The 72,089-nt window shown below is 40.7% G+C and overlaps 2 protein-coding genes across 6 annotated transcripts; one reads left to right on the plus strand and one right to left on the minus strand.

The window, feature by feature from the left end:
• Positions 1–12,598: 12,598 nt before the first annotated feature.
• LOC147900144 (inactive poly [ADP-ribose] polymerase RCD1-like) lies at positions 12,599–41,282 on the minus strand. 5 transcript variants are annotated; one of them, XM_087376705.1, is made up of 8 exons: positions 41,070–41,282; positions 39,435–40,649; positions 38,867–39,108; positions 38,649–38,758; positions 38,122–38,316; positions 37,872–38,018; positions 13,208–13,324; positions 12,599–13,006 (listed from the first exon to the last, which is right to left on the minus strand). In XM_087376705.1, the coding sequence occupies exons 2-8, from the start codon at positions 40,556–40,558 to the stop codon at positions 12,989–12,991; spliced, it is 1,953 nt and encodes a 650-aa protein (XP_087232831.1). In that variant the 5' UTR covers positions 40,559–40,649; positions 41,070–41,282; the 3' UTR covers positions 12,599–12,988. The 5 variants fall into 5 exon arrangements, with proteins under 5 accessions (XP_087232831.1, XP_087232832.1, XP_087232833.1 ...); XM_087376706.1 differs by lacking the exon at positions 41,070–41,282 and having other exon boundaries at positions 12,599–12,997; positions 39,435–41,047; XM_087376707.1 differs by lacking the exon at positions 41,070–41,282 and having other exon boundaries at positions 37,923–38,018; positions 39,435–41,045.
• A 22,139-nt stretch (positions 41,283–63,421) lies between these two features.
• LOC147900145 (transcription termination factor MTERF8, chloroplastic-like) lies at positions 63,422–64,453 on the plus strand. Its single transcript, XM_087376589.1, has one exon. It carries the CDS (start codon positions 63,422–63,424, stop codon positions 64,451–64,453), a length of 1,032 nt encoding a protein of 343 aa, XP_087232715.1.
• The last annotated feature ends 7,636 nt before the right edge of the window (positions 64,454–72,089 follow it).

Here is a 72,089-nt window from a genome sequence, read left to right on the forward strand (position 1 = left end):
GGGGAGTCTGCCTACCTGCCACCATCCAACAACAAAAACATGGTGAGAACCCGCTTAAACCTTGGTTGGGAAGACAGGTGTCATAAACACCCCTCCCTTGTTATCGGGGTCACAATAAAAATAGAAGCTTAATCGCAAACTTAAATAGCTCAATCTAGATTTGTGTTAGAAAGAGGATGAGCTTTTAAGGAAAAGGGTGCAGAATGAGTTAATATGGAGTGGAGGATTATTTTTAAGGGAGGGTAACAAATGGAAAAAGGGTTTATAAGTTTAGATAAGTGGGTGTGTGAGTTTTCTAATGCAAAGAAAAAATGGGGTTTGGGATAGACCAATTAACATGAGTATTCCCTAAGCAATCATAGAGAAGAGTTTAATGAAAGAAAAAATTCAACTTCAATCATTAGAACAAAGGGGAGGGTATGTAAGTTTTAGAAAACTAAAATTAATACATAAAAGGTCGGAGAGGGAAAAATAAACTTTAAATAAATTCATACTTTTAAATAAAGACAAGGATAAGGTACTTTCAAAAGGATTTAATAGGGAGGGTAAATTATTGGGAAGAGAGTACAAAGGGGAGTTTTTAGAGATGAAAGTAAGAAGGGGGTATATGAATACTGAGAAGAGGGAGATTAGAATATTGAGAAGGGGGAGACTTAAAAGGGGAAATTAGATATAAATATATAGAATGGGAGAAGTTAGATATGAATAATGAGAAGGGAGATGAAGATATAAACATTACAAAAAGGGGGGAAGTTAAATAGAAAGAGAGAGGGGAGGGAAAAGAAGAGAAATATAAAAACATATAAATAGAGAAGAGAGGTAGGGGAGAGAGCATGAGGACAATAAATGAAGGAAGGGGAGGGGGGCCGAGAGGGGGGGGTGGGGGGGTTATTAATGAAGAAAAAAAGAAAAAAAGAGACCCAAAGACCTATCAGTCCCAAATGTAGTAAAAGGCGAAAAAGGTCGAAAGGGCTCGAGGCACGAAGTGGAAGGCAAATGCGTACCAAGGGGTTGTCAGTGGGAAAGGACTAGGGAGTTTGAGCATAGTTGTCATCGTTGTATTGTGCAAAGTAGGAGACTAGTGTATAGCGCGAGGCGGGTGCACATGCCACTGGGGGTAGAGGAAATTGGCATCTACATTGTACAAGTAAAGGCAGCAAGCAAGCCATTCGAGAAGAGGCTGCTGATGGCACAAAATATGAGGAGCACAGTCACGCTAGAAGGAGAAACTGAGAAGGGGCGAGGCATGAGCCACAAGGGACGGCAGGGAGCATTAGAGAGTAGTGCAGTAGATGGGCTCTCAGAGCAGAGGTGTGGAGAGAAATGGAGCTTACTAGCTGTTTATCAGTAGTGATTATGAACGTGGAGACTCGAGAGGAATGGTTCAAGCCCTGTGGAGTGGGAAAACGATCCGACGCATGCAAGTTTTGGGGAAGATCAAAAAAGTCGAAAAAGAATTAATTAAGGCCTAAGGGGTTGGGGGTTTAAAGAGGTAGTAGAGGTGTAGTTAGTGTGATTAGGGCTAGTTAGAGAGTTTGTGAGGAAAAAGGGGGAGGTGGGGGGGGGGGATTGGGTGAAAAGAGGAAGCTATTAGGGGGGGGAATTAAAGAAGGGGGGTTATAGTTAATAAATAAAGGGAGAGCAATTACAAATAGTGAAAACTTTGAGCAGGAAAAAGGATTGAGGAAAAATTAAAAGAAAATAGGAAGAATTAAAAAGAAATAACAAGGAATAATTAAGAAAATAAAAGAAAGTAACAAACTTTAAGGAAAACAAAGAAAAGATTAGGAGAAATAGTTAGGCAAAAAAATTAGAGGGAGTGTAGTTAAGCTAGAGAATGAGAAGGAAAAAATTGAAATATTAAAAAATTCAGAGAAAACTATGACGATTAAGAAAAAATAAGGAGGAATATAATGAGTTAGGGTAGGGGAAGAGAGGGGATGAGTTTGGGAAAGGTAGAGGGTACTTTTGGGGAGGAAAAAATTAGGTAAAAAGAGGAGGAAGAGGGGTAGAGAGAGAGTGGAAACTTTGAACAAGGAGAGGGAAGAGGTGGTTTAAAATAGGTTTTCAAAGGAATTTAAAGGAAGGAGGTAAGTTAAGGGAAAATTTTAAGGGGAACATTAACAATAAAAAAGGGGGGGGGGGAAGGGGAGGGGGGGAATAAAGTAAATGTAAAGGAAAAATGAATAGGAAGAGAGAGAGAGAGAGAGAGAGAGTGTGTGTGTGTGTGTGTGTGCGCGCGCATGCGCATGCGTGTGTGCGCATGTGTGCATGCTCAAGTGCATCTCTATGTGTGTGTGTGTGGAAGACTTGACAACATGCACAATGAAAAGGAAAAAGAGTGAAGATAGACAATGCAATAGAAAGAGAAATTTATTACATTAAAGGAAAAGTTTGTTCAAGTTGGTGAACCCCTATTAATAAAAGAGAACCAGTAGTGGACCATTTTGTAAAAATGATTTTGCTTAAACTACATAGAAGTTGAGCTTTGGATAAGTCCTAGCAAGCATCATTTTTATTGAAGAGGGCAATCTGTATATTTGCCACCATCCAACAAGAAAAATGGTAAGAACCAAGTTTAAACTTATTGGAGAAGACAGGTGTCATAGACAACCCTCCCTTATTATTGGGGTCACAATAAAAATAAAAGCTTAACCATGTACTTATCAAGCTAGATGAAAAATTATGAGTGCAAAGTAGAGTGAAGTATCGATAGAGTTGGGGGGACAATGTAGGACAAGGAGAATTGTGAACAGAATTGAAATGGACTAAATTGGAATTAATAAGCAGGGGTGGGAACATAATCGAATGGACTAAATTGAAGGTGGGGGTTAATGTAAGTAGAAGAGAGTGGGAGTTGGTCGAACAGGGAAAGTAGAAGGTGGGAATATTAGAAAGATGAAGAAAGAGAGAGTAGGGTAAGAAGAAAAAAAGAAAAAAGATGTAGGAGAAAAAACCCTTAAAGTGAACAAGGTAAGATACTAATTAGGGAAAGGATGAGTGGGGAAAGTACATAGTAAAGAACTATTATGAAAGGGTTGACTACCAAGTAGAAGTAATAATAAAGTAAAGAAATCAAGTGAGCAAAACAAGTGTAACTATAAATGGAAAATAAAATTAGAGAGTGGAAATTCAAAAAACATAGAGAGGGGGAGTAATGCATATAAAGAAGGGGGCGGGAATAAAGAGAGAAAAGGGAAAGAAAAGAAAAAGAGGCTTTGGTTTAGAGTTAAAAATTAAATATGTGTTTAGTAGGTCAAGAAGGGGAGGTACAAATTAATTAAATAGAGGTAAAAAGAATAAGGGGGGAATTAATGTAAAGAGGAAGATTTAAAGGGAGATAAATAGAGGGGAAATTAACGTTTAAAGTATTAATATGAGAAAATGCAAATTAAAGAAGGGATGCATACTTATGATAAGGTAATAAAACAAGAGTTAGAAGGGATGCATATTTATAGAGCAAAGAGTGGGGAGGGGGAAGGGGGGGGGCATGTAAGAGTAGCTAAAAGAGAGAGATAGAAAAGACCTAAAAGTCCAAGGTAGGAAGTATGCAGCAGATGGGCAAGATAGTTGAGAGGCCGGGGGAGAGAGGTTGTCAGCACGGTGGTCGTGAGTAGAGAGAAGTGCAATCGAGGCGTCAGAGCTGCACACGGAGATAATAGAGAGGGTTGAAAGTGCCACGGTGCAGGAACGAAGAGTGTGAGGTTGCATGGCGGGCTATAGAAGTAGGTACGACGAGTGAGGTTAGAGAGCTTAGGAGGTGGGTAGGATAGTACATGGAAGATATGAGCATTTAAATAGGAGAGTGCAAGGCGGTGAGTGAGCAGTCGAGTAGGTCAGGCGATGGAACTAGAGGGGGAGAGTGGACTGGTCTGTTGGAAAAGCGGGGTCATCAGTGCAGAACCCAGAAAGGCAGGGCCAGTGGTTGGTGGTCACAACATCATACGTTATTTATAACATTAGTTTTATCCAACCTTGGTTGGTGGTACATCGTGTGGTACCCCATCATTCGACTCACATGCCTCCAAATGCTCCATGTATATAGTGGAGGTATTACCACTCCTTTCTGAAACATAATTTCACATAATGTCCCAAGTAGGGATCTGACAAAATATTCAAGTTGTAATCTTTTTGTAATGTAAGTCAATAATAGCTCAAAAGAAAGAATTACTTTAAACCCTCTCATATATATCAAGATAATGATAGTATTGACTTATATAGAGGGATCTAAGACCCTCTATTCAAGTATCCTGAATCACATGCTCTTATATCCCCAAAAAAAGGAGAAGGATCCATGGCCTCCTATATAAGTAGAGATTTGTGGTAGCTTAAGGAGGGTAGATCAAAGGAAGGTATTCATGAAAATACCTAATTTCTTTACTATTTCTCTCAACTACACACATTATGCAAGGTCTTCCTGGCAAACAATCCATAGCCAAGGTGGCTAAAACACGTTGCATCATGCTAATATAGTATCACGTATGGAAGTGTATTTTAAACAAATGGGCACATATGTATAGTGTTACAAACGTTACTTGGCTCGATTGAAGAACAGTCCTAAGGCTATTTACAAGTCGTTTGCCCTAGTATCTAGTCGACTGCTCTTTTTTAGATTTGGCGACTTTGATCGGCTTCACGGGTACCGATTGATTTAGCATATGAACACATGGATAATCCTCAGTGTAGAGTCATGACAATCAAATCACTCACCTTCTTTAATGGCATTTTATATATGCATATTCACATAATACCCAGGACACATTGCTGTAAATAAACTCAACATCAATTGAAGATAGAACTACCCATACTAGTTAGCTCTGAAATAAGTCGCTCTATACTTGCACGTAGTTTTCCTTAGGTCTTTCAGTGTGAGTAAATGATCTTACATGCGATATGCTGACTGAGGACTCAGGAGAAAGGTATCCGGATATGATCTTTTGTCTCATACGTAGATTTAGCAACATCCACCCGGATGAAGAGGCTCTTGATTAGCGGAATCGATAGTCGAATAGCCAAGCAGTTAGCTGTGATCATAGCGTATAACATCACATAGAATTTGAGCCGAATAGAGAAGCTTCCTCTCTACCCACCATCTTGTTCGTGAATCTGTGTGAAGTATAAACATAACTGATAGCTTACCGGATCATTTCTTTCATCCTTCATACTAGCATATGTAGAAGCGAAAGATGAAGGTGATAAGCATGAGCGTATGGAAAGCATGAAGGTGATAAGCATGAGTGTAGAGAAGGCTAAGGTCAACTCTGATCAGAAGCTCTTGCTAGATCGGGATGTTCACGAAAGAGAGCTAAGGGAGTTTATATAGTTTTAGGGGCTGTAGGCTGACTTAGTCGGTTACCTTGTGAAGATCATGAGTCAGTTTATAGTCTGTTATACAAATCGTCCTACGACCTTTTGTTTCAAGGTATTTTACTTTGAATATTGAATGCATTCTTTATATATAGAGCAAACTCCATTTAATTAAGTGGGTGTTTAGCACCCCATTTAATAGAGCATAACTACACTCCGAGATTTAGTTCACCCATTAATATGCTATTCATCCATATTGTTTACACCATCTTTAGTCAAGTGGGCATTTCTATCACGTACCACTGGAATAAAGAATTTATGTATTTCGATCAAATACTGTACTGGACCACCCATTTCAAGGATTTAGAGCCCACATATGCAAGCCTTTTATACATATATACAATTCCTTTTATCACGAGTTCTTATGGGTGACCAATAGTTTGAAAACCATGTTTGACAAGGTCCAATCATAGGTTTGTCTTTAGTCTATATAGTTGCAAATGCAAGTCCAATATGGGCCATAATTTTTGTTTTAACCAATATAACTTATTGGCGATGTATACCCATGCTTAGCTAGGAACAGATTTGGAATCAATTCTCTATCAAATGTATATCATGAGGAAAAAACATCGTGGTCTAGCAAAGATATGCTTACCAACCCACATCATGTATACACCAGCGTGTGTGTGTGTGTGTGTGTGTGTGTGTGTGCGCACGCGCGTGCCCAACCATCCGCCCGCACAATCACAATCCCACACTCTACCAAGGTCACCATGCCCCTCGTAGAGAGGGGTCATGGTACCCACCTTTTGAAGAGAAAGAACTTAGACAAAAGATACTAGCTTATGAGCATTGTTTTGAGTGATATCAAATAAATTTTATTAGATCTTGAGTATTGATTGAAGTCCCAAGAAAATCACTGTTAAGGAAGTTAGAAACAACCCTCCTGAGCCTCAAGCTGTTACAACCATTTTCAAAAAAGTATCTGAAAAGTTACGAATAAAATAAGCCACTTGTTTGTCATTGTTACAAATGTAAATGATAGGCATAATCTGAGAGCATATACCCATATAGCAAAGTTTTGATGGTCTATTGCCATCCACCTTGATGAATCTTGAAACCTTAAAAGGGAGGGAATCCCTTTTGTCATATTTTAGGATGACGAAGGCCCCATCATGTACTGATGTGATAATGATCTCTATGCTAAGAAACTTAGCACTAGTTCCAATTATACAACCATTCTCGAGTCGACAAAAAGTTGTGGTATCAGCAATAATCTCCATGAATTCAAGAGGGTAAATACAATTATCTCCAAGGGAACAAAATATCATAGGGTTAGGTATATTGACCAGGCAAATGTCATCGATGTATCCAAAGGGATATTGAAACCATTTCAAAATGTTCCATCTGCCCTATCCGGCCAAATTGATGTAGAATTTGTACTCAAAGTAAAACAAGCAAAGATTGCACCAAATGGGTGAGCAAGATAAGCCTATAGGAATTCCCTTCTTTTGCCTCCAAGGCATGTTGTTAAGTTGAACGTACATGTTGGAAATGAGCCATGAATTAATTTTAATGACTGCCTCCATATCATAGTTTAGCTCAAGTCCACTTGTTAAAGTCCATATACCTTTAATTGGAGAGCAATGCTTTCTTTAAAAAGAGATAAAATTGAAGCTACTATCCTTGAATGTCAGAATGATTACCTTCCTTATGATGTTAACTAGACCAAGCTCCCCTTCTAGGGGAAGCATTGTGCTATGTCAGCGGAAAAAATACTAAATATTTTGTTGGAAAGATTTAAAATGTAGTCGTAGAGGGATTCAATCCCCCACCAACAAGAACAATTGACTCCACCTCTAAGAAAGAGCTCATGCTACGTTTTAGCGCATTTACTTTTAAGTTGTGAAATGCATGTTTTTAATATGCATGTATTAATAAGTCCAATTTCATCATAAGTGCAACCAGCAGCATTAGTAATCTATCTAAAAGTGTTCTTATGGGTTTTGTATATACCCATAATAAATGGTAATTTGGTGGATAGAGGTGTTACAAAAAATGCCTGGAGTTCGCTTTCAATTTTCACTTCTAAATTTAATGTATTTACTAATTCAAAATCTCCATCATTAAGTCTTTCGAAGGCCGAGTCACGAGCAAATTTTCGACACACCAATGCAATGTTATTAGAATCCTTGTCAATACCATGTATGAAAAAATGTTCCTTGAGAGTTCTCAAATTTTCCCAAAAATATTTATCACCCCATACATCTTTCATAAATTTCTTATGGTTGGGTAACTTTCTGTATTGGTTCCATAGCCAATCATAAGAGAATTTTCTAAAAGATTTTAAAGTAGCCCATAAGGAATTACCAAGTATGTGGCACAAATTTTTCCAAGCTTGTTCAAGTGCTTTATGAGCATCACGTATACAAGGCCTTTTAACCGGTATGTGGTTAAGTCCTTTTTTGAGCTCATGTCTTAATGGTTCGTAATCAATTATACTCAAATCACAAGTAACCGCATGATCCCTTTTTTTATCGATAAATTTACCAAATTTGTGGCATGAGCATTGTAACTCAGTATTATTGCAAAAGGTCTCTTTTGGAGAATAAATGTACCCTAGTATTTGTGGAGTTTCCAAGTTAACAAGATTTCATCAAAGAAAGTATTTTCCACTATCACTTTCTAAAAATTACAGGCATTACAACTTGAGGCCAAGAAATGATTTTTGTTTGACAAAATGAATGCATACTTTAAATTATTTCATGGAAGATATGTGTTAGTTTTAAAATATCTTATGCTTCCATGACAACTTTTTCTTTGATAAAATGACAATATAACTTGATGTAGCTTATTTTGGCATGTGATACTAGGTTCTTTGCCAAGTGACTTCTACTATAACTAAGTAGAGCATCAGTGGATCTCTTTAAAGAATTTCATTTTGTAACAGAGAGTTCTCAACCATAGTATTTCATATACAACATTTGTTAATCCTCTGATTTTTTATTCTATTGAAGCAAATTTTCATAGTTCATTGTTTTTCACTTTGCCATGAAATAGTTGGAAGAATATTTAGTGGTACATCTTCAATCATCCACACTACCAACCGAATCAGCATCAACATATCTGAAGAAATTCAAATTTGATAATCTATCATATTTTAGATTATAATTCCATGTGTCTTTGAGACATCTAAAAACTCTTTTGCTTTCATGAAGATGACTGTTTTTAGGATTTGAATTCATAGGCCAACTAATAAGAAATGTCTAGCATGGTGATTGTCAATTATGTCAAGATTTAAATGAGCTATCTATACAAATAAGAGTGTAAAAGTAGAAGACATTTTATAAGCCAATAACTTTATGTTTGATGCCTATTTAAATCCATATAAGTGTTTTTGTGGTTTGTAAATTTTTTTCTTTCTTCCGTTAGCAACAAATTCTTCAAGTTGTTACATGGAAATTCTTTTTTGAGAGAACCATTCAAAATTATATATTTCATGTCCATCTTGCAGATTGGCTTACCAAAGTGAGAGGCTAATGCAAGGTTGGCTTATTCTAGTCATCTTTACACTCGATGCAAATTCTCTTCATAGTTTGCTCTGTATTCCTATGAATTTTTTCAATTAACTCTTCTTTGTATTTATAAATTGTTCCATCTTGCTGGAGCTCTGGACATTATATACTCCCAACCCTTATCAAAAGGTGTTTCTCCTCTAGACGATCCATGAGTAACTGCATTTGATTCTATGTGACAACTATATACTCTTCATCCATAGCAAGTTGCCATTCTAGAACTTGAATTGCTTCTCTAAAGGATATCAATCCTTTTATGTCCATCACTTTGCTCATAAATGAAAATTTGCTTCTATAACTCCATCTTTCTTGTTTAACTTGTTGGATTCTTGCATTCCATGCATGTGATGCCTATTTAAATCCACACAAGTATTTCGTGGTTTGTAATCTTATTTCTTTCATCCTTTAGCAACAAATTCTTCAAGTTGTTGCATGTAAATCTATTCTTTGAGATAACCATTCAAAATTATATGTTTCATGTCCATCTTGCGGATTGGCTTACCAAAGTGAGAGGCTAATGCAAGGTTGGCTTATTCTAGTCATCTTTACACTTGATGCAAAGTTCTCTTCATAGTTTGCTCCATATTCTTATGAAAATTTTCAATTAACTCTTCTTTATATTTATAAATTGTTCCATCTTGCCGGAGCTCTCGACCCTATATACTCCCAATCCTTATCAATAGGCGTTTCTCCTCTAGACGGTCCATGAATGACTGCATTTGATTCTATGTGACAGCTTTGTACTCTTCATCCATTGCAAGTTGCCATTCTATTACTTGAATTGCTTCTCTAAAGGATATCAGTCCTTTTATGTTCCCATCACTTTGGTCATAAATTAAAATTTGCCTCTACGTTCCATCTTTCTTGTTTATTTGATCTCTAAGGATCTTATTAGCCTAACAATATAAGTTTTTGGAAGATCTTACATAGATGTTGCAATGTTATATCTTGCATTGTCTTTGTACCTCTTGATGATTACCTTTACTTATTTTTTCTCACTAATGTATTGAATGAATTTGGAATTTGATGGCAATGTGATGTTTTGGATTGTTGGACTAGAGGGTTGTAACACCAAATTTATTATAGGCTGATCAAAATTTGATGGTATTTCATTAATGGTAACATCTCTTGATTTCACTTGGCTAGGGAGAAGGTGTGCCTTGGACTCTTCACTATAGCCTATGAAGACACACATGAGAGGTTTGAGATCAAGTCTATTCATGAGTTCATCTAAAATGTGAGCATAGGCCGAGCCAAATGTTCTTAAATTGTTTGAGGTATTATTAATGTTTTGAAAGATTGTAGTACCCTTATTCATCAAATAGACTAAGAAGGTCTAACAACTTTCTTTTTATCAGAAATGTATCTAGCAGATTTTGCAATGACCTTTCTAGTGTGTTTGCAAGTCCATTGTCTTTTCATGGCATCTGCAAAATGCATCGGACTCGTCTGATTTTATTCTATGGTCAAATTAGAGGATTTTGTTATATTTGCCAATTTTTTTCATTTTATTTATATGGATGTGAATTCCTTAGAAGGAAATTGTTGAGACGAAGGTGTCCAGTTTTCAATTATGTAGGTACTAAACATTCCATATGCACTACCATATGTTTTGGAAATTTAACTTTCCTTTTAGAAATTGGATGTGAAATCCTTAGAAGGAAATCGTTGAGATGAAGGTGTACAACTTTCAATTAGGAAGATCAATATTTGAATGAAGACCAATATCCTTAGAAGGAAAATGTTGAGATGAAGGTACGTAGTTTTAAACTATGAATATCAATACTTGAATGCTTTATATTTTTGCTGTATAATTCTTGTGTTTGTAATAAGTTCAACTTTTTGTCCTTGTCAACAAAGTATTGATCTTACAAAAATTATGGTGCATTGGAACGAAAGTAAGTCACAATTAGTTTCACCTCCATCACTCAAGGCAAATAGGCAAGTCACCTAGAATCACCCAATGTGCCCATAAGACTTTCGGCAAGTCACCTAGAATCACCCAATGTGCCCATAAGACTTTCTTCTTTCAACCATAGTTGGAACAAAATATCATCCTTCACCAATATTGTACCCAAGAGTTGCCTTCCTATGCAATGGATTGCAATGAATATCACAAGACTTGTCTTACTATGGAATGGATTGCAATGAATACTTTCTTTTTTATTTCCTTTCAAATGATGTTTTGAAAACCAATCCTTTTGATGTTAATTTGGAAACCCCTTTGCTTCTTTCTACAATTACCTTGATGATGATGATGACCCACAACTACTATTAAAATCTCTTCTTTTTTTGGGAGCAAAATTTCAACATGTTTTCTAGGACTAATGCCTCCAGCTTGACTATTTTTGCCTCAATTGTATTGATCTCTAATACTTCCTATATAATAATTTGTTTCTTGGTAAGAAATGTTTTCCTTTACCTTTACTTTGTCTTACATTGGCTACATGATATGATCACAATGATCTTAGTTCTCAGCCTCAAATTGGATGCAAAAGCAAATAGCGTGATGCAAATTGTTGGGATGAAGGTGCATAGTTTTCAATTATTAAGATTTACATTTGAATTTGCTGTGGATTTCAGAAATTTTAGAAAATGGGATTGTAATAAGTCTTACATTTTGTCCTTGTCAACAGGCATTGGGAACAATAATCACAATTATTTTCACCTCAATTGCTCATGGCAAATATGAAGTCACCTAGAAAGCTTGGGAAAAAACTAGGGTATTGGTAATATGAGGGATTGGAAACAATAAGCACCTCAATCACGCATGGCAAATATTGTCATGGCTTGGAAATAAAGAAAATATTGTCATGGCTTTGAAATAAAGGAAACTGTTTAGGTCATTGGGTATTTACCAGCATTCAAAACTCTATAGGCAGTTCATTTCAATTTAAACTATTTGCATAAAACCACAGAAAAAGGAAATTTTTATCTCTCTACCTAAGCATGTTTTTTTCTTTACCTCATCTTGAAGAAAGTTCAAGGTTGCTGTGAAGTTTTATGCGATGTTAATGTTGATCTTTATTTGTGCTACTCTAAAGGTAGTATCTTTTATTTGTGCTACTCTAAAGGTCAAATGTTGAGCAACTCAAAAGCATGGAAATAAGATAGTATTTTAGTGCACACCAGAAGCAAACCATAAGATTTAGAGGGGAAAGCAAGAGATGTAAAACAGAGAAAGAAAACAAGTACAAAGACAAAGTGAAATGTTCTAGTTTTGAAGCAAACCTGTTACCTCCTCTCTCCCCCCCCCCCCCTTTGAGAAACCCCTCCCAGACTCTCCTGCTTGCCAGCCTCCCTCCTCTTCCCCTGCCTGAGTACCTCTGTTTCGACTCACCTGTCATTCAGCCTCTCTGCCTGCCTGCCGCCCCTGTCCTCACCCTTTCGATGCCTCTCCCTCTCCTCTCCTCCCCATTGGGGCAGTCACTCTCCTCTTGTTGCTTGCTGCTGTTGCTACCCGTCACTGCTGTTGTGTTGCTCTCCCCCCACTACCTTCCAAGGATAATTTGAGGCAACACGTACCTCCCTACTCTGCACTCTCCCTGACGTCTAGGGTGTACGTGAGTGCAGACACTTGCATCTCTGTACACTAAGAAAAGAATGTAAGAACTTCCTACTTAAAAAGTTGATAAAAAGAATCAACCCTTCCACGAAGGGCACCAAATCTGATAAAGTTCTGACTTGATAATCAACCCTTCCATGGACAGCAAATCTGATAAACTTTTGACTTAATATTTCTGAAATCCAAGGACCATGAATCAACCACTCCAAGGATACTGAGCTTGGACGAAACCCGAAAGGATAGTTGAATTTACATTCTATAGCAAGGCAACATTGATAGTCGACAAATTGGTCATAACATTTGCAGCAAAACTACCACCGGAGTAAAATGCCAATCTATGGACACAGCTACTGCTGACAGCTTAGGCAGGCACAACCACAATGAGCTGGCAACAGTCTAACTATCACACTTTAAGTTGCAGTCCTCTTAGAACAAGACAGTGTTTGAAATCGATAAGCCTTTATGCTTAGAGTGCAGATGACTCATCCCAGTCAAAAAAAAAGGTCCAGGAATGTACTACGCTCAAAGTCTGTCATTGATTTTAAAGAGCCTGCATCTCCTTACAACCAAAATAGTACTGTCCACATTAGCAAGCCCCAAGACTAAACAAATTGAGTTAACCCATCCAAACACAAGGGCTTCACTGAATCTTTGTTCTAGCACGTGACCTTCCGTAAGACCAAATAAGTAAACAGCACTGACCATTTAAAAAGCTTTCAAAAATCCTTACAACATGAGTAAGGAAGACAACCACACTCACCTCATTGCTCGAACATTTGTCTTCTTTTGTGGAAGGCATTGTGACACTCTCTTTCAGCTGTGGTATTCCAAGATAAGGACATGCATCCATTTTGGTCAAGCTTTGGTTTGCCTTCTCCTGCAATAGACAATCACTTTCAGTGAAGCTGCTATATGCAACATCTCAAGCACCCATCGAAACATATATCAGAATGTCCAATAACTGATCAGATTTTCAGAACACGTTCAATCCAAAGCTAGATAAACTCACAAAAGAACATATTACTGACCCATGATGGTCTCATTCATGCACTAACTCTTCAAGTTCACCAATTTGAAACATCATGGTGCATTTATGGATAATTTTTGGCCTAGCTCTCTCTATCCCATGTGCTGACATATCGATGGAGAGGCATGTCTTATTATTTACATCATCAATGGGAAGTGTCCAAGAGCAAGGCATCAATGCACATGCAGTCGATCGGACCGTTGTAGGAGCCGCACAGTTTGAGCCAGTCAAGGCAATTAGTTTTCCCTACTTCTTGAGATGTAAGGAGAGTTTCTTGAGTGCGGAGCAGTTTTCCCTACTTGGGATTAAGGAGAGTTTGTGCAGAATGAAAGAGCTGTGTGTGCTAAGTCTTGTAATGAAGTTCTGTAGCAAGGCGAAGTTAAGTTATGTATTATTTTTCTGTCTTTCTGTGTAGTAAAGTCGTAGCTTCGACCTCCTTCCCAAGCCTGGATCAGTACTTGGCTTAGATTGCCCATAGGAAATCTCTTAATTATATCCTTGCCAGAAAGGAAAGGGAAATTAAAAGTGCACCTGAGCCAAAGAGTCCAATACACAGGCATCACGACTGTTGCTCATACCAAGCATGGGCATTTGGCCCTATCTAGGAGGGCAACAACCTGGCCAACCAGCTCACCATCTTGGAGAGCTGATCTATTGGCCAATATGAGAAAGTCTCAAGGCCATGTTCAACAATCCTGTGGATGTTTTAAAGCTTCCAAGAGGATGGAGGAGCATAATTGTGGTGTTCCCATTGTAATAAGTAATTACTCAAGCTGAGTGGCCTCATCTGTCTTCACTGGGAAGCACAAGTTCATCAGCTGCCTTGTTTCAGGGGCAAGACATATTGCGGTAGCAGTCAGCCCATAATTGGCAAACTAGACTACCCCACAAGTACTTATGAGATGCGCACAGAGAAATATTATGCATATCAAAATATAAAGCAAGTACAAGGATATGAGCACCTACACGGAGTACAAGTTTATGTATTGCTCCATGAGGCATGCATCCAGAATATCCATTTATACTACGGTTCTATACTTGAATTGCTTGTATAGAAAGCCTTTCTTTTTCCCCTTCAAAACGTTGGAAAGAGAAAGCACAATGCACACTTACTCACAGATAAAAGTCTGAAATTTTAGAAAGGATCTCAGACCCGTCAACAAGAAAATGTGGCCAAGATACATCATACACTCTTTTAGAACTCACATTTAGACATCTTCGCAAAAATTATTTCCCTTTGACGAATAGTCAAGGCTATCTTCAAATACATAATATGCTCAGACAATCCCTTACTGTAGATGAGTGTATCATCTAGAAGATAACGACAAGATATGGACAAAATATATTGTTATAGTCGAAAATAGTAGGTGCATTAGTGAGTATAAATGGGAAAACTAGGAACTGTAGAAACCCCGTTTTAGAGGCATCTTCTTCTCTAATACAGATCTAATCGTACCCCACACGAACATCCAGATTGGTGCACCATGTAAACGATCTATGAAGTCATACATCCAAGATAAAGGATATTTATTTGTATGTATATGCCTTCATAAGACTAGAATATATCACATTGAAATTTTTATAAAACAAGTGAGGACAAAGCAAAGACAGGAGTTTGTAAAGCGCCTTACAACAAAACTGTGAGTAAATAAGAAAAATAACAAATACAAATAACTTAGTAAGCCAAGCTACACATATGTCCTCATCAGTACCAAATCATAAGCTGCCATCTGGGTTTCAAAATATTCTGGAATCTCTTGGATAAACCCAGTGCTTCCTAAGCTTTGAAATCCCAACCTCAAACACACAAACTTTGATAGCAGAAAATGAAGATACAAAGAAAAAGAAATGTGATATACATACACATACACATATACATATATGTATGTACGTACATACGTAGAGAGAGAGGAGAGAGAGAGAGAGAGAGAGAGAGAGACACACACACACACACACACAATTAAATTAGGTTAAATATCCACCATCCAAAAAAAAAAAACTAAAGAACCTCGTTCTAGTAGCGAGGAGACCACAATAGCGCAAAAGGTAAGAAACGTGTGTTGCAAGAGGAGAAGATCATTGGTATAGGCTTGCAATCTCTTACAAATTATGAGTCACTCAGCCTGAGGAAGATTTCAAACTCACTTCAGCCCGCACCGCTGAAGTTCTCTTAAAACTCTTGGAACCAGATACATGGCACGCAAGTAGGCCTCCACAACAATAACTCAACGAACCTCTGTATAGTTCATCAATAAGGAATGTGCACCGCAATGATTAAGCACCTCCTCCCTTGCAAAGGTCGGGGACAAGGAGCATAGCCATTTACTGCAGTTGCTGTTGCTAGCCCACGCATGAAATTTAAGATAACACCTAGGCCACAGTATGATCAGCTGCGGAGGGGCAGCTTTGCACTCCCTCCATATGAACAATCTATTCAGCCCTCTTTGCTTGCCTTACGTGCTCGTCGACTTGGCTCTTGTGCTCTCTTGAACAATACCATTCTATCCTCACAAAGAAACTCTTGCGTCCTCTTATCCTTGTCCCCATTCTATTCTCTTCTTCATTCTGTCGTGGCCAAAGAACAAGCAGAAAACCGACAGGTAGATGAGCATGCAAGCTGGTCGATAAATAGAATGGAAAATTTGCATACTCGCATGCCCTCATGCATACCACCAAGCCTACAGTCCCATTCTATTCTCTTCTTCATTCTGTTGTGGCCAAAGAACAAGCGGAAAACGGACAGCTATATGAGCATGCAAGCTGGTCGATAAATAGAATGGCAAATTTGCATACTCACATGCCCTCATGCATACCACCAAGCCTAAAGTAAATCTCAATTCTTAACCTTTAAAACCACAAAGCATTAGGAGGACCAAATCGGGGGCTGGCGAGCTGTAAATCCAGTATAAAGGATCCCCGTTTGAGCCTGAGATGCCGGCTGCATACAGCCCCTAAGTCACCAAACATGGCATAGGCCTGTTCAAGGGCATGGCATCTCAAGGAGCCCATCCCAAGGGATCCCTACAAATGTGTCAACACTCATATATATATACTCTCCCAGGTGAGTTCTTTTTAAATCAGCTTATGTGAAAAATTGGAGACTTTGATTCTATTGGGCAGTTGCAATGTGTATTCAATTGCCAACCACAAAATCAGGAAGATACTTTATAATGCTTACCTGTATGCATAGTCTTGGGATCCTTGGCGATTTGCAGATAAACCCTGATGCATTCCTTTGGAATGTGAGGTGTTCTCTTCAGGTTAGCATAGTATCATGTTCGACCTCAAGAACTATGCATACGATCCTTAGACGGAATGGAGTGCCAATAGGTGCCAAAGGAAACGGGGAAGTAGATCTTCACACTAGCACTTTTGCATCTCATTATCTATTAAAGGGACCTCTATCTGGCTCATCGTGGGCTGAGTAACAACTAAGGGGATGTGGGATCAAACCCTAATCGAGTTGCCACCACTTGGGACATGGGCTCTTTGGCCCAAAACAACTTATTGGAGGAGGTAGTCATCTCTAATATATCTCAAGTTTCAATGCCTAGCAAGCATTATAAATGTACTGATCAAAGACGGGAGGTTGAAGATCAACGACTTATCCAAACTACAAAAAAGGTGGTGCAGAGCGCACTAAGGGGGGCAGTCAAGTTACATTCCCAATATACAAATGTGAACAAGGCAAGGTAAATGCAATTTCATGGAAAGCAAATTATATTTCGCGTTGGGTATGTAGGAGCACTTGTCTAAATCCTCAAACATTGGAGCTGTATATGTACCGGTACTAGGTCCCCAGTGGTCTCAAACAACTATGTGTCACCCTCTTGCACTCATTTGGCCCTTGAAGAAAGGTATGGACGCCATGGTGAGTGTGGTTATTGCTCCTTGAACATCTTACCTCTTATAGAGGCATGGTCTCATCAATGTCCATCACTTATAAAAGGGGATCTCCCCCAACGACTAGATTTGTTAGACCGCTTGTCTCACATCCTGCCCTTGGTAGAGATCATTAGGGATCATCACCCTTTTTGGGACAGTTTCCATGGGAGCCGCTCCAAACGTAGAAAACTGGGAAGAGTGGTCTAACATCATCATGCACCTCTAGCTCCTCCACGTTCAATTGCCCAATCTCCAACATAGAAGCACTCCAATCTCTTTAGTAGTCTGTGTTTTCCAAAGGAGTATCTAAGGCAGCCATGCAACCTAGTGAACATTAGCTCCCTCCAAGGATTTGTGCCTCTGATACAAAAGATAAACTGCTCTAAGGGGCCTCTCTCCAATAGGGGGAGCTTTGTGAAGGAGGCACTACCTAGCTTGTTGTTAGCATACTCTAGGTTGTTGAAGTCACGCAACAATAACCTATAAGTCTACATCCAAAAAGTAACTCCTCTTTGTTGCTCATATAATAGCTTGTTCACCCATGAGCTCTCCTTAGTCGAACACATCAGGGAGAGGCCTAGATATTGATGACCGGCATACCACCAAGCCTAAAGTAAATCTCAATTCTTAACCTTTAAAACCACAAAGCATTAGGAGGACCGAATCGGGGGCTGGCGAGCTGTAAATCCAGTATAAAGGATCCCCGTTTGAGCCTGAGATGCCGGCTGCATACAGCCCCTAAGTCGCCAAACATGGCATAGGCCTGTTCAAGGGCATGGCATCTCAAGGAGCCCATCCCAAGGGATCCCTACAAATGTGTCAACACTCATATATATATACTCTCCCAGGTGAGTTCTTTTTAAATCAGCTTATGTGAAAAATTGGAGACTTTGATTCTATTGGGCAGTTGCAATGTGTATTCAATTGCTAACCACAAAATCAGGAAGATACTTTATAATGCTTACCTGTATGCATAGTCTTGGGATCCTTGGCGATTTGCAGATAAACCCTGATGCATTCCTTTGGAATGTGAGGTGTTCTCTTCAGGTTAGCATAGTATCATGTTCGACCTCAAGAACTATGCATACGATCCTTAGACGGAATGGAGTGCCAATAGGTGCCAAAGGAAACGGGGAAGTAGATCTTCACACTAGCACTTTTGCATCTCATTATCTATTAAAGGGACCTCTATCTGGCTCATCGTGGGCTGAGTAACAACTAAGGGGATGTGGGATCAAACCCTAATCGAGTTGCCACCACTTGGGACATGGGCTCTTTGGCCCAAAACAACTTATTGGAGGAGGTAGTCATCTATCTCAAGTTTCAATGCCTAGCAAGCATTATAAATGTACTGATCAAAGACGGGAGGTTGAAGATCAACGACTTATCCAAACTACAAAAAAGGTGGTGCAGAGCGCACTAAGGGGGGCAGTCAAGTTACATTCCCAATATACAAATGTGAACAAGGCAAGGTAAATGCAATTTCATGGAAAGCAAATTATATTTCGCGTTGGGTATGTAGGAGCACTTGTCTAAATCCTCAAACATTGGAGCTGTATATGTACCGGTACTAGGTCCAGTGGTCTCAAACAACTATGTGTCACCCTCTTGCACTCATTTGGCCCTTGAAGAAAGGTATGGACGCCATGGTGAGTGTGGTTATTGCTCCTTGAACATCTTACCTCTTATAGAGGCATGGTCTCATCAATGTCCATCACTTATAAAAGGGGATCTCCCCCAACGACTAGATTTGTTAGACCGCTTGTCTCACATCCTGCCCTTGGTAGAGATCATTAGGGATCATCACCCTTTTTGGGACAGTTTCCATGGGAGCCGCTCCAAACGTAGAAAACTGGGAAGAGTGGTCTAACATCATCATGCACCTCTAGCTCCTCCATGTTCAATTGCCCAATCTCCAACATAGAAGCACTCCAATCTCTTTAGTAGTCTGTGTTTTCCAAAGGAGTATCTAAGGCAGCCATGCAACCTAGTGAACATTAGCTCCCTCCAAGGATTTGTGCCTCTGATACAAAAGATAAACTACTCTAAGGGGCCTCTCTCCAATAGGGGGAGCTTTGTGAAGGAGGCACTACCTAGCTTGTTGTTAGCATACTCTAGGTTGTTGAAGTCACGCAACAATAACCTATAAGTCTACATCCGAAAAGTAACTCCTCTTTGTTGCTCATATAATAGCTTGTTCACCCATGAGCTCTCCTTGGTCGAACACATCAGGGAGAGGGCTGTTCTATCCCATGCCGGTCATCAATATCTAGGCCTCTCCCCGAGAGAACGTGCCCACTCTACAAATTACAAATACCTAATCCGATGTAAGGGTAGGTCCACGTATAATGATACTTGGGAGAGCGTAAATGGTCTTAAGAAGCGATTCCCGACCTAATATATACCTTTGTAAGACTAGAATATATCCAATCGTACAAATTCAGATTTTTGTTGTTCTAAAGACGAAATTTCTACAATGAAAATAAAAGAGAAAACGAGAAATGAGCTAACAAAAAATTTTGCAGAACGAAAGGTAGACACACTTAGCAAGCAAAGCAATCGTCATCAATCCCAAGCATATGCTGCTATAATGGATTCCCGACTTTTACAAGGATTTGTCCCTCTCATGCAAAAGATAAATTGCTCTATAATGGATTCCCGACCTTACAAGGATTTTGTGCCTCCCATGCAAAAGATAAATTGCTCTAAGGGGCCTCTCTCCACTAGAGGGAGCTTTGTGAAGGAGGCACTTCCTAGCTTGTCTTTAGCAAACTCTAGGTTTTAAAGTCACCTAAAATAACCTATGAGTCCATCCTCATTATTGCTCGTATGATAGCTTTTAAAAGAGCTTCGTACTAATCAAAATATATACTTTATATCATTCCATCCCATGCGGGTCATCAATATCTAGGCCTCTCAGAGAGGCCTCTCTCTAAGAGAAGTGCCTACCCTATAAATCACAATACCTAATTGGACGGTGAATAGTCTCAAGAATGAGTACATATATTCTCATTTACTTCTTATAAATAAATCTCATCGTGGCCCTTTCTCAATCGGAAGGCTCCTTGCCAATGAGGAGTTTGATTAGAGTTTAGTGGAATCTTCTGACACAATCTCATTAGGGTCAAACCACAATGCAAAGCGAAGATCGAGTGTTAGCCATTATTCGCGCACCTAGAGCTTAACTCCCCATAAGCTCAAACCAAGAGTCCACACATTGTTTAGACAAAAACAAATCATGCATCAATACCATAGTCACCCTCGAGTTGAAGACTTAGGGATACCCTCAAGAGGTAGAACACCCAACAAGGCCATCCCACCATGACATGCTTTGAGGCGTCGCGCGAAAGTTGAACTGAACGGCTATGATCATCGTTTGTTGCCACTCTATAAAAGCAATAGCAAGATGCAATATTGCGAGCCGTAGCAGAACCTACCTGGCCACCAATGGTCTAGAAAGATCTATGCAACTCCAAAACAAAAGCTTGGAACGCACTAGAGGTCAATCCCAACTGGATATCTCCTCTCAAATCCAACAGAAACCAAGGGTCTCTACTAATGTCGACGAACCCTCTTGGTTTGTAAGCAATCCATCTAATTGGCCCTAAAACCAAAAGTCAAGCAATAGACATCCAACATGGGTCTCACCCTCTCAGGCTATTGATGAGCCCTAGGCAATACGTGTTGGCATATTAATTGTAGTTTTATGGTGATCTAGAAGAGTCATAAAAATCTATTTACTAATTTTAGCTTAAAATCAGCCACTTTTGTCCAGAGGCCAGAAACAGCCCAATTGAGGTGCAAATTGGGGCCGAGCCAGGTCAATTGTTAGCAAAAAAGCATCCAAGAGAGATTGAGCCCACTTTGGTGCAAGCAGGAGGCTGCCAGAGCAAATTGCGATTTGCTTTCTACTGCTTCCAGGCTGGTCCACGACACATCTGGCCAGGGCAAGTTGATTCTGGGGGTTTGCATGCAGTTCTGAAGCAGGTTTTGCATAGGCGATTTCATCTGGGCTGGATTTTGGCTGTTCCAGGTGCCAGGAGGCAAGGTGATTGCATGCAGAGCTGCATCCTGCTGATTCTAGTGCGAGGGAAGGGAGATGATTTCTTCAGGAGGGGATTTCTACTATTCCGAGCGAATTTCTTCTATAGGCGTTTTTTGCTTATTTCTTGGTCTAGTAGCAAGGCGACCTGGCTCTGGGGCTTTGCCGGCGCTCCTAGAGTGTGCCATGTCAGGGGACGAATTGTCCTATAGGCTGGGTGAGTTGCTTTTTGGGCCCTCCGAGCTGTATTTTTGCTGGCTGGTCTGTCTTTTGCTGATTTCTAACAGAGACCAGGCTGTGGATGCCGTGGTTCTAGTTGCTGGGCAATTGAAGGCTGATTGTAGTGATTTTGGGCTGATTCCAGGCTGGGGCTGTTTTCCAAGTGATTGTGCGGTGAGATTACTCGCAATTTGCACATTGCAATCCATTGGTTGTTAGTCGAGGGGCACCGTAACAGACAAGGGCCGAGATTGTTGGGTGATTTCCACTGCAAGAGTTGGAGGCAGGTTGTCAAAAGGGCTTTGCTTTGGGATTGAATGCCTACATAATTTTGATTGGCTGAGTTTGCTAGAAGCAAAGGCTACGCTTTGTTTTGGATGCCTATTGGACTCGTTGTTATCTGTTTTCAGTGCAATAAATAATACAGAAATACTGCAACAGGCGCCAGCTGCTGCCAATCGGTGTACTGTGTCTTTGAGCAGGAGCATTCTAGCTCCCTTGTGTTTTGTTTCTGCTGTGGATTTTTTGCCAGTGGGATAATACTTTGCTATTTTACCGCCCTTATTTTATCATAGGCCGGTTGCAGTTTCTACCATTGCCCGACATGTCTTGTCTCTTGTTCCAATGTCATGCACTTTCCACGTTTATATAGAGGGAGTCTGTATGCTTTTACAATCAGATTTTACCAAAACTAGCCGTTAGTCTAAGATTACCACATCACACTTCCACGAAGAATTACGTTGCCCAAGATCTACACAAAACTGGAGCCTTCCAAAAAGATCTAGCTACCTAAATAGAACAGCCAAGAGGAACCTATTCCTAGCCTTGTCTACTTGCCCAATTAGCTATATGTGCAATACCACTCTTTAGCACCAATGGCCTGTATACAATAGGAGCACCGAGGACCATGTGCCCAATCACAAAAATTCCACACACTCCCCCCCCCCTTCCTCCACATAGACTCATGGGTAGGAGTTTGTGCTTGCCATGGGTCTTGGATAAACAATTGCTTCCCTCCATCACACCGGTTATTTTGTTAAGCAATTAAAACCTCAAATGCAAGATTACCTTCTCAAGCCCCCACCTTTACAATGGTTCCTCCCAATACAAGCTCCAAGGGACTAGAGCACTACGTCTACCAAACCATATTATCCATCTCATGTACAAGCTTTGTGCATCCATTGTATCCACAATGTCTCAGTAATATATCAGTAACCACTCCACAATTCTCCTTACCACCAAGGGCATAAGGCATGAGATACTCCTTTATAGATCCTACCTAAAGTATCCAAATAAGTGCCAAGTATCACATATAAGCATAGAAGAAAGCTGCCAAGCAAACCAATCAGAGGCATCAACTCATAGTATGCATGCTGAAATTTTTTATCACCGTAAGTTTTGCACATGTTTGTAATATTCTCAAACAAACCAATACCCTCATCATATGCAAAAGAATAGAAGGCATCAAAGTACTCATCACTACCTACATCTATCAGAACCTCTAGCAAAGAACTTGCATCATACGACTTGTTGAATCCACCGTATAAACACAAGAATCGAATCCAATAGATACATCAATTCACTATTCATCCCCTATGCTTGAGTCTTCTTCTCTCATGCCACCAATGTATACACCTGCACTGATCGCTACTGCAGGCCGCTCACCAAGCTTACATAGCTCGAGCTCCTCACAAACTGCTTCACCATCGATGCCTAGAGTATTCTCATTAAGCTCTAGAAAATCAAGCAAGTTAATTCCAACACAACAAACTTCAACAAATCACTTCTAGAGTTCCACACTTCATCAATTAACTCACAAAAGCACTCCAATCTTCACCACATGCAATCTCTTCCATGGTAGAGTTACGAGCTGCCCTTTGTTGCTCCCAATAAGCCTCAAAGTCACGCAATACCATGATAACCTCATGATCATTAATCAGGATACATTTATTCCCACATGCATTCATCATCAAACAAGTTAAGGATGCTCCAATTTTCAAATCACTAATCTTGCATCTAGATGAAACAAGTTCAAGCTCATCTTCGGCTCCATAAGCACAAAAGCATCATGATCAATATGCAACATAGACTTCACTACATCTTCCTCAAAGTAGGTGGATCCAAGTACATCTAGTCACACTGGTCATGTCTACATCGTCTATATAATCTCCACAACCATAGCTAAGCACAACACAAGTATCACTAAAGCATCCTTATCATCAAAATAGCCACGGCCAAATACTATATCAAAGGACATACTAGCATCCACATTCGCATGCATCTCATCAATATTAACATCACGCTCGCACATTTTCACAAAAATGGTTGCTACTTTTGCATGTGTACTCGTTCTTCTTTCTGCATGGATACTTTCTAGCTTATTCCATTCCTTGAGTAGAACGATCCAAAAGCAATGTCACATGTTCTTATACCTCGTGCCAAGGCGAAATCTTCTTGGATAACCTTCCTCTTCGGTTTCTTTACATGCTTGGTTTTCCACTGGTTCCTCCATATCCTCATCCAGGCTTAAACCACCTTCCCCTTTCCTTTCCTGCCTACTTTCCCCTTTCCTTTCTTGCTCCATTTAGTCATCATGATTTCGGTTTCCTCTCCTCAAGTCTCATTAAAGCTACTACCACTTGGCTTGTATTGGCATTTGCTTGCTCCTTCTGACCTGGGCAATTCATCCTTACATGTCCCCGCACCTGGTAATCAAAACAAAAACAGCATTCTCCAAGCCTTGTGGTCTCCCAACGGCTGTTGATACTAAGTCTAAGATCTGCAAATTCTGAAATCAAACAATTGAGTTTACCTTGATTCTTCAATTCTAGAACCCTTGAGGTTGCAGCCATTTGTAAGCTCACTTGTTGCCCTTTAGTAGAAGCCTCATTTCTAGTCGCAATCTCAACGTCTTCCAACCTTTAGCTGACACCTTTGCCTTCAATACTTGTTCCAATCCAGCCACAAACTTATTTATCTTTGAGTGCTCAAAACTAGTAAGAGTCCTCTCCTTGCACATCCTTGAGAGCAGCTTGATCTTCAGTCAAATAATAGTGTTGATCCATGCTAGACACCAACTTACATACCTTTAGTTTTTGTAACAGATCCCTTGTTGCCTCCTGCACATCGAAAGCTTCTACAAACGCAATTGACAGTTGCATCCAATAACCTACAAGGGCCCAAGCAATATCTGGTCCTAAGAAGAAGTCTGACAAGATCTCGTTCCTTTGGTCCAATTACATGCAACACCCTCCATTAAATTCATGAAGATGAACCACAAGGTTATCTTCCAATAGAAGACCGGTACCACCATCAAGCACTAACTTTCATCACCTCTCTTCACCAAAATCTCTTGAAGAAGAAGCATATGAGTGGCTTACCAAAGCTCGTATACGTTCCCTTGAGCTTCAGCTTGTATCCCAGGAATCTCCAAGCTTGGGGGCAAGCGTGGGCAATACACAACAATGAGAAAGAGCCTAAAGGAGGCGTCGTTGAAAGACACCCACCTTGCAAAGCGTGCAACCCCTTCTTTTTTTACCCAACCACCCAGTAGATTCAGGAGTCATAGAAGGAGGTCTATTTACTAAGATCAAAAACTCCGACTTTAGAGAGGTCAAGGATGGCACGCTCCATAACTTTTTCTTATTTTGTTGAAAACCAAAACCAATTGAAAAAAGGAAAGCCAAACTAGTGGGACTACTACATGGTGGTCTTAAAACATTGATAGTTGGTGACCATTGGGTGGACAAACACAACTACAGTGTATGATAGAATCAATGTGCAATCATATGACAGCTGATTTCATTCTAGTTGGAGTTGTCAGGCTAGATCCGAGGGAGTAGACCTTGGCATCATGGTCGGGAAACCTTGGCATAGTTATGAGATCTTGTCAATACCCGAGGAGTCTGTAGCTAGCAGGAACAAAGCAATAGGCCAACTTGTTTAGGAAGGAGTACTTGACAACGGGATCTACAAACTCCTTGTACTCTCTTCTCTTACAGGTACTCATCTTCCTGATTTGTAGCATTCCTGACATGGTGGAGTAGGAGTGAAGCCTCAAAGTTGGAGTGACTCAAATTGGCGAGGAGATCCAAGCACAAGGAGATCTACATTAGATTCAATACTACCCATGGATCAAGAGCAATCTCAAGGAGAGGCGAGAAGCAACCACATGTGACCTTGTATCAATTGAGACTAGTGTGGCTAAGAAGGCTACTTGGCGTGGACGACAACAGACACAAGCCTCGTCAACACTCAGCTCCCTAGGTATGCTTTGACATTTAGGGCATGTTAGAACTATGGGCATCTCCTATCTATACTTCCTAGGGCTGACTTGTGGGTGTGCTAGTTGTAGTTCTCCTGCAATTAGTTGGGGACAATGCCACGGCATCTGACAAGGGAAGTCAGGACTGAAAGAAGGACTAACTAAAGAGGCTGGTTGAGAGCTAGTTTATGGCCTAGGAATGTGACTTGGTCTAGTTGGTTGACCCAACCCTTTGGTTGGGTGGTAACTAGCGCCAACTAGACGGCCCTAAACAGCCCTTGAAGCCGACCAACCAACTCGCATTAAGACAACCAGTCAACACTCCTACAAATACAAATAGGGCATGTTTGCCCTTGTATTATAGGAATCAGAGGTGTTGTTTTCTACCACTATTTTGAGTCTTGAGGACTCAACTTGTTTGCTTCTTGCAGTTCTTTGTAGTTTATTGTGTAACATTCTCTCTCTAATCGCATTATCCTCTCTCTCTAGTCACACTCATGCATCACTCTTCCACACGCATACTTTTGTTGCATTCTCTTACAGGTCCTTAGTGCGAGGATTCTATTGTATGTGCATGCCATTGGTGCTAGAGAGTGAAATTGCATGTATGGCTATTTGGGCGAGTGGATAAGGCTAGGTCTCTTAGTTGCCTTAGCTATATCTTTATGTTTGGGTAGATCCTTGGCACATAGGTCTATATAAATGCCATAAAAGAGTGAGATTGCGCGTTGTGCATATCACGATATGTGAGGCGTAGAGAAACCTCAGGGATATGGTGCGTAGATGCAGAAGAGCACGCATGTATCATTTGATTCACAAGCGGAGTGTTGCTATTATCATTCTTTACATTGAGGAAGCGTGCCTTTCCTTCGTTCTCCATCTTGCTCTTGGTTCCAAAGAGCTCACAAGGCTTACTACTAATGTAAGCTTCACGATTAAGTCTTGTCTCTCACATCACTTTTGGTCGAGACACTAGGTAAGGGCTATGGAACTATCCCAAAAAGCAAGTCCACTTCTGCATCTCTCTTTTTGGCAAAATGGCCCACTAGCTTGTAGACCAAGTCTATTTTAAGAATTTTAAGAGCAAACACTGCGAGATGCAGAAGTCACAACTGGATCTCCGATTTTTGCTATATAGGAATTAAAATACCTCTCCAAACGCAAGTTGACTTGAGTATACATTGCTTTTTGTCAAATCAGCCCTTGTTGGCTTGTAAACCAGATCTATTCCGAGGGCATACATGACTATGTTCTGCTGCATAATGTAGAAATTACGAATACAGGCTGAATTGTAATCTAATGTAATCTACCCGTAGAGGACAGCCAAAACCCTCCACGTAAAATACAGCAAAGGCTCTTTCATTTCTCTCCCTCTCTCCCTCTCTCAACAAATTCACTAGGGCCCAAGACAATCGTCGGGCTGGACCCCCCTGAAGGTTTTTATTACTTAAGAGAAAACTGAGTACATGAGTTCAGCGTAGAAGCTGTACATATAAAATTCAAATGTGAATTTCAATTACATGAGCTCTCAAGCTCCCCTTCTTGGCAACAAGCCACTTGTCAATTTCTACTTTACTTTCCTAATTACATGCCACTAAGGGCAACTCTGGAGTCTTTGAAGCACTTGGTCACGCGAACCACCTCCTAGACTCTTGGTAGGCTCCATTGCGCTTAGGAAAATCACTCTTCCTAGTACCTGCAACAATTAATTAAAGCGCACCACCATGGCACCCATTAATTGTTAGCGCTTTGCATGCAAATAACACACTGTGGACTAATTCTAGTCACGGTGGGCATCCCCACTAAACACATGTGCACACGTAACAAATATAAAAATATATATTTATATTTTTTCTCTGGTTGACCGGAGTCAACACTCTTGATTATAATTAAGAGGCTTTGACCAAGGGTCGAGGCACCTTAATTATAGTCAAGTCTCTCCAACCGAAGTTGGCACAACTCTCCAACCGAAGTTGGCACACCTTGGTTAACCGTAGTTAACCCTCTTGGCGTATGCCAAGTCTCGTTGACTGAAGTCAACACTCTGTGAACGTAGTCAGCTCTGTAGTTCTCTGGTTTATTAACCCTCTTGGTAATAAACTAAGTCTCTCCAACTGAAGTCAAGTTTACTTGACCAGAGTCAAGTAGCTTTGACCGTAGTCAATTCTCTGACCATTAAAAGAACTCTTTGACCATAATTAACACATATGAAAACTCTTTAATTATGATCAAATAAATGGTCAACTGCACTTTGACTTAAGATATTTACATGATGGTGACATCCCCTCGCCTTCTATTCAGTTGACCTCAACTGAAAAGCTTCCTTGTAAACATCCAAAAGCTGTGGATGATCGGACAACATGTCTTCATCCATCCACTTGGCATCTAATGCCGTATAATTCTTGAATTTTACAAGATACCTCTAAAACTCCTTGCCGTGAGGGCCTTTGCGTACAGTATGGTACACAATCTGCTCTAGCTGAAGGATCTCCTCCAGCTCATCCACTTCTGGTGGATCATTTGATACTAGCTCTGTAGACTCTGGCCCTTGGAATTTCTTTAGAAGACTCACATGGAATGCATTGTGAATCCTCCAATGCTCTGGCAATGCTAACATGTATGCAACCTCATTTATTCTTTCTGTAACCCTGAAAGGGCCATAGTATCTGGGAGATAACTTTGCATACACTTTCTGTTTGTCTTTAAACTTACGAAGCCTATCTTTCTCGAACTTCAAAAGTACCCAATCCCCTTCCTTGAGATCTAGCTGTCTCCTATGCTTATCTGCAGCTCGTTTATGCTTCTCTTGAGACCTTTCAATTGCTGTCCGGACTTGGCTGTAAGCTGCTGTCTGGAGGTCTCTCACAAACTGATCAGCTGGAACTATTTCATCCTTGGTCCTCAGGATAGGTGGCAAAATCACCTTCCCATAGATGACCTCAAAGGGGGCTTTCCCTGTAGAGCTGTGTACTGTATTATTGTAAGCAAACTCTACCAATGGTAGGTACTTTTTCCAATCTGAACCTTGGTCACCCATGTAGCATTTCAGCATATCTAATGCTATAGAATTTGCTACTTCACTTTGACCATCTGTCTGGGGATGGAAAGAAAAGAAAAATTCAGATTCGTCCCCATGTTATCAAATAAAGCTCTCCAAAATACACTGGTCAATCCGGGATCTCGATCACTGACAATGGACTTAGGCATACCATGATGCTTAAAGATCTGTGCCATGAAAAGCTTAGCCATATGATTTGCCTTTATGGTTTTGTGAACCGGAATGAAATGAGCTTGCTTGCTGAATCTATCTATGATAGTCCAAATCCCATCATTCCTTGAATTTGATCTTGGCAAATCAAAAATAAAGTCCATTGTAATACTTTCCCACGGTGCCTGAGGCACAGTAAGAGGCATAAGTAGGCCAGGTGCCTTCCGTCTATCATACTTCACTTTCTGACACGTAAGGCATTCAGTAACAAACTGATGTATATCTTTTCGCATCCCTGGCCAAAAGAAATACCTCTCTAGTGCTAGAGTTGCCGCTGTAATTCCTCTATGTCCAGCATAGGGAGGTGCATGGCATTCCTCCAAAATCTTTTTCCTCATCTCCTGGGTGATGCATAGGCAGTCATCTTTCATTAGATACCCGTCATTCAGGGAATAGTGACTGGTGGACTGCCCCTCATGCATTTGCTATAAAATCTCACCAAAATCTGCATCATTAGCATATTGCTCCCTCATGCCTTCCAGGTCCTAATAATAAGCAATAGTCACTTTATAGACCTGGGGTCTTCAAGACAAGGCATCTGCCACTGTTCCGAATTCCTGGGGTATGGACAATCTGAAAATGATACATTGACTGCATATTTGCCCATTTCATATGCTTCTCGGAAAGTTTTGTCTGAGTTAGAAAATATCTCAGACTTTGGTGATCTCTTTTAACACTAAAATCTGCGCACCAAAAGATAGTGCTTCCATGTATGGATGGCATGGATTACAAACAATAACTCTTTCTCATAGATTCCCAGATCTCTCTCTGCACCCCGGAGTCTCCTGCTCTCATAAGCCACTGCATGACCATTCTGATGCAATGCAGCCCCAACACATTCCCCACAAGCATCACAATCCACATCAAATGGTTGATACAAATCTGGAACGATTAAGATTGGCTCTATAGTCAGTCTCTCCTCGAGTGTAGTGAAGGCTGTCCTTTGAGGAATTCCCCATCTGAAAGCTACATTTTTCTTAGTAAGATCGTGGGGTGGAGTGACTATATCCGCAAAATGCCTGATAAATCTTCTGTAGTAAGAACACAAGCCTAGGAAACTTCGAACTTCATGCACAGTTTTCAGCTCTGGCCATTCCTGAATGGCACGGATCTTTGCTAGATCCATCTGTATCCCATGCTTGGATATTATATGCCCCAGGTAATGGATTTCTTCCAGGAAGAATTCACTTTTCTTGCTGTTTGCATAGAGCTGATGATTTCTCAGCTCTTGAAACACTATAGCAAGATGTTCCTTGTGCTCTTCTTTGGACTTAGAAAAGACAATTATGTCATCGAAGAAGGTACCAGTGAACTATCTGTAGAGTCGGAAGATACGATCCATCATCCTATTGAAGGTAGCTGGGGCATTTGTCAATCCAAAAGGCATCACCAGATATTCATACAACCCAAAAGTAGTGAAGAACACTGTCTTGTGCACATCCTGGGGCTGTATCCTCACTTGATGATAGCCACTCTTTAAGTCTATCCTGCTGAAAACTGAAGCTCCATTTAACTGATCCAGCACATCATCAATGCGCAGAATAGGGAATCTATTCTTGATGGTCATTTTATTCAGTGCACGATAATCGACGCACATACGGAATGAGCCATCTTTCTTCTGTACTAGCAGTACAGGGGAACAAAAAGGAGAAGAACTGGGCTGAATCAACCCCTTGGACAATAAGTCATGTACCTGAGTCATAATCTCTTCTCACTGAGTTGCACTAACTTTGTATGGGGACCTATTGGGTGGCTCGCTGCTAGGAATGAGTTCGATGCCATGATCCTCAGGTCTCTCAAGGGTAGCTCCCCTGGCAAAGTGTCAGAAAAGCAATCTTTAAAATTTCCAAGGAACTGAAATTTAGTCTGATCTGCCTCACTTATTTCAGTATGCATTTCCACATCTCTCTCTTTTACAAAAATCATGTAAGCTGAAACTGCAGACTTTATTTCTTTTCCAACAGAACTGTTTGATACAATGGGAATAGTTTCCCCTCTATTCCTAGCAACCACGCGATATACTTTGCCCCTATGTACAAACTCCAGCACTCTTTCAAGAAGAGTCAACTTCACTGCCTTGCGATGAAACCAAGGCATACCCAAGACTACATCATGATGTTTCAGGTGGAGAAATGAAGAAGTCTTCCTGATCCACATAACTCTGTACATGAAGACGGAGCTTCCCTATCAAGGGAGTGACTAACACAGGGTTTCCACAGAACATCTGATCGGCATCTAAAGCCCTGCCCAACTCCTCCATCTTTATTCCCAGCCTCAGGGCTAGGTCCTCTTATATGAAATTATCAGTAGCCCCTGGATCAAATAAAATCAGCGCTTGCTGGTCTCTGACTTTGCCCCATGATAGCAGCAATTCTCGTTCTTCTAGGTTTTAAACATGACCCAATATGTCAGGAATGCCTCCTGCCATTGGCTTTTGCGGTCCCCATGGCTTCTCTGCCTCTTTTCCCTTCGAAGTTGAAGGCTTTTCTTAGCACTAGGCAGCCACATGCCCCTCTTTGCCACACTTAAAGCATTTCCCATCTCTACGAAATTCAGCTATCTATGCAGGAGTGAATGGGGATTTGCCTTTATATGACTTTGAAAACTGAGTACCCCTCGGCTTCTGAGGCTGAAACCCTTTCTTTTCAACCTTGGTATACTCTTTCTTTTCTGATTTTGAAAAATCAGTTTTCTTCCTTTCAGCACATCTGCATGCAAGGATAGTACTGAGGATGGATCTTGTAACGACACAAGACTAGCTATTGAAGCTAAATGCATAAGGTCTTGAATGTTCTTTGCCCCCAAAGCATTCACTACTGCCTGAATTATTGGACTCAGGCCTGCTTTGTACTTTCTCATTTGGGTTCCTTTGGAGATCCTTTTGAAAGGTGCAACCTGCAAATAAGCATCCCAAAACTTTTAGTTGTACACATCCACCGTATCTCCTGCATCCATATGCAAGCTGTCCCAATCTTGAAGAACATGGTCTCTAAACTGTTTAGGCATAAACTGTTGGTAGAAGGCTTTCTTGAAGTCCTTCCACCTCTTTGGGGCTGACCCATCTGTGGTCTGTGTTGTCAAGTGCAAACTGACCATTCTTAACTTCGAGGATTCTGAAAACTTTTCTATACCAAACGCAGCATCAAATTGCCTGATGAACTGCAATGCTTTGTCTGTATGACCATATTGTCCATTATAGGTCATAAACTTGACAGATTTTTCTCCCTCTTTGAATCCTTGGTCTCTCTGGAAGACTTCTCTTCCTAGACTTCTTGTATTTCCTTCTTTTCCTGGCTGGTTTATCTGATAAAGAAGAAGATACAGAAGTCGAGCTCGAGGTAGACGGTGAAGGACTGGGAGATCGGTGATGATGCCTCGATCTCTTCCTGCTATGAGACCGTCCCCTATGAGATCTCTCTCTCTCTCGCTGTACACGAGAGTGTGCCTCTGGCATTGGCACATCATAATTTGCATTAGGCATAGTTTCTACTTGAAACAAATGCTGAGCTCTTGGATCCCTTTTGAGATTTTCCATCTCTTGCATACGAGTGCGTACCATCTGTTCAAATTCTTGCTGAGTTTGTTGCACACTTCTCTGTCTTTGATGTGCATCCCTATCTTGTGAATCCCTCCGGATAGGTGATTGGGCCATTTTCTTACAACTCGTCTGAGATCTACAAGTTTCTCTCACACACTGTGTATGCAACTGATGTACGTTGCCTTTGCTTTTCAGAAAGAAAGTACCTCAACAAGAGGTGTCTTACATTCACAACTTGTGCTAGTAATGGGCTGTCAACTCAGGGCATATACCCACAAAGTTGTCAAGGCATCAACAACTATATTGGCCCTTTTCTGCTGCTGCAAAAAGCACTCAGAATGCATCTGACTCCCCTTTCCTGAGCACAAAGGCATGCATCCCTTTACTTGTGCAAATCTCTGACTTTTCTCTGATTTCTGCTTTTTCTGACAGTAAATGCTTTCTCAGATAGGTGAAAACTGCTAGCAGAGACAGTCTCTGTAACTGTCTTCTTTTTTTCTTTTCTTTTTTTTTTTGACAGTAACTAGATGAAGTAACCGGCTGGTTGCTCTAACCAGGCTAACTGGTTCTGGTCTGGTTGGTCTGTAACTAGACCTCTAACCAGATTAACTGGCTTCTGAAGTACCTGAACCAGATTGGGATTCTGGTTAACTGAGCCAGTCTGGCTGACCAGACTTACCCAGAGTAATCACACCCTTAACCTAAGTCAACTAACCAAAGTTAATTGAACTAAGGTAACTGCCATGTCAGCACCTGCAAGCCTGCCACGTGTCTTTACCACATCAGCTCCGAGTAGGCATATGCCATATCACTGCTGACCTAGCTGCCTGCCACATCAGCGTCACATCACTGGTTGCACTGTCTGCCACGTGTCACATCAGACCCACATCATCACCTTGCTGGAAGTTGCCGCGTCAGCGTCTGGGTGAACCTTGTAAGCGCCTAGCTAGTAGCACAACGGAGGCGCCTCCGTCACCAAACACCCCACGCACACAAGTTGAAAGCTGTGCGCTTCTGCCTGGACTAGTGCATTTGCGTAAGGTTTCTTAGTCGAAGTGCCTTGCAATCAAATCTTCAAGCGTCGAAAATTCTTCATGGCGTCATTTCATGTGCGAATCCCGTCGAATCTTATCGCACCCACGCAATGTACATCCGCCTGAAAGCATTGCTGCAAGTGAAGATTTCTTTCTAATGCCGTTTCCCGTCAAGCATACACCTACGTGTGGGAGGGTAATTACCACGCGTGAAGGCGTCTTAGATAACCTTGAACGAATACGTTCATTGCGCCATCTAGCTCTGTTAATCCGACGGACTGCTCCTATGTAAATTTTGCCTGAGCCCTCAATTTCGTTCATCAGCCATGGCATTCGTGCATTCACAGAGCCGCTTCACCGGACCTTATTCTCCTTTGTTAGCTTCAAAACCCCGCTAGCCTCTACCACTAGCGCATCTAGCAAGCAACCAAATTTAAGTATCGACAATTCCAATGATCTTCTAATCACCCAACGTCTTCACGCCTTGGATTGACACAATTTAAGAAATTTGTGTGACCATGCTCTCATACCAATGTAATCTACCCGTAGAGAACAGCCAAAACCCTCCACGTAAAATACAACAAAGACTCTTTCATTTCTCTCCCTCTCTCAACAGATTCACTAGGGCCCAGGACAATCGTCGGACTGGACCCTCCCGAAGGTTTTTATTACTTGAGAGAAAACTGAGTACATGAGTTCAACGTAGAAGCTGTACATATAAAATTCAAACGTGAATTTCAATTACATGAGCACTCAAGCTCCCCTTCTTGGCAGCAAGCCACTTGTCAATTTCTACTTTACTTTCCTAGTTACATGCCACTAAGGGCAACTCTGGAGTCTACGAAGCACTTGGTCACGTGAACCGCCTCCTAGACTCTTGGTAGGCTCCATTGCGCTTAGGAAAATCACTCTTCCTAGTACCTGCAACAATTAATTAAAGCGCACCACCATGGCACCCATTAATTGTTAGCCCTTTGCATGCAAATAACACACTGTGGACTAATTCTAGTCACGGTGGGCGTCCCCATTAAACACATGTGCACACATAACAAATATAAAAATATATATTTATAGTTATTCTCTGGTTGACCGGAGTCAACACTCTTGATTATAATTCAGAGGCTTTGACCAAGGGTCGAGGCGCCTTAATTATAGTCAAGTCTCTCCAACCGAAGTTGGCACATCTTGGTTAACCGTAGTTAACCCTTTTGGCGTCTGCCAAGTCTCGTTAACTGAAGTCAACACTCTCTGACCATAGTCAGCTCTGTAGTTCTCTGGTTAACCGCAGTTAACCCTCTTGGTAATAAACCAAGTCTCCCCGACCGAAGTCAGGTTTGCTTGACCAAAGTCAAGTATCTTTGACCGTAGTCAATTCTCTAACCATTAAAAGAACTCTTCGACCATAATTAACACATATGAAAACTCTTTAATTATGATCGTCAACTGTACTTTGACTTAGGATATTTACATGATGGTGACAGAATACAGGCTGAGGCGATCTGAGGCAGCCGCTGTTTGGTGCAGTCTACACACGGCGTGGACAGATAAGGGGCCAACCACAAGTCTGCAAGGCAGTCTGGAAAAATCTAAGGCAATTCGGCAGAGCAGATCAGTGATTTCAGCAGCCTGGCAAAGATGATTTGCAGCGAAGGCAAGGATGCTGTTTGGTGGAGCTTGCCTTAGGCATGGACACATCCTGAAGGTCGGCATTCTGCTCAGAACAGCCTACTCTAGGTGTGGTCACATCCTGCCGGTCAGCATCCTGTTGGACAGCCCACCTTAGGCATGGACACAAAAAGGGGGCTCGTGTGGCACACAGCACCAACAGCAGGCTCAAAGTGAGTTGTGAATCACCCGAGGTCACTCTGTCTCCAGCTGCACCAGCCCACTTTGTTTGCAAAACATGTTGGTCAATCTCTTTTGCATAAAGGGACATATGAATGTCCTTGGTAATCCTATTCAAGGGAACTCTTGAGCTACTCCAGGGACCGTTTCATTATTTGCCTCCTCTACCATTTAACCTTTGGAAGAAATTGTTGCCTAATCACTTCCACAATTGCTTTTTGCAATGCTCCATCAGTCCTCATTTTTTAAGGCCTCTTTTCCTCTTCTAAGTCCGTCAAATTTGCCTCATTCTTTGCTTTCGTCAAAACAATCAATGTCTTGGTCCAGCATGCCTAACTGAACCTCTCTCACCTCCTACTTCTTGAGCCCCTCTAGTTACTAAAAACATACTTGTGAGGATTGCAGTGTCAGAATCACATAGTCCTCATTCTCCGACATCTACTACTAGTTTCTTTTGACCACCAACTGTCCCAATATGTTGGGAAGCTGTCCTTTGATTTACAAGGACATGTTATCATATCGATATCGTGCTTGAAGGACTCTCCCCAAAACTATTTCTCTTTGTTTGGAAATGGAAAACTAAACAAAAAGCTCATGAATGAGAGGATTATAAAGAGACCTTTTTAAAAAGTTAAGGTATTTGCATATATATATATATATATAGAGAGAGAGAGGGGGGGGTGAATCCAAGACTACTTCGCAATGGCCACTTGAAGTACCTATGTTGGTGGCTCAGTTGGTTTGGCGACTCAAAAAAATCAGGTGAGGTTACCAGGTTTTAATATGTACAATTTGTTCAAGCTTTGCATCAAACCTCAAAGCCAAAGAAACCAACTTAGCCAGTGACTTCACATCTCTTCGATCCCACTATGCAGCATCCATCCAAGAAACTCATACGCTTACTCGTTTCTAATCCTTGAGAAATCAAGGTTAGTTTTGTGAGCAGGATGACGGATTCTCCCATCTTCTGTCTTAGGTTATCCCATTCCAAAAGAGACTCCGGATTCTTTCAATTGCTCCTTGAGTTTCTCAAATTGTTGCTGCCTTATCCTACCATTGCTTAATGCCACTGGTTAGTTGTCCCATGGAATGTATCCAGGGAAGGTATCCAGAGAGGGAAGGGGGGGGTTTCTTGGGGGTTTTGTTATCCCATTCCACAGAGTAGCACAACAAAGGTCCAGACCATAGACTGAAACGTAAGAGGTTTTGCTATTAATGCCATACGATGGCAAACTGTCACCTAATAAACTATTTCAGAATGATGCCACTAATACTATCATCAAAATCAGCTTAAATAGACTGAAAGTTAATGGTCAATGTTTAACATTTCTATATCACCTAAATGGATGACTAGTAGCTCATTTCTTACTTATCCATAACCAATGACAGGTGTCAAAAGGCAGTTAGGAATCACCCCAATTTGGAGCCACCATGTCACTACAGACAAGCCCATTTTCAGAACCATAAAAGATACACTGTCATGCTAACACGCGTGATGAAACACATGGTCGCTATTAAGGTACAGTTAGTGGGTCAGCAATGGATCAGAAAAATATAAAGACACAATCAAGAATGAAGGCAAGGCCAAGCAGATGAGTGACATAAAACATACATGCAAAACCCCAGTAACTTTGTAACAAACATCCAATAAATGGAGGTCCCGTGAAGGAAAGAAAGGATGTAAAAAGATAATATCGTTTGAGCAACAGGCATAGCCCAAATGCATATACGGCTGGTGGGTTAAATTGGGCCCATTGACTTTAAAGTCCACATGGTTGCAAAGGTGCCAGAAATTTCCCAGAGCGTCCCAAAAGCAAAACATAGCCCTCGCCTGTGATGGAATTCAAGTACTGCTGTCAGCAAAAAAACTCCCACTGAAGACAATGTCTCCCTGAAGGAAAAAAGGGGTATAAAAATATGCCACCAGCAAGCATGGACCAAATTCATATATCACTGGAGGGTTAAATTAGGCCCCTTGCATGTGAACAGTTCCCAGAACTTAGTCAGAAAAAGCTGCATTCTCATGACAAGAAATAGCCCTCATCTTTGATGAGCATTTGACTCCATCACAAACATACATCCAAAAAAAGAGAACCCGAAAAGTGGCTTAGATTGCGCTGTGAACAACGCTTGTATTAGAACAGAACATTTGAATGGCATGATCTCCTAAGTCTTTGACATTAATGCCCGGGCATAATTTTTATCCTATCACCACAGTTCCAGATGCACAAAACTCCTCCGAGCATCTCTACTCCTGTTCCAACTGCAATTAGCAGTATTCTGTATTACAGTGGCTGCTTACACTGCTCATTGCAAAAGAGAGAAGAGCCCCCTTCAAAACTGCACCCAGTACCTGTGCTTGCATACTCTTTATAGAATCTGCTAGGACGCGGTCGCCAGCAATAATTCTTAGATTTCTTATCAGTACATCTCGTGACATCCGCCCAGCCTACAATCAATAGCAAACAAGAGAAGCCTTCTTTTCAATCACAAGAAACGAAAGAGGCCACCTCTTAATCATGTACAAACTTTATTTACACATTGAAGTTCACCTTGAACTCAAGGTAGTGATGCTGCAACGCAATCATGTTTGCAGGTGGTAGCATTGATCTCATGATTAAAAACAGCATTGGGAACGACATCCATGGTGATCGTGGGGCCCTGCCAAAACATTGCCGGTTTGACCCACCACTGACAGATAATTCTGCTTCTGCCTTACAAGGAGCGATAGGAACAGCATCTCCCACCTGGTGTAAACAAAAGAGTGGAGGACTCGTAAGCACAGAATGCACGAACAACATTGAAACAGTTAGAAGACGTTTTGACCGAAAGTTCAGGAAGAACTGTGTCCCAAAGCAATACAGCCCTGAAGATCTAATGGCACAAAGCCCCGAAAAGTCCTATAAACTTCCAAAGATACTTTCCCCTAAAGGATTGTCCAATACTAGCAATGCGATACAGGTAGGAAAATGGCTAGTCTTCTGATTATTGGGTGCTGAATGTTTATAGCTCAATCTCTGTAACTCCATTTGAGCTATTGAAATAACCCATAGACAAAAACACCAAAAACAAGACTGACCTCTGCTGCTGTACACTGTTGATATGTATCTTGTCCATCCAACCGAGGTCCCCTTCCCATAGGCAGCACTTTGCCTGAAGTCTGCTTTCCTCTCAACGCGGCCATGATAGCTGAAGCAAACCATACCTAAAACGCACTTTAGGCTTGTCCCGCAATTCAACCACTGATGCACTTATGAAAATAGACAAATGACAAATGTTCAGTATCACTGCACGCACCATGCCATTGAGGTGCTAGCTTAAAGCTGACAACATATTGCGGTAATACATGAGTGTTCATGTAAGTACTCCAAATAATATAGCGCTTTGGATTGCAGATATCATCGACACCTGAATCATATTCCTCACTGCTGGGATGGAACTGCTCAGAACCTGGACAAACCTGTTCCATGCTCCCCATTATTACTTGGCACAACACCATGTGTTGTTCACCATTTTCGTCAATATCTGAGTATACGGCGCTGGAAAAAGACCCAAACCCACCAACTTTTCGTCATTCCTTCTTTGCTCATAAGTTCTCTGGAGAGATATCCAGGCAACTGTACAGCAATGATCTAGAACAAAAGCTGAAAATTCGTCTCAATAGAACAAGAAAATTCAAAAACACGGGGAACTACTTATTGAGAAATAGAAAAACTCCAAGACAAACCAGGCAGAAAGAAGAGTCCATAAAGTACGAGATATAGATATTTAATTGGAGGGCTAAGTCATATCTAGATTACGACTCCAAGGTCATAAATAGGTTGACTGCAAGGGCAATCAATGCACCGTGAGCAGCAATCTTTACCTGACGTGTGAATAATCTTCCGGAGCAAGATAGACTCCAACGCCGTACATAGCACCATTCTTTGGTACTCTGGGTTGACCGAAGCCATGTAAGACTATTCCGGAAACCCCCTGCTTGGAAGTTCCATGCCAGGCATATCTAACGTTTGCATCCCCCCGTGCCTTCTTTGTAATCTCTACCTGCTTCTTAAAAGCCTGAAGTCTTGCTTGCCCAGATGTGCTCGTGTGTGAGTCCCGATAAATGCCTGTAATACTTATGGAAGTAGCAAGCATACCGAGGCCTGCCACAAACCTGTTTCTTACGACAGCAAACTCTTGATCACCTCCCACCAATTTGACGAGCTTGTCACCTAGCAGAGCAAAGCTATGAGAAGCATGCACTGCAGGAGACTCAATATGCCTCAATGCCTCTCCACCAACCCTCAGATCCGAAGTTATCTCGGATGTTACTTCCGCTGCGCTTGACACCGTGGATTTTGGTAAATCTGAGCAAATTCTAATCAAAGTATCGTTGTGCAGCACAGCGCCCCCTATCCGAGTCTCGGAATTACAATCTGTGACTGTAGGTCGAAGCAGGTGATCTGACGTATCTTGTAGCTGTGAAAGCAATCGAGTGCCATGGCCTTCAACGAACTTAGATGGGAAAAAACACTTGCCATGGTCATCGATCCAGGCAACAGATCGAAGAAACCCAGTGAGCAAATTCAACTGCAACATCTGCACAAAGTTAACGAGGTACCTCTTCCCATCGGTTGAGAACTCAGCAACGCTTACGCGATCCCTGAAGCTGACACACAGGGTAGCAACTGCCTCCTTCGAATAATCTTTCCACTCCCCTTTATCGTAGAACATAAACCGAGAAGGTAAGCGGCTTCTCTGGAAGTTGCACGCATCCTGGACAGAGACCTTGGAGGGCCACTCGTATAACTCCGGAGAGAGAGATTGATATGTCACAGAACCTTCAAGTTTAGGCTTCGCTGCTTCGATCTTCGAGCGTTTTAAATCTCCCCTAAATGCTCCATGGCTCTTTGCAGAGCGTATGACCTTGGCTGCCCGTTTCCTCTTCAACTTGGTATGCACGTCAGGCCGACCCCTCTCGGTAGAGGTCTCATCTTTCATGTCCATGCCAGTCGAAATTACACCGTGATTGGACAGAATCGCTATTTACAAAACTGTACGATATTTCCCGACAGGAAGAAGGACGTCGAGCCGAATCCTACAAAGCAGATGGCACATGCAAAGTCAAGAGCAACAGAGGGAAGACTAGAAACACCTGCGACTCCTAGAATAGCTAAGCCTTTCCAAGCCAACAGCGTGACAGAGACGGATTAGTTGAAGTCGGGGGCGCCCGGTTTAAATTTATTTTGCATGTCCTGATGAGTCGAGAATCTCCGAGGCCCAAGGGGGGTGGTTCTCTTCCTGCTCACGCCGCGAAATGTTTCTGGCAAATTTGATGTGTACTCAAAGGCTGTGGAGAAAAGCTAAACGATTGAGGCACTCCAAGGGCGAGGAGAAACCAAAACGAGAGATTTACGGTTGCGACGAGGGACGAAAGTCCAAGAACTACAGATCGGGGAGCGAGGAAGACGAGAAATGCAGAAAAGAAACTGTTATTAGGGTAAGGAGAGGAGGAGACCTGAGGGGGGAAGGGGGAAAGAAGAGGGAGGAGGGACGAGGGAAGGAGGAGGAGGAGGAGGAGAAGGCGAAAATGGAAGGTGAAATAGAAGAGTCCATCGTCGAAAGAGGCTATGGCGGTGAAGGAGCTTGCTTGGGGAGCCGGCTATGGCGATGAAGAGGTGTTCTGTTCTGCAAGTTATCCTCAAAAATAAGAAAAACACAGAAGGATGGGCAGGGGAAGATGGAAGAAGAAAGCCCTGTCGAAGCGTTAAGTCGCTTAACGGCGCCGTCTCCCCGCCGTTAACTCTGCCGGGCTTTCCTTTCCTCACACGCAATATCCCCTTCACCGCCACCTGTCGGTCCCCCTGCCTCTCGCCCACCGGCTGCTTCCAGTCGCTGCACGGCCCTCGCCGGTCCATCTGCCCTCTCCCGTCAACCCAGCCGGTTTCCCGGTCTCCGCCTTCTTTGGTCATTTTCTGACGTGGTTCTCACGTGTCTTAGTCAACCCTCATCGTTGACTTGCGTTTTGGCTAGCTTTGCAAGTTGCACCCCCCTTATTAGGTGAATTGGGCCCCCCTCCATCTTAGCTTACCGTTACAAGGCCCTCCACCTCCCGATGGCTGCCTACCTACCTTAACACCAGCGCCAAGCCAATGATGATGCCACATATGTTCCCACGGGCATTTCAGGGACATGGGTTTTTCTTCTCTCGAGTTAGGCATTACGGTGCTTGGCTTGAATGCAACTTGCCCAACCGGTGGAGTCCCTTCCTTCATTGCTTCATTGAACTAAAGGCGTGGGGGAAGAAAGTGCGCACGAAGATGTTGGAGCCACCTACTGGACCGATTCGTTCACAAGTTACAGCAGGTAGGATTCTGACACAAGGGACGTTCACAAGGTTGCAGCAAGTGCGAGTCAATGCAAGGGAATGTCCACAGGGTTGCTACAGGCGTGGTGTTGAACCGCCCAAGAGTGAGCGCTAGTGATGGCGTGGGAAGCTTCTCTAAGAAGCAATCTACCATCTGAGCAAATATGCCAAAGAATGCCCAAAAATGCACGCGTTGAACACGTTCCATCACAATGCTGCGAAACCTTTGGTGGCACTGAAATGGACGTTGTTTTTCCCCTTGCTCCCTAGGCATTACGAGGTTTGCTATCCATCCACCAATCATCTTTTGCTCCGAGCCCATTAGCTACGGGTCTTAGTGCCTCAGCATTCTAACTTGTTTTTCCCCTTGCTCCCCAGGCATTACGAGGTTTGCTATCCATCCACCAATCGTCTTTTGCTCCTAGCCCATCAGCTACGGGTTTTAGTGCCTCAGTGTTCTAACTTTGTCAAATCTACTCTAAAACTGTCAGTTGCAAGATAGGAGAGAGAGAGAGAGAGAGAGAGAGAGAGAGAGAGCACTTATAGATTACAAGTAGCCTACTTACAAGTCCTCGCTAAAGGAGTATCCCCTTGCAAGGTGGTGTTATCAATACAGTACCCTTGAGCCCATGCACGTTCATTAAAGCTCAATGATCACATCAATACTTGATAGTTGCCATAAAGTTAACCTCGTTTAGGAGGCCACGATCATTGTCCCACCATATTGTATACAATGAAAGCATTGATAATGTTAAGGGCACAACACATTCCCTTCCTGTTGCACATTCCTTGCCCTTACCATGTTGTGAAGACCAAAAGCATCACCCTGCATGTCCAAGGTGCAACTCCACCATAACCCTTCCACTCGAGGAAGGGAATCCATTCTTTCTAGGCCCGGATCAAACTTGCTGTTAAGTCCGAACCCACAAACTTGCAAGGGAATTGAGACATGAGTCTCTCATGTGTGGAACCAAGGTAGGGCTAAGTCAATCAAGAAGCTGCGAGATGAGTTCTCTATCTCCCAAGGGGAGGAGGATCTCCTACGGGCTGTCTTCGACAAAATCCCCAACGTTGGCCGTACTTGAGGGCGGCGGTAATCCTAGGGGTTTGGGAAATTAGGTCTTCAAGCACAAGGTCCAAGTGGGGTTTAGGGTCACAGCTATTCTACCCATTATCAAAGTATACTTCTGAGATTTTGGGAAGCTTCTTGAGCTCTCAGACCTTATCGTGAACCACGCCATCTTCTCAGTGGATGCGACTTTCGAGGTAGGCTAGGTACCATCAATTTTACTGTGTGTAGAGTAGGCCTTGGGTTTACGCCCCTAGCTTGGCCAATTTTTGTTTTTGGTCTTCCTTTTTTGTTTTTTTTTAGGGGTTGACCACCCCCTCTTAATGAAAGTTGGCTTTTTCTATTTCTTTTTTTTTGGGGGGCACAACACATGCACCTAAAACATGAAGTGATAACATCACAGGATTTGAGCAATTAAGGGCAATGATGTCCATATTAGTATTAGTTACCCCATCTTGCATGGACATGATGGCCTCCTAGGGCTTCTATTATAACCACAATGTAATCACCTTCTTCCCTTGACCCAAGCAAACCTAGGCTAAGAAGAAATGATTTACTCTTATCAACATGGCCCAATGATGGATGAACCATATAGATATCTACAAAAGGGATGTAGCCATGGTTTGAGGGTAGGTCACAAGCCTTGGCCTAGAGACATCCTAAAGTGATTGATTGGCGACTACCTCACTCATAATCAAAGTTATGTGTCTATCCTTTAACCATGAAAGTTGCATGTATAGATATAATAATGATTTTATAGGGAAAAATAAGAGCAACAACGATTTATCTTTCAATCGAGAGAGTTGCATCTAGAGTAAAAACAATGATGAGCAACAATTAGTGAGTTATAGAAAAGACATCACGCCAACTTCTAGAATGTACGCAAACAAGTGATAATACTACTACACAAATATGTGAAGGTCATTAGGCCATAAGAAGCATTTAATGTGCCTAAGTGAATAGAGTCATGTAAGTGTTATCACATAGCACACCAAAAGCTCATAAAATATAATTCCTCATACTCTATTTTATTCTATCTACATAGGCATCATTTAGCAAATTGTGTAGACATGGAAGCAACTCATTTCTCCTGCTTCTACTTGGCCTTCTTTCCTTTAAATGATTGGGTTCCCCGATTAGTTACGATGCCACCTTGCTAGATCAACAAAATTATCAGGAGCTGGCGGTTCATTCAAATGCTCACCATTAATTGGCCTAGTATGAACCCTAGTGTATTATACAATATTTCTAAAGTGGGCCAAGACTTTGAACTTCCTCCACCTTATCTCGCTCGATCCCCCCTTGGAGATGAAAGAAATAGCCTTCATGAAAGGAAATTGCAAATTAATAGAACAAATGTGGTATCTTAAATCCAACTACCCAACTATGCCTTCTATTTGCTTTTCATAATTAACATATTTGCCAAAATGGGAAACTTTTCATACCTTGGATTTGTGGTGCACCTATGTGTTGGGTACAAGAAGCAATGGAACGGGAGTGGAGTGCGGGATGCAAACAACAAGCTGGAGCAAAAAATAGTATTGCTTGAATGGATATAAGGAGAAAATACAAAGGGCTGGCCTATATGGCCCCTAAGTCAACTATATGGTTGACTAGTGAAGTCAACTCTATGAATTGAGCTGACCTACGAGGCATATACCAGGGCTAAGTGCTAACAAACCCCCATCCATGGTATGGTTGAAGTATTTGGAAACATCGCAGGAATATTTGGAAACTACATCTCAACTACATCATGGTTGCGCATATTCGTCCCAGAGAGATATAGCAACCTATGATATGTACAAAGTGATCCCTCACGTAATAAAAGGAGCCAAGTGTAAAGCATGTCAAAATGCCTCAAACTTGGGCCGCAGTAAGGCTTTCATGAAAAGATCTACCAAGTTGTCCTCCATGGGAACATAGGACAATTGGATATCTCCACCAGATAGTTGCTCTTGAACATAGTGGTAGTGGACCTCAATATGCTTTGTGCGCACATGAAACACTAGATTTCTAACAACAACCAAAACACTCTAGCTATCAATGTAGATCGTAGTAGAGTCAATCTGAATGATATTAAGATCTACAAGTAACTAGCAAAGCCGAATGCACTCTACTGTAGTTGTGAAAGATGCTCTGTACTCAGCCTCACAACTGGATGTGGCAATTGTAGGCTGCTTCTTGCTGAACCAAGAGATGCATGAAGCCCCAAGCATAAAACAGTTGCTGCTGTGTGACACCCTAGTGTCGTAACATCATGACCATTTGCTATCCGTAAATGCATGCAAAATAAGTGGGGCCTCTGAACCATAGAGTAAACCCAAATGTTGCATGGCCTTCAAGTATCGAAAGACCCGCTTGAGTGCTTCCCAATGCTGTGTACTAGGCTTGTGCATGTACCTAGGTGCTCAACTAGGAAATGGCATATTGAAGATCAGGCCGAGTATGACAAAGGTATATAAGGCAACCAACAACCTGTTGATAAAGGATGCATCAAATGGCATACTTCCATCCTCAGAGAGAAACGAATGCCAAGCTCCAATGGAGTAGAAACTAGCTTGCAATCCTCAAACTGGAAGCGATCAAGGAGCTGTCCAATATACCTGGACTGACTCATCATTATACCCCCCTCAACATATCCAAACTTTGTGCCCAAATAATAGTGCAACCAGCCCAAATCTGTCATGGCAAAAGACTACTGTAAATCAGCCTTGAAATCTGCAATTGTTTCCATATCTACCCACTGATAAGCATGTCATCCACATATAAATGCATAATTAAAAATTTTGATGAACCTCCCAATGCTGATGAGATGCCATAGCGATAACACACCTGATAGTAGTGATGCTTGATGTGGGAGCAAAGGTCTCATCAAAGTCAATGCCGTGCTGCTATGCATAGCCCTTTGCAACCAAGCGGGCTTTGAGGCGATCAACACTGCCGTCAGCTTTCCTTTTCACCTTGTAAACCCACTTTGTGCCTATGGCACGCTTGCCTGTTGGCAAGTCACACAACTCCCAAGTATTGTTGGCATGAATGGATTAAAGTTTTGCTTTTATGGCATTCATCCATTCCTTGCTGTCAAAGGCATCCTTGTGACATGAAGGTTCCTCATTGCAAGCCATAGCAACCAAAGCTATAGCCAAATAGTTGCCATGCATCTGTTTATGTGCACCTCTAGTGTGGGCTGGCAAAGGCTCAGCTTGTTTGTTGTCCCTAAGAGTGTCCAAAAGCCATCTTGGGACTGATTTTTGATGTCTAATGACAACACTCTTAAGTGCAACTGCTTGCTCAATAGCATGGTCATGAACTGAAGACATATCAGGTTGAGCAGGAACTACTAGGGGATGATGTGCACTGCTAGAAGTGTATGGCACAACCCTTTACACTAGCTACTTTGTTTCTATGGGCGATTGAAAGAGAGGCAACAATGCATCAAAGACATTTGAGGCATCAATAGTAGGCTATCTTTTGCATTCCAACCAACACATTCTCAATGAATATAACATTGATACTGACAATGACCTTGCCCATGCTAGGCTAATACAACCTGTATCCCTTACTTTTTGTGTTGTAACCAATGAATATGCATTTTACAGCTTTGTATTCAAGCTTTTGCCTCAGCTGAGATGGCACATGAGCATAAGCCAATGACTCGAACACCTGCATATAAGAAATTCCAAGTTTGCAGCTGTGCCATGCCTCGTAAGGTGTGATAATCTTCAATGCCTTTGTGGGTACCCTCGATTAAGCACATAGTTGGAGCACATGATAGCATCTAACCAAAACTTATTTGGCAAAGACTTCCCTTTGAGCATGCACCTACTCATTTCCATCTCTAACCAATTTTTCCTCTCTGCCAACCCATTCTGTTGCGGAGTATAAGGCACATTATATTGATGAATAATACCCCACCTACCAAAAAATCTGAGAATTCACAGGACATGTACTCTCCCCCTGTCAATGCATAGAGTAAGAAGCTTGTTCCCTAATTCATTTTCAACCATGGCAAGTCAATGTCTGAAGCATGAGAACACATTAGATTTGGCCTTCATGCCATATATCCAAGTGAATTTGGTGTAGTCATTCACAAAGGTATAAAGTAAAGGTAGCCCCCAAGAGATGATGTTTGCATCAGCCCACACATATCACTATGCACAAGGTGAAGCTTCCTGGATGCACCACCTATCCCATCCTTTGGAAATGCGAAACGATGCACAAGCATCCCTCACAAACATGTTTAACCGGTGCATGCATGGGTAGGAGAGCAATCACCATGTCCTGTGAATGCATTTTAACCAAGCTTCTATAGTTAAGGTGACCCAACCTCGCATGCCATAAGTGGGAATCTGAAACTACAGATTCAACCACCAAATTTGCCTCTATAGCAAGCTGATTGCCATGTACATCAAGATGATATAGCCCAGAAGAAAGTAACCCAGTAAATACTATGCTTTCATCGTACCGGTTGTCATACACAACACATTGATAACCATCAAAGAGAACCCAAAAGCCATTCAAGGATATGGCTAAAATGGAGATGAGGTCCTTCTTGATACTTGGGACAAGTAAAATGTCCATGAGCATGACCATATCACTTGAAATTGAAGCGACCTTGGACCTGGCCAATCCCTTTCATGGGATATCATGCATTGTTGGCACATGTCACTATGCCACCATGTGGAGCTGCCCCTAATGTCTAAAAGAGTGATATGCAATAAGTGATGTGCTTGGAAGCACCACTATCAAAGCACCAATCTGACTTAAAATCTAAGACATACAAAGCTGTAGCATGCTTCTCTGGATGGTACTAGCATGTCACCATGACAGCCCACTCATCATGAGCAATGTTTGTTGCCTCATGACCATTTTGTTGAATGAACAACTCAACAACAAACTTGAGTTCATTGCAAACAGGCTCCTAACATGCAAACTAAATTCCACTTAGAAAAACAGTATGCAAGAGTAGGCTAACTCTCCTATATTTTGTTGAACGAACAACTCGACAACAAACTTGATTTCATTGCAAAAAGGCTGCTAACATGTAAACTGAGCATGATAACTTCTACTTAACTAACCATATTATAAGCTTATGCTAATCAAATATGATTTCTAATGCTAGCTGACATTAACTACTATGCACATAGCTATTGCTAACCAAGCATGCTAATTGATGTTGTGCCCAAACCTGATGTTGACTGTGCATACTAACCAATGTCAACTAGGCTACATAAGCTGATGTTAACTTGTGCATACTACTTGGTGCCAAATATGCACCACCTATGCACATGAGCTGATGCTAACCAAGAATTCTAATCAATGCTATCCACGCACATAGCTGATGCTAGCTAAACAACCTAACTGATGCTGATTGTGGCACATAACTGAGGCTAACTAAGCATTCTAAATTAATGCTAATATTGGATGCTAGCTTGAGTAGTCTAACTGAGCTAGAGCAAAGGTCTGATAAGCACATCTATTTCTCCAAATAGGGTTAGAATGGAGGCTCACCTGAGCACATCTACTACTACAACTAGAGCTAGATATGTTGTGGCTGACCTAGGTACATCTGTTGGATCTTCAAGGCACATCTGCTACAAGTAGAGTTGGAAATAGAGGCTGAACTGGGCACTTCTATTGCTATAACTAGAGTTGGGAATGGAGGCTTAACTAGAACTATAGTGGAGTCTCAATTGCTCACTTCGCATCAATTGGGCGATACGATGTAAGGCAGGAAACATTTCAAGGAGTCTTAAAGGTGCTTTAAAGCAACTACAATAGAAATCCATGTGTATTCTTTGGCTCGAGTTGCTAGAGAGAATCATGAATGTGGCCATTATATTTCTACCTACAAGGATTCCACCAGCTTGGCTTCTAACCATAAACCTATTGGGTGCATGGATCATGAGAGATCTTTGTATTGTGAAGATCAAGAGAAGCTAATGGATACCTAAGAGTAAGAAGCCAGATTCACCATATGTACTTAAAATAAAGGTTTGATGTCCTATTTTTATTCTCCTAATTTGATATTTGAATATCTATTTATTTGTTCCATGAAACTTTCACTCAATTATTTTGAATATGTGTATCTGAAGCTTCAAGAATATATGCTTTTGCATTTGGTAAATTGCTACATTCATTTTGAGATCAAATATTGCATGTGGAGTTGATGAGAAGATTTCCTTGCATTGTGGATGGATAGAGCTTTTATAAATGAAGATCACCTTGCAATGCGAACCGTCCACACTTGCTAGAGTAGCAACCAAGTCCGTACTTCCAACATGTCTGTGCATCCCAATTGTGCCCCTCTAGCTTGCCTTGTTTCTCTTGCTCAAGCTCTTGCTGAATCTAGTGCCTATGCACAGTAGGCTATTTATCTCCATACATGTTTTTGGGATTCATGTTTGTACACATTTTCAATTGGATTGCTTTTCTCCACTTATTAGCTGTGTGGAGAAAAGAAGCAACTTTGTGTTGGGTTGCACTCCTCCTCTTTTGCATTCAATAAAACAACTACAAAACACAAATAACAATTACGTATTCTTTAATGATAAATAATTTAATACTTAGAAGAAATATTCATTCAATAAAAAAGCATACAAAAGCAAGCACAACACCACCATGCAATTGAGTTGTGGCCAGCCTACATATCACCTTGCAAGAAAGCTATGAGAATCTATACAAATTTTCATACATAGAGTGAAGCAAGCAACAAGCACAACAACAACATCAAGGGTAGCTACAAAGTTATGTCACGGATAAGTACAACTATCTTCCTCTTTATTCTCTCCATGTTCTTCTTGTTGTTTTGCATTTTCCTAATTTGATTATCTGCTCCACCCTCCTCCCCTACTGTACATGACCAAATCCTCTTCTCTTTCAACTTGCTTCTTATTCCCTATCAAATTTTTGGCTCCCTTCATGGTTACATGACTTCCCCTTTCTCCTTGCAACTAATTTGATTACATTAGCTACTGGAAACCTCCACTCCTCAAAAGCTCACATCTAGATTATTACTATGGTAGACTGTGTTTTTTCTTGTGTTATTGCACTTAGAGCCTTGCTTTATGCTTGAGAGTCATTTTTGATTTAATGTAGTCCGATTTGCATCCTATTGTTAAAGCCAATGATGACCTAATCCCATAATGCTATCAATTCTCCCTATACTAGTTACTCTTGTCTCTGAAGTATATTTTCACAGGTATGGCATTGTCTATTTGTACATGGAAAGAAACAATATGTGGATTTTATATATGTAGATTATGATTTGCCTTGAGATGGGGGCAGCTGTATGCTTCAGCCTTTAGTTAAATGCTTCCTTTGCAACAAGTACCTATTTCTCACAAAGGTTGGGTTTGTTTCCTTGTATTATTAATTTCATGTATTGTTCTAATCTTTGTATCGATTTTAAATGGAACTTTTTAAATGCTATGGAGATTGAGATATATGATGAGTGATCATATCTATAGGTTTTTATCTTTCGATTTAGGCAAGGCATCTGACCCTCGATAACAAGGGTTCATGTAGTCAACCTTTCATGGAAAGTTTTTTGAGTGTGAAATAGTCCTTTATATAGTATTAATCTGCCTCTCAAAAATGGGAAAGACCATCTTTCCTTGGGCATCGATATTTAATCTTATTTACTCATATGATTGGAATAAGATTTGTCTAAGAGAGGATCATCCTCCAGTGTTATTCTTATTTCTATGATCCTCCAATATCAATCTTGTTTCTCTTTGGGAGCTCACATGGCATGATCTGAATCTCTGCCAAAGCCCATATACTTGCATACTTTATAGGAGAAGTACGTCTCACAAAATTTTATTCTTGATATTTAGATAATGGAGTACAAGATAGTGGAAGAGTCAAGTGAATGTCTATAGTTATGATTTCCCTTCCTAGATAGCCTTATGCTACTACACCTTGCAAAAACTAATAGCCAAATGTTTGTCTCTATTTGTTGATCTATCTTCTTCTATGGCCTCTTGTAGGCTCTATGTGGCTACATGGAGAACTTCTAAATTATGTGTCCTACGGGGCCTTTTATAGGGAGGGATGAGTGCCCTCCCTCTTACTAATTTGACCAACAAAGCCCTTCAAGAGGCTAACTTGGACAACTCACCAACAAAGCCCTTTAAGAGGCTAACTTGGACAACTCTTGCCAATGAGCTAATTGGCCAACCATGCTTTTATGGCTAGTTGACCTAACTTAGCAACCCTGGCCTAGTTAATGGGCCTATAAAATGCCCTTTTGCCAAGCCATTTCATTGGCTTTCTTTGCCTTAGTCTTAGGCCACCTTCAAGGCCTTCTATACTAGCCCATCTTTGGCAGTCTAATGAAGACTAATCTGCTCTAATTGCGGGGTATGATTAAAACTAAAAAGAAAACCTATTTGCTACCATGTGGCAACCACTCTTCTCCCCATGTGCCAGCCCACTAACTAACACTTTCCACTCCATCTATGTTGTGATCAAATCTCATATTTTTGTGCTTCAATGCACAATGAGACTTGCATACATTAAATGCCAAAAAATGTATCACCGGGAAGCCATTGGGATCAAAAATCTACACATATTGGAGGAGGATGACTTTCTAAAATGGGAAAGATCTACGAGGTCCCAAAAGAAAAGAAGAACATCAAATAGAACAAAGATAAGATGATCGAGGTTTGCTCAATCAATGGCTACTACGTATTCACGAATGAGGATCACTACTCATGGGTGTCCCAATGAGGGCTGTTTGACAAGATGATTCTTCTAGAATGTGGGACTTGGAGCAATTCTTGCAACAATTAATGGAAGCGTTAAGGCTACATTGAAAAGAAAGACTCAATTAGTACAAATGATTGCTTTTCCATAATTATTCTCAACTACGGCAAGAAGGCAAAGATGACCATTTGAAACTTGAGTCAAACCAAACTAAGGAAACAACTACAAATGACCTTGGTGCTCAAAGGGGCCCATAGAAAGTGAGTAGATGGTGTGTTGATGATAAAAAATGAGCCACATGTGCAATAACTATTTGATCAAGGATCTACATCCATTTTTGGCTTAGATCTAGGCAGTTACAAGAAGCTTTAGGGCTATAAGAGGTGACCTTTTCCATCATTCAGATCCATCATCTTGAGCATTAGCAGCAACCTCTTGACTAGCTGCATCAAGAGAACTAGTGACAAGAGCTCCATCAGAGGTAGCACCTAGTGCAACCCACAACCAACAATAGTAGAAATAGAACTATCTACTTCAGCATAGTGAGCTAAACCCTAGCTTCAGACCCACTGATTTTGTTCTCTCATCCACAGATTGACGATGCATCTATTGTGCCATAAGGATCTCTCTCTCTCTCTCTCTCTCTCTCTCACACACACACACACACACACACACACACACACAAGCAAGCTATGCCAGGATGGGGCTATTTTTCCCCCCCTCCTAACATAGGTCATCTAAAGGTGGAAAAGCTGTATCTATAGAAAAAGCTATATCTACTGGAAAAGCTATATCTATTGGAAAAGAAAATTCTCATTCAAAAAAAGTGAATCCTCATACAAATCTATATTGCAAAAGCTATCCTTCAAATTTATTAACTGTCAAAAAAGCTACTTTGCAAATCTATATACAATTAAGAAACTATTTTTCAAATCTTGATACTATTCAAAAAGCTATCTTGTAAATCTTCGTACAATCGAAAGGGCTATTGTAAATCTTCTTACAATCGGCAGGACTATTACCTCACTAACTAGAAAAGTTATTCTATAAATCTATTATTGAAAAAGAAGCTATTTTGTGAGTATATATACGATTTAAAAAGCTATTTTGTAAGTATATATATGATTTAAAAAGCTATTTTGCCATATATGATCAATATCTTATTAATGGTGATGCTAATTATCAGAAACTGATTATGATGATGATTATGAAAAGCTATATCTACTAGAAAAGTGAAATCTCATCTAGAATATCCCTATATTATGATGTTAATTATGAGAAATAGATTATGATGCTAATTTTAAGAAGCTGATTGTGATGCTGAATTATGAAAAATTGGTTATGATGCCAATTATGGTGCTTATTATGATTCTAATTATAGGATGCTAACTACGATGCTAATTATGATGTTGATTATGAAGCTAATTATAGGAAGTTGGTTATGATGTTGATTTAAGAAATTAATGATGCTGATTATGAAAAACAAATTATGATGTTAATTATGAGAAAATGATTCTGAGAAAGTTACTATAAAGAACTAATCATATAATTACTAAATTTCACTAAAAACTTCTTGGTAGGTTAAAAAGCTAGCATATTACAATGTATTATCAAGCAAAAAAAACTTTTTTTTTTTACAAATCTATTGGAGGTCCAATTTTGTGATCAAAATATCAACATCTCTTCTCTCCTCTCCTCTCCATCACTTTCTCCCCACTCCTGGGTGGGCTGAACTCCATGGCACATCCCAGGGTGTTAAACCTCAGCTTAGAGTTCTTTACAAATCGACCTCACTCAATTTGATCTCTAGGAGGCTCCTCTCTGGTTGTTGTTTTGCTCCAGGTCGAAGTTTCTACTGCTGAACACTGGTTTCTACACACTTAAAGAATCAATCATATCTTTTCGAGGTTTGCTCAGATCACTTCAAAGTAAAAAGAAAGTTTATTCTTTGGAAGATAAGTTATATTTTTGCCTTCTTAAATAAAGTCATGATCACTACTGTTTGATCGTGGTGAAAGTTGCAAGAAGAGGGGGTTCTGGCAGACTCTTTTTTCTTTTATGGGGGACAGGAAACAAGAGAAGCAGGCTTCATATGCTGCTTCACCCTTGCCTAACACTAGGCCAAATGAGGTCATTATTCTTCTACAATAGTAATTTCTACTTCTAAAAAAGGAGAACATTGAGCTGAAGCAAAAGTTCCAAGTCATGATCACTACCGTTTGATCGTGGTGAAAGTTGCAAGAAGAGGGGGTTCTAGCAGACTGTTTTTTCTTTTATGGGGGACAGGAAACAAGAGAAGCAGCCTTCATATGCTGCTTCACCCTTGCCTAACACTAGGCCAAATGAGGTTATTATTCTTCTACAATAGTAATTTCTACTTCTAAAAAAGGAGAACATTGAGCTGAAGCAAAAGTTCCAAGAGCTAGAAGAGAGAGGAAAAGTGGCTGAGAGCAAACTTGAAAAGGCAAGCCCCATTGTAGCTCACGATGAAGCTGCCTTTAGTCAAATGGAAGAGATGCATGAGAAGCTCAAGGGAGAGATCCAAGAGAAGCTCAAAGAAGTAAAGAGCTTCTTAGATATAGAGATGTCTATTCAACTACAGAAGGAAGTTAAGGAGCAAGCCGACAGACTGTGCAACTCACGAATGCTTAGGATTGGAGGTTTACCAAACAATCAGTACATAGCGGAAGACTCTTATGAAGAAACTCATGAGAAAATCGGCAAAGTTTTACCAAGAGTTGAATGGGAAGACCTAGAGTTTAATATTGGAAAAGTAGGAGCGAATGCAATCCTTACCTTTGAGTCAAAGGATGAAAGAACTCAGATTGTCAGACAATCGAGTTAGCTAAAAGGATTAAGCATGTGGATGGGAGAGGGTCACAAAAGCTCAGCTAAATACTAATACCTTGGAGCTTGCAAAGGTAAAGGCGGCCAAAAAATAAGGAAAATGGGCTGTCTTTCGAGATGGCAAGGCTTTGATCAGAGAATTCATAGCCGAGATCAAAGACTCTCAGTCTATAACTGATGTATGATTTGCTTTTCTTTCTTACTCACTTTCCTTTTGTTCATCCTTATTGGTTGAACAAGCTATATATGCTGGAAGTAATATAAAACCCTCTTTCTTTGGGGGGGGGGGAACTATTATTGTATTGCATTTGTTGTAAGTGCTAAGGCAAGGGTTAATAATTTAGTTATTTTAATTGTACCTTAGAGTATCCCCTACAAGATTAGCTCATATTGTAATCGATGTTTAATGCATTAAAGGTTATCCAAAAATTTGCACATAGAGCATGATTGAAAGAACACAATCATATGCTTACAAACTTAAACTTTGATGTTTGATGCATTAGACACTATCCAAACCTTTGCATGTAAAGTATATTGACTAGAATAACAAAATCACATGCATATAAATCATAAAACATTTCCAAGAATAAGTATAAAGTCTCATTTTGTATCTTGGAGTGTTTCTCGAATTATTGAGCTAACATATATACTTATCCATGTCCATAACAAAGGGCCCTTTTACCATAGGTAGTGTAGATTGAAGTTTTGCTTTCTCAAGCTCTTATCAAGCCATGCATCACAATCTTTGACATTTATCTTAAAAAGGATCCAACAATGCTTTATTTTGGGATGATTCCTCTGTAATAATGAAAAAGCACTTGGCCTATTCATGATGATAGAAAGAGCAAAACAAAACAATCTTTTTTGAATGTGGCAACGGAGCAGATGTATTGCAAGCCATGCTTCCATGAGTGACAACAACACTTTCGTAGGAAGACCGGTAGTGGTGGCCTTGGGACTATGACTATTGCCATTTAGGTAATATGTCATTGTCCTATCCATTTATGAGACCTCTATACGATGCTCTGAACTCTAATGTTCTTGACATTCAATCTCAATGCCCAGGGGAGGCCCGTTCCCTCGGATTATAGTTCTTCGGGGAAGAAAGCACATTGCCTCCACCTCCAGATTATTTGTGGTTATAATAATTATATTATATATTATTATAGAAATATTTTTAATTGCTTTTGTTGCTCTAGATATACTTACTTCAATATAAATTCTTACAACATTCCTCTCTTTTGATGCATGCTCTCGATGTGAGAAAAATTTTGGAATTAGCGGCCGAGATAGCCAAGTTGGATGCAAGATCAAAGGACAACATTTCATATGGTTGTAGTCCATGTCACAATATTAAAGAGTTTGCAACCAAGGGTTAATTATGAGCTCTTGTGAGCATAGTCTTATTCAGGTATTTTTTGGGCTTCAATTCCAAAAAGGCATAAATCTTTGCACATCACCAAGTCAATAATAAAGCATTACCCTTGAATCGGGTCCTAAATGGACCTTGTGTCATGTCTCATGTTCATGTTTTTCTCACTTGTTTCCCCTCTAGGAAAATTTCATTAAATGCTAGGATTCAATTTCCATTTTAAGGTAGTAGTTATTTGCTTCATGGCAAAAATGAGACTTTGAAGTATAGGGAGTGAACAATGAATGAATTAATAAACACATGAAAAATATAGGGAGCAATCAATGAATGATCGAATGTCAAGGAAACCTAGCCTTTGAATATATGTCAAGGAAACCTGAAGCATGTGCCCTTGATATCTCTTGCTTAGAATGGAAACCGGCCTTTGTATATATCAAGTTGATAGGGATGTTGATCTTGGTGTTGGTACCAACCCAATGGGCCTCTTCCCAAAGCACCTTATGTATCCAAAAAAAAAAGTGACAAGGCAAGGGCGACTCTAAGGTAATCAATGTTTGAAATAGCAACGTATCAGCCTGAAGCATGTGCCCTTGATATCTTGCAACTCTTGGCACTAATACTAGACCAAAAGCCACTTGATTACCCAACATTTATGCTAGGAGATTTAAACATTGACATGCTTTCCAAATCTTCAAAGCAAGTGCAATTAGCAAAACTCATGGAGCAAAATAAATTGATTTGGTGAATAAAACACCAACAACAATATATGCATCTTAGATTGACCATATTTGGATAAATGCTCCTCTAACAAGCAATTACTTTGGTGTAACTGAAGCATATTAGACTAATCATAATCCTATTTACATTACTTATTAGTCCCTAACACGATTGCCATCATTCAAAGAAAAATAGGAGCACCTTGTACCTTTTTTGCTTCTCAAGGCTTCCCAAAACAACTCTTTCTCCTCGGAGTATAGCTCTCACAACTCTCTAGAAGGAGAAGTAAGCAAATCGATCTATCTGCATTCTAGTTGAGGGGCTGCCAGGCACAACAATGGCTCTTTGCCCCAGTTATTCCACATGGCCTTGGCAATTGCCTAACATTCTCTTGTTGGGGGCGATTATTAGCTCACACTTTGTACTTTTTGCTAACTCTATGTCCAAAATTATCATCATTGATATCATTAAAACCTATTCGCTTAGGCTACTTTCAACACAACTATAGAAAGATTGACTAATTAAATGCTTCATTCTGGGTGCAGATGCTAGAACTCATACCAAAGGTTATTATTAAAACAAAAAACAAAGATGGAGTTCTTGCACGGTGATCAACCAAAGGCTATGGATAGCGTCAATGACCCACCTTGTTCCTTGCTAGAATTTGAAAGAAAAGGACAAAAAAGTAAGGGGGGGGAGGGGGGGCAAGGGTAGGCTTGACACATAGGGGTAATTTCTTAAGACCTAAATTTCTTGTGCTCTTGAGCTAGTGCTTTTGTGTATTCATGTGCCCTTGCATGATAAGTTTGTGCATGAGCTTGTAGTGGCTTTCAAAAATTTTGAAAAGCAGTCTGTCTAGGTGAGAGAGGTCCAAACTAGAGTGGAAGTCTTGGAGACGGCCCATCTTGATGCTATTGACCAATTTAAGCAGCTTCAAGAGATGGAATCAGATGAAGCTATTGCACGAAGTGAGCAAAGAATAGAGGAGCTGAAGGAGAACATCCATGGCCACAGGATCTGAAATGCTCTATCTACAAGACCCACATCATAGATGACTGCATGAACCGATGGCCTTCATGCTACCACCCTGTGCAGGTTTTTGCTTTGGGGTGTTTGTGGATTCAAGCTCGGCATGTAGACTATGTAAGGTGCCACTGCCTAGGTCATGGAGAGATCGCATGTGCCTACCTGCAATAGCTATCACAAGCGAGAAAATAGATGCTACAGCTCAATTTTCCATTTGGGCAAAAATTGCAAAAGACAAGCAGCTTGAATTGAAGAAGCCCAAGCCCGAGCTTAACTGCGAAGAAAAGGAGCCTGAAGGGAGGAACCAACCCCCTTCAAGAAAGGAGCAAGAAGGGCTGAGCCTACAACCAGGGAGCTTAAAGCAAGGAAAGAGGAAGCGACATGAAGGGAGGGGCCGGTCCCCTGAAGGGAGGAACCAGTCCCCTTCAGGAAAGGAGCAAGGGGTGCCAAGCTTGCAATCAGGGAGCTCAAAAAGGCAACTTGCTCAAAGCAATGTGGAACCAGCCCCCTGAAGAAAAGGAGTATTTGAGATGTAATGTATATAATCTGTATGTAATCTATTGAATTATTAATGTTCTCGAAAATTTATTTGGGCAATGTATCTGTTTTAGGATAGCACTTTGCAACAATGCGATTCGTTTTAGTATAGCACTGGTTGGTTGGAGCTCTAAGGTTGGTTGCACACTAGGATTACAAGATGAATGGCATACAATTCATTCGTTTAGGATTTGTGGTCACCAGCCTGGTGGCTAAAATCTCATAATAGATAAAGAGAATGAGCCTAATGGGGACTGCTTTAGTATAGCACTTTGCAACAATACGATCTGTTTTAGGGTAGCATGGCCGTAGTATAGGATAAGTGGTTGCTAGCACGATGGTTGGTTGCACACTAGGATATTAACTGCCACCAATGTAGTGGTTTGCTTCTATTATTAAAAGATGAATGGCACACAATTCATTCATTTAGGATTTGTGGATTAGTTATGGGATTTACTAAAACAAGTGTAGTGGTTGTTTAGGATATACTAAAAACAACCACGGTATTTATTGTTTGGGATTTACAAAAACAAGTGCGGTGGTTGTTTGGGATATACTAAAAAGAAGCAAGCAATTTATCATCTGGGATTTACAAAAACAAGCGCGGTGGTTGTTTGGGATTTACTAAAAGAAGTGTAGTCTCAAATACATTTTCCATTTCTCAAGATAAGTGGAATATTGTTTCCTTGCAACGAGACTACATTTTCTTACTACTATCTTAGTCATCCTCGTCCACTACTCCAAGACACCCCATGATGTGCTCATGCATGTCTAGATCCATTTTGAAGACACTCTTGCCTCTAGAACTTAATAGCTCTTATTGGATGAGAGTACACAGAATTTTAAGGACTCTTATTTAACAAAATGTATTTGTGGCCTCTCTTGGATGTTTTTTTGTACCAAAAAGCTCCAACTACTACATCCCACTTCTCATAGGTTGTTCCCCAATGATCCTAACATGCTTCCTCAACCTTGTGCTTAGGTTTTGTGCACTGCAACACAAGATATGGGTCATCTTTCTCATTCTCCTTCGAGGCAGTGACAATTGTAAAATTATCCCCCTCTTCTAGACAATCAGTGAGGTCATCGAAACTCTCCCCAAACTATGGTGAGTCGTTGTTTGTCACTCCATCTAAACATAGAAGGAAAACTTAAACTCGCTCCCATGTCTTCACAGTTGCAATGTTCTCACAATTGTCATGATTCCCTACGATGCACGCAGTGCAGAAACAAGAAAGTTTTCTTGTTTTGATCAGGTGGTTGTTTGAAAAGCCCCATATGCTAAACTCCTTTAATTTTCTCGCAGTTGTGCCAGCTTCTCCTTTGCACTTCATTCGCTTTCACTTCATGGAACACTCTGTGCACTGCACTATTCTTAAGGCTTTGTTTACTGTATGTTGAATGCACCCCAGTGGAGAGGTTGGCTCTAAGCCATGTTACATCATCATGGGCATCATTGAGCTTTTCGCATGTTAATTGGTGTCTAAATAGAGCTTGCTTAATAACACCATCACATCCATCATGTTTACCCTTGCCCCATGACTAGACCCAAAGAAATTTCACATCATGTCTAGGTCCGTCAGGGGTTTGAACTTTCACTAGAATCCACGTGCTGATTTAAATTGAGAGGCAGCACCATCTAACCACACCTAATGTTATTTTAGGACATGGTCACAGTTTCAACCACTGAGCTGGTTTAGACATGGTCACAGTTTTAACCATCGGGTTGGTTTAGGACAATCACAATTTCAACTACCGTCTAGTTTATCCTAACAGTCACAACTTCACAATTAGACAATAACAATATATTGCTTTTCATTTCTGAATTTCACAATTAGAAAATAACAATATATTGTTTTTCATTTTTGGATTTCACAATTAGACAATACCAGTATATTGCTTTTCATTTCTTTATTTCTATTCAACCACAATTTCAATTAGTTAACTCCTGTGGGCACATTTGGATATAGTTATTACCAACTATATGTTGAAAAACTAAGGAAGACAGTAATTTCAACTAGCGGGTCAGTCAAAAACTAATGTCTATTCAACCACGTTGGTTCAAGACAATCACATAACTGGTGTTTGAGCTAAACTAGCCACGATTTGCATGATGTTCAACCACCAGGCTGGTTTAGTAAGATAACAATATATTGTTGTTTCTGTTGCGAAATATATTGTTGTTAATTTTTGTTTAACCACGCTGGTTCAAGACAATCACATAACTGGTGTTTGAGTTGAACCAACCACCACTGTTGCATGATGTCCCAACCATTGGCTGCAATAATAATATATTGTTGTTCTATTGCAAAATATATTGCTGTTAGTTTTTTTTCAACCCATTGGTTCAGGACAATCACATAACTAGTGTTTGAGATGAACCAGCCATGGTTGCATGATGTACCAACCACCGGGCTGGTTTAGGATAATCACATTAGGTCCAAGCCAGCCTGTTTTAGAAATGAAACAAGTAAGCTATCCCAAAGCTCAATCATAAACAAAGGGTTGGTTTAGGCAACCACTGACCTGCGTTGCATTAAGCATGTGTATGATGTGCTCGTTAAACATCTTGCATCACGTTCGCTTCTTATAAATGTCCTTCTTATTTGAAGAAACTCTTGTATTTTTGTGCCAAACATCGTCACTCTAGCAATGACTTCTATACTTAGGTTGTCTCTCCTTTTCTTGCATTCTATTGAAGTCGACAAACTTCTCGAATCGGGATGATCATGCATTGTTTTCGTTCTGCATTCAACCGAGCCACATTGGTCCTTTTAATTGACAACATCTTCGACATTATGCACCCAAGCCGATTCTCCTTTGTTTCAAGGGACACCAACATAGCTAATGTCACCCTCTTTGCAACTAGTTGATCTAAGTTGTGCATCCCTTTCACTTTCTATAGGCCATTTCTCAAGTTAAAGAACATCGCCTCTTCGGCGTGCATCTCCCGAGATGTTGGTAGGGTTGTCACTTTACGAACTTTAGGGTGCAAGCTAAAGCTTATGAAGACTTGAGACGGATATTCAGGTGAATGGCCTGATGTTGTTGCCTCGAATGCTCCCACCAATTGTGACACCACAGCTCGTGTTCTTCGCTCCAATGGCAATGATCGAATGCATGCATCTGCAACTGCTTTTCTTGCTATTGCTCTGCAAGGAGTCTTCTTTCTTCTCGTTGTTTCTCCCTTCACAAACGTTGTAAAAGTGTCTTCCATTGCCGTTTCAATATTGTGCCATTGCTTTCCTCTACTCGCAATTTGTTCCTTGTAGCTTGCCCAAGCTTTCTAGCTTTCCTGCCTCGCACTCTCTGTCTGCTTCTCTTGCAAGCCATGGCGAGCTGCATGTTGCCATTGACGCCATGGTGACAATCAGTAAACGGCCAAAATAGACCCTCTAGAATAGAGAGAAGCTAGCTTGTGAGGCGAGCAAAGAATAGAAGAGAACTTACCCGAAAGACAACAATGCCAAACCAAAGTCTGCTCAAGGTTGCGTTGAGGTGCGTGCAGGTTGTAGGGTGGGGGCAGATTGCAGGTACTTAATATTCCAAGATTTGATAGGCAGGTGTTAAAATTCAAAATTCGCAAGAGTAGCAAAATTTTCAGCCATCAGGCTTTCCTCTCCGACGATACATGTCAACAGAATCGGATATCCCAAACAAGTGCAATGTAGCCTAAAATGCTTCAAAACACAAATAGGCCAGAGGGCACGCTATTGGGTTTGATGCTATATATTATGAAATGCAATGACTTTTGGCATGCTTATGAGCCATATAGCCAATAAGTGCATGAAAAAAGAAATAATCAAAAAGTGTAAATAGTGTTGGATTTATTAAAAGATCTTTGCACATGCATAAATTGCATATTTCTAAATTCTTCCATTCTAAGGTGAATCTAGATACCAATATCAACAATATCAATGTTTTAAGACCACTATGCGATAGTCCCACTAGTTTGAATTCCAAATTTTCAATACGTTTTGGTTTTCAACAAATCAAAAAAAAGTTATGGAGTGTGCCCTCAAATGGGTGTGCATAATTTTAGCACAACATTGGAGACCCGTTAACGCATACCTAATGTTCCATTTAGGTGTGTCCTTGGGTTGAGGAGAAGCCCACGTATTGTACTTTTGAATGATTACTTGGATGCATGTATGTATAGAACAAAATTTTGATGTTTTTGAATAAATTGCTATATCCTATACACCTATATACAAAAAATTCCCTGAACCTCACCAAAAATGGCTACACCCAAGCAAACAATGACCCCTATGGATAGCGTCAATGACCCACCTTGTTCCTTGGTGGTCCAAACCACCCACCTGCCCATGTTGCAAAACTGAAAAAGAGGTTTATTATCCATCATGGCCCAATCAAAAGCTCAAGCCTGGACGTCTTACAAAATTGGCACGAACCGATCTGATTGGGACTTGAACCTTCAAACCTTCGACGATTGTTCCACAAAGAACTTTCTATCCACCCTACCAGTCACAAGCTGTTGACACATAAAATTCGATGCTGCAGGTGTAAACCATACAACTCGCTCGGCCATCATCCTATTTTCTTCTCTCCTCCGTGGCGGGGCTGAGTCATCTTCTTCCAACCCAAGGAAGGGCCAAAAAAAACGCATCTTTTACAAATGATCTTCCAAATGTCAAAGCTAAGAGGTAAACCCTAAACCCTCAAGGTGGGAAATGTACCTAGATATCGTCTCCATCAAGAGTTGCAATTGTGAAACTCACATCATGAGCTTCAAGGATCATCTTCTTCATCAGGATTGTGATAGTGGTCATAAATGTTATACTGATCACCTTCTTCTGCAAGAGTCATCTTCTGCATGATGTTTTTCTGCGGGTACAAACTTCTTCATCATCTACTTCAGTGTCTTCTTATGTGCTTAGAGTCATCTTGTTCTTCATCATCTTCTTCTTCTGTGGGTGGAAGAGTCATCTTGTGCTTCATCATCTTCTTCTTCTGTGGGTGGAGGAGCTTCATCGTCTTCTTCTGTGGGTACAAGAGTCATCTTCTGCTTCATCATCTTCTTCTGTGGGTGCAAGAGTCATCTTCTTCATCATCGTCTTCTTCTGTGAGTGCAAGAGTCATCTTCTTCTTCATCGTCTTCTTCTGTGGTTGCATAGATTCATCTTCTTCATCGTCTTCTTCTTCTGTGGGTGCAAGAGTCATCTTCTTCTTCATCACCTTCTTCTTCTGTGGGTAGAAGAGAAGAACATGCTTTGGCTTTTGCATCGTCTCTTGCCCTCTGTTCGCCAATCCATCCACACTTCTGCCTCTCCATCTCTCAGCCTTGAAGCTCACCATCTCCTCTCCCCTCTCGGATTCCCCCCCGACCTCATCCACACATTGCTCTCTTCCAAATCTCTCTGGAAACACGGTGCCCAAAACCTCGCCTCCATCGTCGCATCGCTTCAGACCCTCCATCTCAGCCCCCCCGCCGTCGCTTCCCTCCTCTCTCACCTGCGCCGCTTGCCCGCCTCTGAAGATGTCAGGCGCCAGTTGGAGCTTCTCGCCAACATCGGCGTTGAACCGGAGGCAGTTGGAAAGCTAGTCCCTAGCATCCTACGCCTTTCGCCCGATGTGTTGCGAGCCCGAATCTTGTACTTGCAAGCTGTTCCTTTAGACGATCGAAGCATTCGTCGAATCTTCCTGCGCCGTCCTGCTATTTTGCGGTGCAGTCTGCAGGAGAAGCTCCCACCCAGGCTAGAGTTTCTGAGAGATTTTGTGCGCATGAAGCCCGGAGACATTCAAAAGCTTCTTGTCTGGAGGCCTCTCGTGATATCTTCAGATTTAGATAAGCTGATAGCTAATTGTCAAATTCTTCTAGAGTTAGGTTATACGAAAGGCAGTAAGTCTTTTATAAGGGCTTTCATATACATCGCGGAGAGGAACCCCGCAACGATTCGAAGACGTGTTGAGAATCTGGTTATTTGTGGCTTTACCTGGTCTGAGGTTATGAAAATAGTGCAAACTTATCCCTCTACTTTAGCGCTAGCGGAGGAACCTGTCCGGGAGAAGGTCGGATTCCTTGTGAACGTGATGAAACGGCCTCTGCAAGAAATTGTGTCGAGGCCGTCTTTTTTGGCACGCAATCTCGGGAAACAAATCAAACCCAGGTATGAGGCTTTCTCAGAGTGCCAGGTGGATAGCCAGGAGCAGAGAGCCTATTCGTTGGCCTACATGTTTGAAAGAACTGATGCACAGTTTCATCGATTTATTGAAAGCATAACTGATAAGAAGTCCTGAACTGCTATTACAAACATCGTCAGGTTCCTGGGGCTGAGGTGTTTTCTGACCTTTCTGTCATCCAGGGAGAAACATTGTTTACAAGATGCTCTGACCCTGTCCAGATGTCGTTATTATTTGAAATGCCCTTGGTCAGAAAACTGCTGGTGTGATGATACAGATTACTTTACTCCCTTGAATAGGGCAGTGCACTGTGCGAGGATTTTTTGGATGTCTGCACGGGATATTCAGGCTTTGTACAGATTTTTTGTTAGACAATATTGTCCAATGCGCCTGTAGTACAGCACGTTCTGCATGTTTTTTTCGTTTTAAGAGGCACTTCATCTTAATTCGAAAGTTTTCCAACGGTTACTCTGAGAAATGTGTTCTCATGTGGCTCTGTACAGAAACGTAAGGTGATGTCTATCCATACTAGAAAAGTGCCTTCTTGGAACCAGGGAAGTGGCAACATTGATTCTAACTGACCTTGATTCCCTTGCTAATAGTTGCCCCTCTTCTGCTAATACTCTGGCAGACAGGTGCTTATGATCCGTCGCACCATATTGTCATTTGGATCTATGACGTTTGTAGGAATTGCACTACTGTATAAAAGTTTGAATTAGACCTCATCAACTTTCAGGTAAACCCTGCTGTTTCAAGGCCTTCTTTGTCTCCTCCCCATTGGGTGTGCCTGTGGTGTGTTTCTGGTGCCTGTCGTTTATGGTTTTGCCCCCCTTGTGGGTAGATGAAGTATCTTTCAGATATGAGGCTGAACATGAGACACTATTTAACTATGCTCTTGCCATTGTCATAGTTGGAGATGTTGCAGCCTGAGTGACCACTAGTGTCATGTGTACCTTTACGTCGTGAGAACATGAACGATGCAGCAAGCAGGTTTTCACACTTCTGTACACTGATAATCTTTGACATTGTGATTCAATTGTTCCATGAACCAAGGAGGGTAATGTGTAGGAACTGTTGAGATAGGTACAATTTGGAGCAAAGTGATTGGAAAGGACAATTCCATTGATCTTATGAGAAAATTTAATGGTGTGGGTTGCTTTTGTAGGGAGGCAGATGTTAGGAGAGGGGAAAGAGGTACAGTAGTGGAGGGAGAGAGGGAGGGAGGGAGAGAGAGATGTATGTATGTACGTTGAGGTTGAAGCAAGGAGAGGGAGCTTAAGTACATTGGAGGGATAAGCAGCTCATCTGAGAGAGACTAAAATGAAATCGGTTAGTCTTCACAAGCGGTTGTAGCTTGAATGAAGAGATTTTGGACTACCTTTTTATTAGCCTTCTCCTTTAGTGCTAGTCTTCGTCATGGCTGAGTCTGCCCTTCACCTTAAGAGTGCCAACAGGAACTCGGTACGAAGACTTGTATAAATGGATGCTAAGTATGTGTGGGTATGTGGATTTGTATGTGAGAGCATATGTTTATACTATGGTATACACCCACTGTTGGGCACTGATGACGTCAGTGGGGATGTCATAGTAGCTAGTCCCTGCTATACATGATATAGTTTATGGTTTTCAGTCTTATGAGTGACTATCATGAGATTGAAACTACACTATGGTGTGTTTTTAGAGGATGAGATTGGGCATGTTCCTGGACTTATCTAGGTATATATAAGCAGTGAGTGAGTATAAAGAGGGTGCAGGTATGGCGTCCATATGCCTCCAAATCCTTCTATTTAGAGTTCTCTCAAAATGTTCTCCTAATATCAAGCCCTCTAAATTAGCATAACTTCCTATTCATTACAGCCATGCCTGCCAAAAGAATTTTTCTCTCAAAATTACATATGGTGGCTGTCTATAAGGATCATCCAAGGCATGGATATCAATGGCCAATTTTGGGTGCTCCTGCACAGTGGCTCTTATGTGTGCTACAACTGCTTATCTTCAAATATGCCCTCTCATTTAATGAGATACTGTATGGCAACCTTGTTACTAAGGACTCGATCTTTGAAGCTTGTAAAATTGCTTACTGGAATATAGAGGATGTGGCCCTCCTACTTGCATATCCTAACCCACACAGGGTTTCTGTATGTGAGGATGAATTACGTGATGAAGTTTTGAAGTGGGCATATTGGCAAATTTTGAAAGCAATTGCTGTATATCAATGTCCTCCGCAAGTGGAACATTAGCAAACTACAATGCTCTTTCTTTTTTGTGCTCTCTTGCCAATTTCCTTGCTGCAGTTAGCTGCATCTTGGGTGCTGTGAAGCTTCACAGTAGCATTTTCAATATCATTGTGTTGCCCTTATGTGCAAAGCAAAAAGTCATGGCATGCACATCAAAGCAACTATTCGGGAAACCATTCAATCACATCCTATAACAATGTCAAAGGGGCCTATGTGAATTCATTAGGGTTTGGGAGATTTTGCATATTTTTGTATTAATGAGAAGCGTAGCTTGCAGCCAGGTACTCTACTATGCATTAGTCACTTATGTGAAAATTAAGAACGAGAAAAAGTATGGACGAGTATCCTTTCCTCTCTATTGTCTACTCCAGCCGCTATTTTGCACCTCTAGGTTGCTCCTCATGTTATGTTATTGTCATTGGATACACAAGTGCTGTAGCATTGTCTTATGGAATGCTGCTCCCAATGATTCAGTTCCAAGCTAGATAAGGAGAAGATGTAACTCATGGTGAAGGAAATAACTTTTCCTCCTTGAAATACACCCAACACAGATCTCCTATTGGGACAAACTGCATAAACTTGATGGAAAACATCAAGGTGAAGGTTCTATTTGATGATTTGCATCAAATTGAAGCCTAGACTTGATGTAAAACATTGAAGTTAATGCTTGACATCAAGTTAAAGCTTAAAGTTAATGTCTAAGGTAAGTTCAAGCATGAACTTAATATTCAATTGTAATTTTTGTATCAAAATTTGAAATGATATCCACCTCTAGTTAGAAACTCTTTATCACTACTATTCTTAGTGGTTACCAACTTGAATCAAATATTTGGAACAATTGCCAAAATAATTTAGTAAGTTATTCATTTTCTTTGTACTCTAGCTGGTATCTTAGGAAGCGATTCCTTTAGATCCAATGTTATAGCTCTATTTCCTCCATCTCATGATCTATCACATATAGCCGAATAATCACTAGCAATGGCTCAAAGAAATTGAAATCCTAAATTTAAAGCACCACAAACAATAGAACTCACCTTAAACATCACTCGTGCTAGCAAATATCTTGTCATTGGGTACCATGGGATGTGTTTATTTGTATTCTTGGTTTCTCTTTCTCACCATGTGTACCTATCTCTCTTTGAATGAAAATTTTCTAAAAAAGTGGGGCACTAACCTACCTTGAAGTTTTTGGCCTACCTTTGGAAGGGGTATAGGGAAGGTTGTTTGCTTTCCAAAGATAAAATAGGTATTTTTTAGATATTTCTTTTTATTTGAAGGTGATTGGTCCAAGTATCCTTGTTGTAAGAGGCTTTAAAGCATGCATTTAATGACTTTGTCCTCTTTGGCTTGCCTCCCCTCCCCCCTTCTCTCTCTCTCTCTCTCTCTCTCTCTCTCTCTCTCTCTCTCTCTCTTCTTCTTTTTCTTCTCTCTAGGCAAGCCCCCCTCTCCCGCCCCCCTCTCTCTCTCTCTCTCTCTCTCTCTCTCTCTCTCTCTCTCTCTCTCTCTCTCTCTTTGCCACATGAATGAAATTCATCTTGTTGACTTTTGAACCATTTGCATTTACTACTCTTTGTACACTCTTTCCTTTTTATGCCTCCAATTTTATGCTCTCTTAAGCATTTCACTCCACCACAGGCATGCCTAATGAATGATAGATATATATCATTAACCTTGTTCATAAAGGAAAGTTTGTCTTTTAACTTTGTTTTGACAATTTCTCAAGATTCAATCTACAAATTTGGAAAGGGCACATAGTCATGTCACCAAAAGAAAAGAGGAACATCAACACAAATAATTCAAGAGAAGTGTTCCACATACAATGAGATGTGATCAATGGCATACGATTCAAGCACACTAATAAAAATGTGGCCCTGATGATGAGATGGTACTTAGGGTCATGCCTTAAGTGGTCATGGAGTTCCTCCAGCCTTGTGGCTCATCTATGATTGTCATCCCAATAGAGAAACATTTTTCCACACAAAAGTTGCCACTTTCAATTGGACTTCAAAGCTTCTTCATAGGAGCCAAGTTACCTTCAATTCATCCGTGACTTAAATTGGAACACTATCAAACTTTGACCTCCAAGTACCCATCCTCACAACATGAGTCCTTTTCAGTAAATTCTTTAATGTGTTTTCTATCTCACACTCTAATGAGTGATGAGTGCAAGACAATGAAAGGAGGTACAATTTTGTTGTGCATTGGATCTCCGAAATACTAGTACCCATCTTCACATTATGAGTCATTTTAGTAAATTCTTCAAGGTGTTTTCTATCTCACACTCAAATGAGTGATGAGGTGCAAGACAATGAAAGGAGGTGCAATTTTGCAATGAAAGGAGGTGCAATTTTGTTGTGTGTTAGATCTCCCAACCTCGCAAAGTTCTCACAAACAATCTTCACGTTAAAGTGCTAGGCATGGGATTGAGCTTGTCGTCATCCTTCTTCCCTTACCAGCTTCCCTTCATCAACAGTGAATCCCTTTACTTCTAGTTTTGCATTGTCTACCTCCTCGTCCAAGCCAACACCATCCATGACATATGTTTTTTATGCAAAATCTAGAGTACAACACCACTCGCACCCAAAATAGGAGTAAAATATAAAGGTGAAGAGGATTGTACGACCTCACTCCTTGAGTCATCCCTATAGATGAGGAACCATGGATCCCACTCCTTGACTCATCCATACTCATCAAGCTATTGCTTGGCAAGTTTCCTGAAATTACTCTAGTCAATACCCTTCTTATTGTAGATCAACTCATTCATCTTTGCTTAATTAATCTCAAAGTCAAAAAATCTATATCAAATGTAGTCCAAAGGAAACATGTATAATCTCATCCTTGGAAATATTTGGATGGAAGACATTGAACAAATTCTTCACTTTCAAACATCAACATATCCAAATTAAAACATGTATCTTGGATGCGAAATTTGGGAGAACAGTTGACGGATGAGACAAATGGCCGATATCTTATTTCAAAATTGTTTTGAAAGACATTAGATTATCGATGTCCTACCAGTCCAAGTAGCAATCCACACAAATCAATGAAAGAGACGAAGCTCATCTATAGCTTAGCAGATGACCAATTTCATATAAGGCCTTTTGTGTTCAATGCAACACTTGCAACGTTCCCATGGCTTATCGATTCAAATTCGGATTTACCTCTTCAACAAGGCAAGCTCCTCGTGTACTTGCACAACATTTTATTGTTCCCATATGATCATGTCTAAACCATATAGTCTTTATTGAAAATCTCATATAGATTGACCTTGAAAGGGCCAAAACGGAACCAAAGTAATTGTCTATCTTCATGGAACCACAATAATAATGGAGAAGAAGCTTAAAGATAAGCAATCATCCATACAAGCTATCATGGTGATTCAAGCTAGTCCAAGTATGAAATTATCTATAACTAGACTATACTTCAAATTTTACCTTCAATGCTGAGGCACTTGGATAATGAAATACGTGGGAGAACACAAAAGAATTTGCATAACAGTTAAAGAATTATAGAGGCTTAGAAACTAATACACGTAGTCACTAACATTGATAGTTTTATGATGCCTCAAAATTTTTTTGAGTGATTTGCACAAATATATATTTTCCACACCTAGGAATCTTCCTCATGCCTTCTTTAGAAATGTTGGAATATTGAAATGATAGAGTACAGGATACATACCCTCTTGGAGCCCTATTCACATAGCTCTTGTATCATTTTCCTTAAATCTCTATGTAATATTCCACCATGTGTGTCATCCAATTCTTTGAAATAGTATCATATGCCTTGCTTAACCCTAAATTCCCACAATGTCTTCCCATAAGAGGTAGATCATCTTGAACGTGAATGTGATGACATGGAATGATATGGTGAATAATAGCATTGGCTTGTGGAGACTAGGTTGTGGTTGTGCCATTTCAAATGGGCCAATGTTGCAAATCTCCCACTGATCATGTTGTTGAATTGTAACCAAACTTCCCAACCAGATCTCTTGTGACCAAACCCTCTTTTTCATCTTCCACATTTTCCCCTTCCCTCTCCCCTAACTTTTGGGCACTCTTTCACCTCCTCTTGTCTAAAACCCCAATGTTGAGTGTCTTCATTCTTTTGAGCGGGAAGCTTCTTTTCCTATCCGTCCTCACCTTTGGGTAGACTTTCCCATCATAATCTCACCATGCTATATCTTTGATGTGAGTTTCCTCTCTCTTCACCTTCACTCTTTTAAAAAATTCAAAATATTTGGCCGAGATGTAATTAAGCCTTTTTTTGAATGTATCTTCTTCACAATCTTGCTATTTCATCTCTAGCCATCCATGTTCCCCTCTTCATTTCAAGTTGTTACAACCAAGAGACTCAAGGTTTTGAGAGTCTTTGTGTGAGTTTGTTATACATACAATGTGGTTATAGGAAATAATGATTTGCATGACTTTAGCTTGGAGGAGATACTTGGATGAGATTCTTTGAAAGAAGATAGGAAGAAGTTTGATCTTCAATTCATTGGGGCCAATTGGTCCATTCACATATAGCCTTGATCCAAGGATGCCTAATGCCCTACTCATGCTCTAAATTTGATTAAAATTAGACTAAATTTTAGAGGCTATATGACCTCAAACATTTTGGGTCCAAATTAGACTTTGTTAGAGCCCATATCTCACATCTACAAATTCAAAAATTTGGGAATTTTTTTGGTTCATTATTTTGGACATGATTTGATTGCATAATCAAAGGACTAGCTCCAACCACTATTCTACCCATATCTGATAACTTGGTTGATGTCAAAATTGTGTACGATCTTCATTATGTCAAATCCAACATTTGCAAAGATATCTTGAGGATAGAATTGAAAAATATCACTCAATTTGTGTACAATTTGGTCTATAATTAATCCAAATTGAAGCATATTGATATTCACACATCTAACATCATGTCAAGATTAAGAAATATCATGTTTGAGTCAGAAAATATCAACAAAAACAACTATGGTATGTAGAAACATAAAATGGAAGCCAACTATTCTTCTAGATAGATGGGAATATGGTGACCGTAGTGAGACCGTAGTTTGCTGAGACCAACAAGTGATCCAAAGATTGATCTTGTTATTGAAAATGAGCAATTATATTGGGATAAAAAGGATAAGTATGCATAGTACTTGATCAACAAAAATGTAGAAGATATATTACTTCGACAATTAGACATGGTCAAGACCAAGTTTGCAGCCTCGTATCAATCTGTACAAAGCATGGGACATGTTTGAAATCTTATATGAATCAATAAACACCTAAATAATTGTGACACTACTATATATATATCATTCAAATATTCCAACAAAGCAATGAGAATGGACATGCCTATCAAATACATCAACACTCACAACTTGTAATAGGAAGTGAAACAATGAGATCTAGAGAGCTAGTCCAAGTCAAAATGTCAAAATAGTTTATGAGGACTTCGTTAGCCACTCAAAATAAAGTGCTAACATTGAAAAAGCTACAATCAATGTTGTTGGAAGAAAAAATGAG

Source organism: Dipteris shenzhenensis, chromosome 7 (assembly GCF_047967505.1).
Source record: "Dipteris shenzhenensis isolate YYH24624 ecotype China chromosome 7, Dip_SZ_1.0, whole genome shotgun sequence".
In the NCBI taxonomy this organism is placed as follows: Eukaryota; Viridiplantae; Streptophyta; class Polypodiopsida; order Gleicheniales; family Dipteridaceae; genus Dipteris; species Dipteris shenzhenensis.

Coding starts and splice junctions, on each gene's coding strand:
- LOC147900144 (XM_087376705.1), bottom strand. CDS start 40,558: ATGGACATGAAAGATGAGACCTCTACCGAGAGGGGTCGGCCTGACGTG. Junction 38,317..38,648: donor AACAGTGTACAGCAGCAGAG/GTCAGTCTTGTT, acceptor TGTTTACACCAG/GTGGGAGATGCTGTTCCTAT. Junction 13,325..37,871: donor TCTCTTTTGCAATGAGCAGT/GTAAGCAGCCAC, acceptor TGTCTATTGCAG/GAGAAGGCAAACCAAAGCTT.
- LOC147900145 (XM_087376589.1), top strand. CDS start 63,422: ATGCTTTGGCTTTTGCATCGTCTCTTGCCCTCTGTTCGCCAATCCATC.